General features: G+C 44.6%; 1 protein-coding gene across 3 annotated transcripts; it reads right to left on the reverse strand.

The window, feature by feature from the left end:
* Positions 1–6,392: 6,392 nt before the first annotated feature.
* Positions 6,393–48,305, reverse strand: Mfap3l (microfibril associated protein 3 like). 3 transcript variants are annotated; one of them, XM_038328677.1, is made up of 4 exons: positions 48,118–48,305; positions 22,354–22,780; positions 17,178–17,216; positions 6,393–9,066 (listed from the first exon to the last, which is right to left on the reverse strand). In XM_038328677.1, the coding sequence occupies exons 2-4, from the start codon at positions 22,649–22,651 to the stop codon at positions 8,132–8,134; spliced, it is 1,272 nt and encodes a 423-aa protein (XP_038184605.1). In that variant the 5' UTR covers positions 22,652–22,780; positions 48,118–48,305; the 3' UTR covers positions 6,393–8,131. The 3 variants fall into 3 exon arrangements, with proteins under 3 accessions (XP_038184605.1, XP_038184606.1, XP_038184608.1); XM_038328678.1 differs by lacking the exon at positions 17,178–17,216; XM_038328680.1 differs by lacking the exons at positions 17,178–17,216; positions 22,354–22,780; positions 48,118–48,305 and adding an exon at positions 16,338–16,589.
* Between the last annotated feature and the right edge of the window lie 23,784 nt (positions 48,306–72,089).

The raw sequence follows: 72,089 nt of genomic DNA on the forward strand, positions 1-72,089 counted from the left end.
AAAAGGCAAAACTTACAATTCATTGCATTTCCCTTCAGGTCAATCAGGGCAAGGATGCATCCTGATGTATTTCCTGCCTACTTACCTCCTGTCTCCATGCCTTGTCTGGTATAGTCAAATAAACTTGTTTAGGGGAGGGAAGACCTGTGAAAACTACAACTCCCAGCATTCCAGGAAGTTACCTTGCCCTGGGGAAATGGGGCTTGCAGGTTGACTTTGGCTCTTTCATAGGATTTACAAGGAAGAAGGGAAAGCCTCCTAATTTTGCTAGAGGTCTACGCTCAGGTGATTTGTTTGATTCACTAGGTTTACTATTCTATGGTGGATCTTAAAACCCTAGACAACTATAAGAAAAAACACTCTATTTAGTGAATGAAAGGAGGGCAGGACCATGCCTAGGTATGGTGGAGGAGGAGGTTTTTATTGGAGAGATGAGGGAGAGAACAGCCAGAAGCATCTGGGAGAGTCCAGAGTGAACATGGTCATCAGAATAGACTGGGCCATGGGAGGAGAGAGAAGGGGGAAGGCAAGAGAGAAAGAGAAGAAAGAGGGAAGAAAATAGAGACTGAGAGGATCTGAGGACCCAGTCAGAACATGGCCAAAATGGCTGCTTTATAGAGGAAAGAGAAGCTGGGGGGGGGGAGGGTAGAGCAGTGCAGGGGCTGAGGGGCTTAGGGTGGGGGTGGGGTGGGTGAGAAGTGCTGTGGAAACTCAGGACTCTGTGGCAGGTACTAGAGATGCTGGGAGAGCAGGATGACCAGTGTCTGCTTTGATATGTTAATAGGCACCTCAGTTAGCCTTTGGTCCAGCTTTCCTTGGGACCTAACGTTTAGTTAGTTCCAAGTACTCACCAAAGTAATTAATCTTTGCAATAAATATTGGGCAAGAAGTAGGAAACACATGGATAATGATAAATTTAGTGAGAGTTATTCTTTTGAGAAAGTCATATCATATTAAACCTCATTTTAAGTTTAATTTTATTTCGCATTTGTCAATATTTCAGGAACATTATTTTAACTTTGGTGATTTCACCTAAGATCATGAAGGCAATTAGTGCTGGTCATTTAAGAAGTATCTGGATATAACATATAATACATAATTTTTTTTCAGGTCAATTCTAGTGATTCCTTGAAAACAAAGTGATCTACTTGGTAACAACTGTAGATCTGCCACCCTGCAGCTGTTTAAGAATAGCAGAATTTAAGAATAGACTCAAAAAGAAGTCTGAGGACAGTTTTACTAGAGAAAAACAACAAATAACAAACAACAATAACAACCCTCCTGTCAGGCAAGCTGTAACTCTCAGCAGCTGCCCAGAAAGGGTTAATGGAGGAGAGAAGGGAAAATGTCACGCCATTTAAGCCAGCATGGAGAGCAGATACAAGGCAGACAAGCAGCCACATGGCAGTGTTGGTGAAAAACAAGGAAGCCCAAAGTATCAGAAAAAGGATACTTAGGTTTTGGTCAACATCCAAAAGAAAGAGATGGAAAAAAGAAAGAGGAAAAGTTGTGCTATTCTGACTCAGCTCCCAGAAAGGGAGGAAGAACCAGCTGAACCTCCTGGTGGCTTCACTGGGGGTGGGGAGGGGTGGAGGATTCAGTGAGGCGGGGAAGTACAGCAAGGAAACTTACTCTCTAACACAGCTTAAGGTGAGTTCCCTTCCTTAGGGTGGTCTCATGGCCAGCTGATTGACTTTACCTAACGAATATTAGGTCTCCACCTTATTCTATTCTCTTGATCAGTTATTTTAAAGGGTTTTATGGCCACTCTGAGACTATGGTTTGAATGTAGCTGTGTCCCCCAACATTTCGTGTTAGAGGCTTCATCTTCATTGAGGTGGGAATGGGAATTTAAGGAGGTGGAGCCCAGTGGGAGGGCCCTGGGTTACTGGGGAGGGTATTCTCAGAAGGACAAGTTCTTGTCATTTTATTCTGAGGTACAGTGCTTCCTCTACAATCCTGCTATTGCTGCCCACGCTGAGGGGAAACAGCCCAGGTGGGTCCTGCTTAGATACTGTGCTCTTTTCAGCAGGGGAATTTGTAAGTGAATGAAACCTCTTCTTTATAGTTAGCCTGTGCCATCATAGTGCAAGAAACACTATGTTCCTTTTGACAAAAGCCATTCCCCTCACTCATTCTCCACATGACACAGCTAATGCAATGGAGTCAGAAGTGCCCCGTCTTTTGTTATAATCCTCCGTGTTATGTGCTATGTGCATTACATTTGGTTTGTGTTGACAGTATAGAAGGCAGTTTTAGCACGGAAGGATCAAGCCATGCTTCCCATTCAAAGGGTCAGCAGAGACAAGCATTTAAGATTTGCGACTCGGCACCTAAACCTATTCACAGCAAAATATTTCACATCCTGGGGTAAAGAGTTCTCCCCTCCTAAGTCCAGGAAGAGCAGAAGGGCCTGCCTGCCAGTGACGTCATAGGGAAGACTATCGGATAACCTCACTCCGCCTTCCAGGGCTCGAATTCCCTGTTTCTTTGAAAGTCACGCACCCTGACCTGTCCACTGAAGACCACAGCATTCTAGAACCTGAAAAAAAAAACCAGTATTTTTGGTGTCTGTTTGGGGCTTTAAGCTACAAATTAGCTTAAATTTATCAGGACCAACTTATTTCTCTCCTGTCACGTGTCACGGTACAGCTGACAACAGGCTCCTAAACTCCGACATAAATCTCCTAAATGTTTCTGTTGTTCCATAATTCTTAAGTCTCCTTTTTTACTCGCCTCCCATCTCATCCACAGGAATCGGAGCTTCTGCAGGTTACTTGATCACTGAAGAATCTACTCACTGAGTCTTTGGCGTCAGCCTGGGGCCTTTGCTGTCCAGGATACTTGGAGAATTTCTGCTATGATACATTCTTCCTGCTCAATGTTTGGGTTCCCTTGTCCAATTTCAGAAGAACTCTCTGCTTGATGTTATGGTTAACATTTATACAGTATAGATAAACTGCTTTATAAAGTTTGTAAAGAAAGCACTAAGGGGTCAATTAGGACAAAATTAAGTGCCCTTCAGACGGGACATGACACATGATCCACATACCTGTGTAAACCCTTTATTAAAGCAACAATCAATCAGACTACAGGATGGATCACACATCACATTTTCTTTTTACTACAGCGATATCAATGTATACCTTAGCAATTTGTTTATATCTTTAAATGATTTCGTATTTCTTCCTGATACATTTTCCATCTCATTTCCACTCTGATGAAGGAAGTTCAGAAGTAGTGAAGCAACAGGAAGCCAAAAATAGATGCAAACATATTCTCTGAAACTAACTCCCTTGTCCTAGTTCTGTAATATTAGAAAGATGCATTTTGAGGCTTTTTTAATTGGCTAAATAATAAAATTAATTTTCCATAATGTTCATAGGATTGGCTTCCTTTCTAGTTCTGTCTGTCTAGCTTTAATCATTGTGGTATTCTCAGTGTTAGCCCCTTTATATTCCACTTCTAAGGGAAAAAAGATGTTTAAAGAGCATCCTTCTCATACGAGATTTTTTTTTTTTTTTTTGGATAATAGTCAAACACTTGGTCTTTTGGAAAATATAAGCAATTCTGTTCTATTTGATTATGCTTTTTTTAACCCACAAATGATTTGCTTCATCAAAACCTGTTAATCTCTGAAGAAATCATAAAAAGGTCATTAAGAAAATGAACTTCGCTATTGGTTTGAAGGCTTTATCGGTGAAATGTAAAATCGGTATGTTAAAGTGAACATGTTCAAAGCTATGTGTGAATACATAATGAGGCTTGGTTGATGTTTAAAGAGTTCCAGGAAGTGCTGAAGTGGAAACGGGGATTACTCAGTGGGGTTGCTGAGAGGATGCAGGAGAGAGAGCAGTTGAACGTGCTGAGAAAAGCATTTGAACAAGACTTTAATGCTCCATTTCTTACCAAATGAAAACACGGAAACCCCCAGTTAAGCATTGGGACTGACATTTATAGGTTCGAACACAGAATAAGCCTCCTCCTTCAAACCATGTAAGAAAAGATAACTGACTCGTTTTGCTAAGACATTTCTTCCAGTGCCCAATGGGTGTCCCCACAGTCACCAATAGTGGCCGCACTAAGTATCCACAGTACCTACTCAAAACATGCAAGCATTCTTCATGCCCTACGCTGTGTGTGCAACAGAGCTAAGCAGATGCTACATCACCAGTGAATGACAACCCAGGCATGGGACTGAACACATGTCCTCAGTCTGTTAACGTGGTTTACACAGCCATCGCGAGATTCATTCCTGGTGCTTTCTCATCATCTCCCACCTGCCCTTCAGCAGGACACGTCCAGTTAAGGAAGAAACAAATAAGATAAGGAAGGGAAAGAGATCCCCAAATCCATTGAGTGGGACATCAGGCCTTTCAATCTTCCTCGTGAAAAAGTATGTTCGAGAGCACCCCAGACATTCTGACCATAATGACATGACACAACAATGCTTGGCATGTGTGAGGACATTCAGAGAGTTCTAGAGCAAGTTATATACATTATGTATCACATAGATCACATTTGGTTCCTAGAGGTTTTAGTCAAGTATTAGCATTTCTTTTTGCCAACTGTGATGTACAAAAAGATGAGAACAACAGATGTGCCCTAAAGATATGAAAATATAAATATATAAAACAAAACATTATAAATTACATAGATTTTTTTCCAATATAAAATTTTGGGTATTTTTTCCCATTTAGAATAAATACCATCCAAGTTTATAGATCACCTAAGAGAATTAAATATGCATATGTACGTGAATCATTTTCAGAATTTCAAGAAAAAAAATTGCTAGAGGTATGACCAGGATGACTCAGAAACCAGAAATTGTTTGATTTTTTTTTTTAGAATGACTATAGAAGACCCAGAGGACATACATAGGTTGGGTCTGAGTGTTGAGCTTTTAAAGCTGCCCAAACGAGTCTATTGTGCACAAGGGTGTGTGCATGTTTGCTCAACAGGACTCCACAAATAATTCTAGGAACCTGAATGGTTCATTTTTCTGGGAAACTATCAGCCAAGTGTTATGAGATGAGGCTTCCACATTTCATATCCTAGTAAGAGGCTGTTCTGTGGAGGGGCAGCAAGAGCATAAAATTTCTGGGTGGACAAATTCCATATCAAGCCAAGTTCCCTTTACGGTTGGATATTGTTATGCCGAGAACATTTGATACCTTAAAGAGGGAGATTTCAAAATCATCTACTTACTTACTCCCTATCCCACTTCAGTCCAAAGAATCAAAATCAATCTGGAAGTATTCTTTGGTCATATATTTCAGCTCTTACACCAAAGAAAAATCTGCCTACTTTAGTTTATACTCCTTAACCAGTATTTACATGGCACGGATACCTCGGCTTCTGGTTTCCATGGGGAAGTCTGCACGCGGGCTTGGGTGGCATGAGAACCGGACAGAATAGAGTTCACATACCATCTCAGGACATTTGCCAGTCAGTCCCTGCTGCTGCTCTGGGTACATATGTCCCAAGTAAGCATTTGTCTGTCTCCATGACAATCATGAAATGTGTATATTTTAAGAACTGGGAATAAAACTTTCCTTCAATGTGGCTGTATAAAGTCCCCATCCAGACAGCCTCCAAAGAAACTCTGAAAACTCTGGCTCCTTATGGGAGCAGGCTCCAAGTTTCTTTAGGTGACCTTCAAGACTTTTCACTAGGAGTCAATAAGGAATCCCTCTTAAAGGGAAATCCTGTCAAACTCCAAATGCTGTCAAAAAGCTTTGCACATGAACCGTCTACAGCCCTGTCACGGTCACTTGTACTGCCAACTCTACTACCCTCGGATGCTCCTGTTGTAAAGTATGTATCCCAAATGCTGTTCCCATTGACTTAGGGGTTATTACAGTTTGAAGACTTTCCACAAGATTCTAAGTGACCTTCAAGGGGTCACCTGCATATTCTATTCACAATCAAATGAAAATGATGACGATCCTGGTAAGAACGGGGAGGTCCAAGGCCATTTCCTCTGATGGGGCTGGGGTGGTGATAAGCATCTGGGGCTGTTCTGATAACCCACGCAGCCTCTGACGTCACAAGCCCATGACACTCATCACATTTGAGATGGCCTTACAGTCTGTAAGGTTTCAGTCTCCCCTGTTTGTATCTGAGAATAGAACAACACTCATCGTTCTTACCAAGATTAAATCTAAACTGTAGAATGGGGCACAAAATCTGTTTTTTTGGAGGGAAAAAATGCGAGAACTTGTTGAAAATGCCGTGTTCCTTTTGTCTGAGTAACTAACCGCATTAAAATGGCACGGGAACCCAGAGAGGAAAAGAAAAAATCTTTAAAGCAACTGTAAAAAAAAAAAAAAAAAAAAAAAAAAAAAAAAAAAAAAAAAAAAAAAAAAAAAAAACAACAACAAAAAGTTTTAATATAGGGTTCTTTCTCTGAATATAATGCCATCAAAAAAAGAACAGCATTTTGAGTTCATACCAGTTTCCCTCTCTTGCAGAGAGGGAAACCAAGGTCCAGATTTGCTAAAGAGCCTGGCAGCTGCTTATTGGCACAGTCAAGAATTAACCCAATGGATGGCTGGATTGTCATTGTTCTCTAATATCAAAATGCCTATGCACTGAATGGTGGCCAAAGAATTCAATAATTTCAGGATAAAATCCTGTGTGTCATTATCTTAATTTTGCAAGCTCCCTCTCAATGATCAACACGTTGAGTATGCAGTCGAAAGGGGACCCAGTTGTACTCTTCACAGAGATGCTGCCCTAAATCTAGTGCTGGGCTGAGCCGCGCCCTATGGGCCCCGCAAGGCCTTCTGGGAAGCAGACATGCCGTACCTACAGGAATTCGCCAAACGCCTGTCTTAGGAGGCAATAAATCTTCCAGGTGAAGACCCTGTCTTCTTTTGCCGGGCTTTTTAGCAAATCTGGACCCTGGTTTCCCTCTCTGCAAGAGACAGTGAACTGGTATGAACTCAGAATGCTGTTCTTTTTTGATGGCATCATATTTGGAGAAAGAACCCAATAGTAACAGTAAAAAAATTTTTTTTTTGCCTTTTTTTTCCACAATTGTTTTAAAGAATTTTTTCTTTCCTCTCTAGGTTCCCAATGACTTAGGGATTATTACAGTTAGAAGACCTTCCACAAAATTCTAAGTGAGCTTCGAGGGGTCACCTGCATATTCTACTCCCAATCAAATGAAAATGATGACGATCCTGGTAAGAACCGGGCGGTCCAAGGCCATTTCCTCTGATGGGGTGGTGACAAGCATTTGGGGCTGTTCTGAGGGCACCTGCATGTAAGCCATTTTCTGGAGTGTTGTGGGCATGTCTAAGTATTTATAACCTCGTTCCTCACCTCAAGCTGAGCTCACCTAAATGCTCTCAGAACTGGACAGGTAAATTTGACTGTTAAAGTGCTACTTGGGGCAAAGTTTTTCTCAGTTTCAGAATAGCAGCTTCATTGGAAACAAAATGATTATGAATAGAGGTGTGAGGGTATTTTTTTAAAGAGGAAATTAGGAAAAAAGAGTGGGGCGTAACTACTTTGGAGCATTACAAATGACATAGTACAGCCATGTCAGTGACCGACACCCGAGACTCTGAGGTAAACACACTAAGACAAAACAAGGATAAAGGTGACACAGAAGGCTCCAGCAGAAAGAGCAATTAATATTAATATAATAACTACTCCATTATAGAAGAACCGTGAAAATAATTAAAACTGAGAAGAAAGTGCAACAAACCCATGTAGGAGCAATTGCTACGGTAGCAGATTTATAATTACCGAAAGAAAAGCAATGCAGTATGCATTAGACACGGCTCCTGAACTCAGAACATCTTACAATGGTGTACTCTTGGCCAAAAGGGCATCACCAGTTAAGGGATTTGGCAGAGAATGGCCTCTACGATTCAGATCCCATGGACAGACCTCTGCCTCCTCGGATCAGTTCTGGACCCCAGCACTTCTCACGTCTGTTCCTACCGGGGTGAGTCTAGTCCCATGAACTCCATGCAGGTGTCTTCCCCGTCACGGGGCATCACTCCAACCTAAGGGATGAGAGTCTCCTGGTAAGGCTTAGCGGCAAGTGCATACTACATTTGTATTACAAGGAGCAGCCCCTGATTTTCTTGATATGCATAGCTTTTCGGAGTTAAGATTAGACATGGCTTTCATAAATAATGCAGGTGTTTTTGTCACATGTCACTGCTGGTTCTGGCATTTCCAGGTGTGCTGGTGGCAGTCCTCGCTCCGGTACCTCGACAGGCGATGCCTCTTCAGACGTCAGCTCTGTGGTCGTTATGTCTGTAGATGGCTCCGCCGTCTCTGGGGAATGGTCCTCGGATGGATCCGTCTCCTCTTCATCTCTGACCTCAAACTGCCCACCCTCCTGGTCATCCGTGTGATCCTTTCTGGCCTGGGGATGAACTGAAACCTTGATGGCGATCTGCTGAGGGGGCTGTTCAGGCAGCGACGAAGCGTCCGAGTCGGCGGTGGGGGAGTCGCTTCGCTTCAGGGAGTTGGGGATTGTGTATACCTCATCCCTGTCTGTGGCTTCCTGGCCTTCCGGGGTATGCCTCACAAAATTCTGCCCCTGCTCCTCTAGCCCGACCACTTCCATGATCTCCTCCATGATCGTCCTGCAGTTCATGATGAGGGGAGGCAAGGGCACGCTTCTGGCAAGCTCTTCGATGTACCGGGCGAATTCCATGGTTTTGAACTGGGTCACTTTGGCAAGCTCTAGAGTTTTGGCTGAGGTGATAATGGGGATGCGCTTGGCAATCTCAAACGCCTTCTGCAGCTTCTCGGCACCTTCTGTCCTAAAAAACTCATTGATGGCTTTCTCAGTCTTCTTCAAGTGGCTGCTCATCATACACAGGCGGGTGATGTTGAGGATCATGACAATGGTGAAGGCCACGAGGCACACGACCATGTAGTACACGCCCATGTCTCCGGAGGTAAAGATGACTCTCAGGGTCACTGTGTTGTTTACGGTGCCATAGATGTTAGACGCCACACACGTGTACTTCCCTCTGTCTGAGAAAGACACCTTGGTGATGTTCAGGAGGCCCCCATCCAGCATTTGCCATTTTCCTGTCAGACGGGATGGAAGAGAATTCAACCAAGAGCATATTATTTCCATCGCTATACAATCTTATGCCCATCTTAAAAACACGTACGGTGACTAATGATGGCATCGAGCTTGTGCCAAATGTGTTTGCTATGCGCTTGCGACACCCGCCCATTCATTCCCTCTGGAACATTGCCCCCACATTATGGGCAAGAAAACTGAGACACACTTGAGCTGCATTACCAAGATTACCTATTTAGAAGTAGTATATATATCTATGGATTTGTATTTGAAAAAGTGTATTCTTTTTCCCTTCCCCCCTTCCTTGTTTTCATGGTGACAGGGTTCAAACCCAGGGCCTCAAACACATACTAGGCCAGTGCTCTATCAGTGAACTACATCTCAAGTCTCTAGTGTCCCACTGCCCAATATCCCTCCCTCCCAACTTCTTCCCTCTGTTTTGTTGTTGTTATTAATAATCTCCTCTGTCCACCGTGGTGTCTGTGACGATATGGGTGTGGGAACATTCACTGGAGTTTGGGCCTACCAGAGGCAATGTCCCCAGACGATTATGACTTCTTCAGAAGACAGAGTTATGTTATTAACTAGACACAATAGGGTGGAATTCCAATTCCTGGTGAAAAAATAAGATAAATATTCTGGAAAACACCGTGTTTTTAAGAAAGAGTTCCTTAAGGTACCTCATGCTTCTGTAGTTTGCCTGTGAGCAGAACTCTATTGAACACACTTCACAGGAAGACTAAGACCTCTTAGAATGGAAAGAAAGCATTTTAGGTTCAACCTGAAACCTGGAGAAAATCAATTAAGTCATAATTGTTTGCTTAGGTGACCCATATTTAGGACTGATATTATCCTCCTATGGCTTCAGCTAATTAAACATAATTTATGTCATTCATTTTGAGAGTTCACAGTGAATTATCTACAATGGTTAGAGTTATAAGCTGACAATGAAGATTCAGAGGTCAATATGAATATCAAGTAGCTTTAGCTTTGAAAATAAGTGAAGCCCGCCAGGACGATGACAAGTCTGGCTAAAAGGAGGAGGCACTTTGAGAACTCAGACTTTATGCTAGCCTGGGAATGATGTTCTAAGCCAGGGGTATGGGGTGAATTCTAGCCTGTCTCCCCGCAGCTCTCAAGGTTTCTATGTCGTAGGTTATCAGGTTTGGTTCCAAGTATTGGAGCAGAGTCAGGAATTAAATCTTAAGACCCACCTCCTATTGTCTCCCAGAGAGCAATGCAGCTCCAAGCTAAGTCTCCTGGAAACTTTAAGGAACGGGCAGACAGTTTTTCCATAAGAGGCATCTTGTGCTCTGAACTAACCAGAGGTGGCCCCTGAGATCCGGGATAATTTAAATTTTCCGTGTGACTGTTTGGCAATTAAAAGTCTGCACCAGACTTCACCGGCTGAGACTAGCTCAACTACTCCCAATGGCAGGGAGCTTGGCTCACACTCACAAGGCCTGGTTTGAGGCCCCAGCACTGCTAAGTTCCAGAGATCATAAGCAGTCGGGGGCTCAAAGGGCTGCTATATGAAGCATCAGAGGACCTCATATCTCCAAAGACTAAGGACACGCCCAAAGAGGCTAGATTCCCCAGTGCGGTACTTCCCTGGGGTTACCTCACCTCCCCGGTGGCCGCAAGCTGAGACTCTGGCAGGGGACCCTCACTCAGGTGCTTTCACATTTCTTTGCCTTCTGGAAGAACATGTGTGAAGAGTGGTTCCAGGTGTCCTAGGCTAACCCTATCTGACAACCCCGCCAGTGTGTCCTAGGCTAACCCTCTCTGACAACCTCGCCAGTGTACTTCCCCTAAGAGGAAAATGCTTTGGCTTAGCGTCTCGTGATTTCAGTTTCTAGGCAAAGTGTGGGAACAGACAAACCCAGCATGTGGCCTGTGATCGGCTCCATTCGGATGCAGCTCAGGCAAGCGTTCATTCCCTGGGCATGAATTTCAACCCTTCTGCTGCATAGTTAGCTGTATACACAATCACTAGAGGCCAGGAAACCTGCCTTATCAATCTATTTTCCTTTAATAGGCATGTTTCATGTAGACTACAGCAGTTAGAGGGGAAATACCCTCACTGATGGACAGTTTAGTCTACATGGGAGGTGCTGGGTTTCAGAGAAGAGCCTTGGAAAGTGTTCTCATATCTGCCTTCCTTCTGTTGGAAACAGGATGCGATTGAAGAGAAACGGGAAGGGCCGCTCTGGTTATCTCCACTCCACTGTCTTTCTCCACACATTACCTGAAGAAATTGCTATAAACACAAATGGGAACAGTATGTACTTGGGACAGGAGAAAACCGGAGAACATTAAACAGGGACGGAAGCTTCCTCCTCATGCCTGAGAATTCTACCCACTTTCACAGAGAGACAAAATGCAAAAACACACAGCAACTACAAGGGATGGGTATTTTCCTCTAGTGAGAGTTTCCTAAAATGCTCTGAATTTGACCTTTTTATTTACTCCAGACATACTTTAAGTTGTCTATTGACTCCTATTTCTCTAACTTGAGCCCAAGCATTTAAATTCAGACATATAGACACTTTGTGTCTCCCTATGTTGTTAAAAGGAGCTGAGCTTGGTATCGAACACAACCTGGTCTGTTGATGTTTGCAGTTCATTCTGAGGAAACTGCTCTTTCAGTTACAAATATATCATAGTTTGTAGCTCAGGACTGTGATTCCATAAACTAACATCTCTTAAATGCTTTCTCCAGCACAAAAATCTCATTTACTTTTTTTAAGAAAAGCTTTGTATTCACGTGCAGGTGTATGAACCTGTATAAGTTTATATATACATACATACATATATATATATATATATATATATATATATATATATATATATATATATATACATACACACACAACGTGCATGCCAGAACCCAAGGAAACCAGAAGAGGGAGTCAGAACCATGGAACTGGATTACAGATGGTTGTGAGCCATCGTGAGGGTTCTGGGAACCAAACCTGGGCTGTAAGAGCAGTAAGTGCCTGTAACTGCTGACCCTTGCTTGCTTTTAAAGTTTGAAGCCTAGACACATATGTGTGAAGTGAATATTGTCACTTACTGTAAGGCAAAACAAATGTAAATACATATATTGTGACCCCCCCAAACAGTTTTTTTTAAACCGTCATTTTAGCTAAACAATAAACTACCACCTTCTGCCAGCAATTTCCTGTTCCAACCCAGGAGGACACTGACACATCAATTTAGTTCTTGAAACCAAGGGCCTGTTTGTTGTACAGATTCAGCTAATAGTAAGGGCACCGAGGGTTCTGCCCATATGTGCCACATAGTAAAACCAACACTCAATCTAGATTAACATTCTGTCACCAGATCACAGAGTAAGTCAAAAGAGTGGAACAGTGGAAGCCTATAAACATCCCCCTGCCACACACCCCACACATACACACACACACACAGATACACACACAAACATATGCACACACACACAAACACACATGCGCACACACACACAAACACACACAAACACACACACACACACACACACACACACACACACACCTTCCGATGCTCATGTCAGAGAAACTGAAGTTCTGAGTCTCTGATCTCGAAGGCTAGGTTTATCTGTTTCTTTCTCTTGGCTGGTAAGTTGGTAAGTTCACTCTTTTCTGGGCACTAAGACTCCAAATTCTACTTAACCTCAGCTTCTCCTCTGATTAGTGAAAAACAGATGTAAACATGATCTATTAACACATAGAGACCTGAAAACCAGGAAGATGCCCTGAACTATGATTAGTGGTTTTCCTCCATCAGGGTGAACCAGGCTCAGGAAACACCTCCACAGGGTAGCCCCCCACCCCCCAGCTGGAAACATCCTCTCTGTGCTATCGTGGGCCATCCACCTCCATCCTGTGAGAATGCCCTTCCCTGAGACCTCTTCTGGAAGAGGTCTGCCTCTTGGCTGCCAGAACGTGAAAGACACGAGAACACCCACGGTGACTGTCACCGGAAATCTTCAGTGCCATGCATATGAAGCAGGCACACACCACGCTGCTGCCGAGTGGCTTCAACTGTAGCCGATGAGAATGGTACTGAATTTTCATGAAGCTGAACCACTTCAGTGCAAATAAAACCTTCAAGTGTCAGCCGCTGAAGCCAAGGCAGCTCCACACGCAAGGCTTTGGGAGGCAATCGAAAGGGCAGGCTGTTCACGACTGCTTTACCTTCTGAACCTAACATAGCACCGAATGGCCGGCATTTTCTCAGCACCCATTTGTGTGCCTACTCTTACCCGGTTTCCGTCTCTTGCTCAGGTTATAGCCCCTACCCTCAATTTCCAAATTCTTCCTCTCCATCCTCTTTCTTCCCAGTGCTGCTTTGCAAAGTGACAGCCCCTCTGAGGCTTCAGGCTAAACTACAGACACATTCATTATGGTAGGTTAGTGGTCATTTAGCAATCTGTCACTGTCTCCTGCCAGGAAGTCCAGGCATGTGAACATGGCTCCCACGTGAATGAACGTGTCGGCTCTTTTGCAGAGAGAGGAGCTAACAGATGTGGGTGCTGAGCTGTGCGGCAGGACATGTGCCGTGCCTCACAATGAGGCGGACATTTTTAGAAGGGCAGCAATCCTTTTATCTTGCTCCCTCGTTCAGTCAACAGACACCATTGAATAAATTGCCTGTGTACCAGGCTCCGCACTAGATGGCAAGAATACAGAGACGAGTGAGGCACGATTCCTAACTACAAAAATCATCCAGTCCCCATGAGGAAAAGACTCCAGCAGACAGTGTGCCAAGTGCAATGGCATGTGGAAGAGGGGAGGGCAGCAGGTGGGGAGAGGAGACCCTTAGGGCCACTGGGGGGTGGTGCAGGAAGCCAGAGAGAACACAGCATGAGCCGCTGAGCTGACAAACCATGTGTAAAACGAAGCAGGCCTTGGGTGGAGACAGGCTTGAAAGGAATCCAGGGCCCGTGTCCATAGGCTTACAGCACAGCAGAAACAAGAGCATGGGATCCCTAACTTACGTGTTTTATTTTAGCGAACGTTTCCAGACACAGCGTGCACGTTTCTTCTAACAGAGGGGCCACAGGATCTTCCTACCACTGCCTCCCTGCCGAGACCACGCCACTCTTCACCCTGAGTCTCCTGCCTGACTTCACCCTAAAAGCCCATCTCACGCTGTGAATGGCCCATTGCTAACCCTAGTTAAGACAGAGAAGAAAATCGGAAAGTCCAGAATAGAAGTAACTAAGAGTTTTAAGGGTGAAAGAGAAGGCACTTCAGAAAATTGGAGAAAGACCTTTGAGCTGACTGGACATTGGGAAGAAGGCTGGTGAATCTGTTTTAGGTAATAAATAAAAACCCACTCAAGCACTCTTAAGATATGAAATTAAAATCATGAGATTAATTGAGGACATAAAACTATTGGTAACCTGGGGGATAGAGGCCTTTTTGGGGGCTTTTTAAGGAATTTCAGAAAATGTTGACGCCTCACATTTTCCACCAAATAAATATATTCTGAGTCATAAAAACTTATCACAGAAAAGTTAGAAGGAAATTCTTTTCTATACAGACTGGGAGAAAATTCTAGAATATGTGACAGACAAATGCTTAACAACTATGAAACATAAAACAAAGACACAATAAAAAACACAATAAAAAACTCCAGATAAACAAGAACAAAAAACCCTTATGAGTTAAGACGAAATCCAAAAGAAAAATAGGAAAATATACATAAACAGGCAATTTATAAGAAACAAGGACCAGAAAGAGTGCGAGAGTTTTCTGGCCAGGACTGATGAAATAAATCACCATTAAACTTAAAGGGGATCAAAGCCGTTTGAAAACATTGACTTTCACTTTTCATGTTGCCAAAATAAAGAGGGGGGCAATGACTGCCAACTGTACCGCTCAGAATGTGGGAAGGACATTCCCTTCGGGACAGGTAGGTTAACCGTTTGGATGAGCTGTGGGGGCATGAACAGAGGCCCCGATAACCTTCCTCTAGCCCTCTTGACATTTAGCAGATCAGGTAAGCCCCTTGACCAACTGGCAAACATTAGTGAACACAACAAAAAAATAAAAATAATAGAAACATTTCATTTTCAGAATAATAATAGTGATTCTTGCTCAGACTATATCTCCTCCTCTAATTCCCCTCCTATGGGGAAGAGCATAGTTCCAGAACTTTCCTTCTCTGCCAGCTGTCTCTAGGAGACAGCTTGCAATTGGTTCCAAGGCAGGAAGGCAATGAGCCTGGGACCACGATCCTGGCCTGGAGGCCTGTGCACAAGAGACATCACATGTCACATCAACAGGACAGTAGACCTTCTGGCAATGAGATCAACGTGACTGGGAACTAAACTTGTAAGCAACAAGGAACCCTTAATACAGGTACTACCGCCACTCACCATGAGCTTACCATGTGGCCCCATCACAACTACCTGGTACTTTTGCAGATGACTCTGGTCAAATTATTGCTGCATGAAAATGAACACCGCCACTAAGTTTAGGAGCTGAAGGGCCACAAGGGAAGTGAGGACACCACCAACAAAGACCCTGTGGGTGGGCACAGCTGGTGTCTCCAAACACCAGCCTGACAGCTTCCCTGATTTTCCCCAAGGCTGAGCATTAATGAGACACACAATGCTCTCAAACTGTCCTCAGGTTATTTGAAGGAAGGGCTTTCTCCCTTTGCTGTATCATGCTGAATGTATGCATGAGCCAGCTTATATGTGGTTCCTCTCCATCTCCAGAGAGCAGGGCTAACAGATTAAAACTCTGCTCCCAATCTCCTACGGTACTTGGGCTCCTAAGCTTCACACAGCCCCGCCTTGCAAGGAGGGCAGTACAATCTCACAAATTAGTATGCTATTTTTTTGAAACCAGTTTACATAAAAAATGATCAGGTGGTGAGCATCCTACCGCACGTTTATGCAACTATATAGAGTCTCTTGAACGAGTATCACATTACACTGACACTCTTCAAATAAGCACACAATGCCTGTGTTTGTGCCTATGAATGTGACGCATATTTTCTGCTGTGTGAAATCCAGACTGCTGAGGAGAACGGATCTCACGCCTCGCTACAGAATATAATTGAAGACAAATTTAGTCCTGCATGGTTGCACCTGTTCCAAGGCTTCTGCCACAGATGTCAGGCCCTCGAAGCCCCTGTGTGAGCTGGGTTATAAACACTTCAAGCTGCAAGCCCTCTGGTGTCCTTTTCCCTACCCCTCAATCCTCCCTAAGAGACCTCTTCAGAGAGAGGTCTGGAGCAGTTCTAACAAGCTTATTACCTGTGTCACATGGAGCAAAGGTGGCTTGGGATAATAGTTCAGCTTTCAGGCAGGAAGGTCGGCTGGAGGGATTTTGCTGTTCAAATCTGCATTTCTGTTCTGCTAAGAGGAATTACTATCTGAAAAGAGCCTGCTGCCGCTATATCCTGGTAAAGGGTGAAAAAAGAGAAAACCCGATCCTCTTGCTAATTTGATATGACAATATTGATCTTAACAGAAGTGCCACGCATGACATTCTCCACATACCAGCTAGGCTTTTCTGAGAGCAGCAACACCTGGTCTCCCAATGCAGAAGCACAATGTGCTTGCTTCATAAAAGTGACTTCCATTTGGGGGCTCCCTGAGGCCATTCTTATGTTAGACGAATCTGAGGGAATCTTTTCATGGCTAAGACTGCAGCTCTCTGGGCTTACACCCCAAATGAAGCACAGTTTGCTAAAAAACACACAAACATTGGGAGTTAACTTTAATATCTACCAATCTTGAAAATGAACCCAGATATCATTAACTTTTGGGGAAAATAAGGGTTTAAAGAACCAGCTCTTTGATCTTCTTCAGAAGGTATCTTTAGTGAGTTGGGGGTATCACTTTGGGTAACACCTGGGCTTCTCAGCAGCGGCGCAGCAGCCCATGGAGATGAGTGGTTCTGTTTTCTCATGGGACCTATTCTGCTCATAGGCTTCGGAGCAGCATCCTTGGCTCTCATGCATTGTATAGTGACAGCAGAGCTCCCTGACAGATCCCAGTTATGAGAAATAAACTCTCAGAATTGGCCGCATGGACTCTTTGCGGTGGCAGGAGCCGAAGATCCATACACATAAAATCAAAATGGGAACTTACCCTGCACAGAATATACTTCATAATTTCCATGTATTTTGCCTGTAGGAGAAGGAGTGTATCAGCGATCAAAGGTCCTTCGTACACAAAAGTCAATGGTTACTAAACTGTCAGGTTATTTTGAAATGACTAGCGATTTCAAATAGCATTTAAGGGAATATTAATTTTTGCACTTCTTTAAAAAATTATGGTTATTATTATTAGTCTGTGCTACAGCGCATGTGTAGAGGGTGGAGGGGACATCGGAGCTGGTTCTCTGCTTCCACTGTAGCTTCCAGAGGCTCAAATTCAAGCTGTCAGGCTTGCAAGGCATGTGCTTTTCATCTACAGTGCTGTCTCGCCAGCCAAAGATAAATTTTAAAAAGCTTAATTTATTTTGCTTTGTGTATATGAGTGGCCTGCATGTGTTTATACTGATGCCAGCAGAGGGCACTGGATCCTCTGGAAATGGCATTAGTAATGGTTGTGAGGCATAGTGTGGTGCTAGGAATCGATCTAGTCTTGTAAAGCAGCCAGTGCACTCAACTGCAGAGCCATTGCTCCAGCCCACCAAAAGTCATTTTTTGAGGTTGGAAACAGAGACAAGGGTTGGGGGGTGGAAGAGATCATTCAAAAATTCTTTGTGTTACAAAAACCCTATGTTAGGAAATGGGAACTTAGCACTTGACATAGATTACTCTGAGGACAGAACAGAATATTAACAAAAATAGCTGCTGTCATTACTGTGAGCTTTGTGAGTTCTAGGTACCATGCCAAACATTAACAGACAAGTGTTTATTCAAGACTTGCAAGTTGGCTTGACAGTAAAGAAAAGATTCTCTCTGGTTTACAGAAGAGAGAACTGGGGCTTAAAAGAGCTCGCCACTGTAATTGTATAAACATGGTTTAATGCCTTTGGAAGTGTTCTTAAATTCTTAAGCATTTAATATACTAAATGAAGAATTTGCGTATGTTTTTATAGATTGATTTCCTACTTTACACTGATGGTAAAGGGCAATTAACTGGTTCCTATATGTTATATACACTGTACATTATATGTGGTATAGGTGCATGTACACGTACGTGTGTGTGTGTTTGATAAAGAAGAGAGGAGAGAGATGTCACTTTGGAAGCCTGGCTGATTTAACTTTGCAAAAGTGGCATTTCCAGTCTATTAGAAGAATCTGTGAAACAGTGGAGCAATGTAAAGGCAGTGTGCGTGCGTGCTTGTGTGCTTGTGTGTGTGTGTATGCATGCATGCACATGTATGTGTGCTTGATAAAACAAAGAGGCAGGAAATGACACTTTGGAAACCTGACTGACTTCACGTTGCAGAACTGGCATTTCCAGTCTCTTAGAAGAATCTGAAAGAGTGGAGCAATGTAAAGGTATCTCTGGCCAGTTTTCTCCTATGTGGTTTAGTCATGAAAATTCTTGTTTTTGGAGACAGGATAGTACGTAAAAAATATCCACACAAAAAGTAGATTTTTAAGGAAAGAGCTTTAACAGGAGAATTCATCATCTCTAACAGCCAGGCTTATTTCCAGGGTCTTGCACAGGCCAACTTTCTTAAAATGCTTCTTATTTCTCTGATGGAGGTGCTAAGGCAAATTGAAATGTTTTAACATTGCAATAAGAAAGCACAGTGAATCATTAGATAATTAGTGCATCTGCAATGACTGGGGACTTTTCATAACACTTCCCAGAGAAGCAGACAAAGGGAAAACTGAAAACAATGCATTTCTGGCCATTTGAGTTCATGCATAGTGTGGGAGGTCCTTCTGTCTATGTATTGCTTTTATTGGTTAATGAATAAAGAAACTGGCTTGGCCTGATTGGGCAGAACTTAGGTAGGTGGGGAAAACTAAGCTCAATGCTGGGAGAAAGAACACAGAGAGTTTTAGGGAGAAGCCATGTAGCCCCGTTGGACACAGACACTGGAACTTTACCCGGTAAGCCACAGCCACGTGGCAATACACAGATTACTAGAAATAGGTTAGATTAAGATATAAGAGTTAGCCAATAAGAAGCTAGAGCTAATGGGCCAAGCAGTGATTTAAATAATATGGTTTCTGTGTGATCATTTCAGGGCTAAGCAGCTGGGAAGCAACACATGGCCTCCTTATAACACATGCTTGTTTGAATTCTGAGAGAGTTCACAATACTCTTTCAGTGAACTTCAAAACTGTATGGATTACCCATTACGCCTTCTTGATCCCGTGGAAATGAATTCAGAAGAATCAGGAGAGCCAAACAAAGCAGCCACTGTGGCCATCAGGACGGGAAATGACCCCACTCTTTCTAGCACAGGTGGGGCCACCATGCCTAACAACTATCTCACTTTTTCAGCATAAACAAGATATGAAATTGTTTCTTCCCAGGCTAGTCACAAAGTCAGTGGTAATCAACTCCTGGAAGCAAACTGACCTATGACTTTGAACACATTTGTATGTGTGTGACACATGCATCCTACGGCAAAATATCCTGACTCTAACTAGGATGGTAGTGGTTAAAGGCCTCTTCCATGCAGGAATTCTTCCCACCTTCACTCTAGCTGAGTTAGATGCCGCACAGTATTTCTCGTTGGTTGAGACCTTGACAGGGAAAGCAATACCACTGCCTTTGCATTAAACAACATTTGTACAAGGTCTTCCCCAGCCCCGTGACTTCCCATCTGCATCCATGAGGACTGATAGCACCTCACGTACATGCTTACCATAAGGATCAGAAGTTACACATATAACCTGGTGCACAGACTTATGTGCAATAGTTGTTTATGAAGATTATCTGAATTCCATCCATTTGGCTGAAACAGTCCCGGTGTATCGATGTGAGGTCCTAGCAATGGCATACAAGCACCATTTTCGTGCTGTATTCACTCACTCTTTTGCTCAGGTGCAAATGAAATCCTGCTCAGCTTAAACTGCTACTGTTCTGCCTTGAAAACAGAAATCTACATCTGTGCTGTAAAACGGGCATTTACTCCATCAGCAACGAGAAATGGAAGACTGTGTGCTCTCACAGGCCGCCCCAGGACCACAATGGCACTAATATTTCCTTAGGCATTGTCTCCTTTCTTCTCCTTCCCATGCTCTGCCTGCTTGTTAGGTGTACTGCTGGCTAGGTTTCCCCAGGCGGCTTATGCTCCACAATGACTATTATCAAATCCTGTAATTACAGCAGCTGAGCTGGGACACCAAGTACTGGTATCACGAGCTCGCTTTAAAAATTGAAAATACATCTTCTTTAATGAGATTTAAGATAGTTAACTGATTTATCAGCAAGTCTGTGGAGAAGATGGGAACTCTGCATTCTGCTGCTTCCATTCTCAAGCTGCTGATAGAATTGAGTCTACATTTGAGGTATTCCAATAGGCCACTTGAGCGTCCACAAGCAAAATAAAATTAAAGCAAATATAACTACCACCTAATACGGCTCAATCATGTTTCCACACCAATGAAGAAGGCAAGCCAGCATGTCTGCTTGCTGAGGCTACTCCACAGTTCCTAAGACATTTTCAATGAAGGCATTGTGGATTTCTCTGAAGCAGTAGGGTACAACTTTGGAACAGCACTCAAACTGATGTGACTGAAATATAGGCTCCAGTATTACATCATTACCATGGTTTTCTTCCTCTCTAAGGCTCAGCAGTTTAGTGCACAGACTCCTTGTCAAATACCCAGGAGTGGGCTTTGCTTCAGGGTCCATGTGAGAGGGGGATTCATGTCTGGAGTTCTTGAGTTCACTCATCTTGACATCCCTAGGAGTAGCCCGGCCCTGCAGAAAGACCCACTGTGGTCTGCATGTGTGTTACCACGCTACTCCCTCTCTTCACTAGCGCGATGCCATTCTTTTGACCGATGGCTGTGAAAGAAGGGGTGGTGTTTCTCATCTCCCCATTGTCACTCGAGAAAACTCTAGTTACAGCCATTTAATTGGCAGCAGGACCTCAGGCAGATTTCTGTAAAAATTCCGACAGTTATGTGTGTAAAGTCCCCTGCACCTTAGAATTCCTGACAGTACAATTTGAGTTGGTGGGGAATGGCTGTCCCTTGCCTAGATTAAACACACACATGATTTGTAATATGTAATTTTTGATTGGAAGGAATCAGTTATACTGCATGGTGTAGTCGTGATTGGCTAAGCCAAACAATGGCAGCAGAAGCATGACCACCAGGGGGTCTGTCCCAGGCAGTCAGACTTCCAGCAGCCTTCTCCACTGGGAACACTACTGTGAAGGGAAGCTGCACCCACAGGCACCTCCTAAGCAGATGCAAAGCATTCGGCTTCTTCCCTTTGCAGAGCAATTAAGATAGTAGGAGGGGAAGAGATTAAATATGTAGTTTTTTTTTTTTTTTGTCCTCTGGAGTAGAAACTCTTTGGGGGATTGTTCAATGGTTAGAGGCTTAAGAAGGGGGGCGGGCAATGCAGAGGAAGGAGGGGAAGAGGGGATGCTTCGGAACAATGGTCTCTGTATTCTTAACTCCTTCGTGGCAATCAGAGCTCGATTAGGTTTTCACACAATCTCCTCACACATCTTAAGCAAGAAGAGTAGATTCCTGATGTTTCAAAGCCTGTCTCTGGATGCAGCTTCTGGTGAGGGGAGCTCGGGGCTTGGGAAAAGGATTCACACCCTCTAGTCAAAACATCACTCACTCAACCCCAGGATCTCATCGGCTGCCCAGCTTCCCAGGCTCCTCACACTGACCTCAGCCGGGTCTCCAGGAGCACGGAGGAGACCCTTCCGGGGGCAGAGAGCGAATGCACACACTTCCTTAAGAAGTTGGTCATGAAATCCATAGTAGGAAAGTTAAACTGATGTTGAATGATAAACAACTTCTCCACTACTTATTGGAACCATTCCCAGGACAGGAAACACACACAGCTTATAAATGGAACATATACTCAGGGAATATACTCTAAGCTCTATAATGTCTTGGGTGCATAATAATAGCATAACACTATAAGAGACCTTTCCAAAGACATCAATGTTTGCCCTTTGTCTCCCAAGTCAGTAAGTGGAAAAAATGAATTAATTACACCTGGAGTCCTTAAGAGTATACAGTCTCTCTTATGCCTTTGCACAACAAGACAGAAAGGAACTTTTAAGTGGCCTGTATGAGGACAACTAACATTAAGGGTACGGACTTTTAAGTCCCTGTTTATAATTTATGACAACAGAAAGGACTTTGGGACCTACCTCCTCCTCTCTCCTTGTCATCGTCACCTTCTCTCAATAGCTTGCCAACAGAATTATACCACTTAAATCCTAGGTCGGGGACGCCATGAACACTGCAGTTAATCAAGGCACTGCTCCCCTCCTTGACTATGATGTGGTCAGTTTTGGCAATGATTACAGGCACAGAGCCCAAGACCACGTCCGTGCCATTGAACGTGCTGTTGGTGACACTCTTAGCAGTTGCGAGAGTGGAGACTAGGATTAAGAAGGGCACAGAAGGTGGTAAGCACACAGTCGGATGGTTCTTCAGTAGGTCCATCTTCTTGGCTTGCTCTGTAAGGCAAGAGATGGTGTGCTGATGGACTCTTCTCTTAGACTGTACACTGTTCAGAGCAGGCCATGGGACGAACCTGTCCTGGATCCATGGAGTAAGTACTTGATCAAGAATCTGTTAAATAAAAATCATACACACAAATATTAACACTGATACATTAAATAAAATTTGTAAAGTAATAGCAATTTGCTAAGGTCTTAGGTATAAACCTGTATCATTCTTAAATAAAACACATATTCTGGTGCTCCAATATTAATTTATATGACAGAAATCTTAACAGTATACAGTTATATGTCTGTGTTTAAACAGTAAGAACAAATATAATTCTTATGCTTAATTGATATAATTAATATAATTGATAGAATCTTACTTTTTTGTTGTTGTTTTTGTCTTTTGGTTGATGTTGAGACAGGATCTCACACAGCACAGTTTGGCTGCAAATTTGCTATGCAGCTGAAGATAACCACAAACTCCCGACTCTCCTGTCTCTACCTCCTAAGTGTTGGGATCACAGATTCGCACCACCATATCTGAATATTACAATATTTCTTACTTTACATTGCTTCTTAATTTTATGTTACTTCTCGATCTACACTTTTTCCACTTAGTATTACAAGATGCCTTTGGCCCCTCCCCCTATCTTTATGATAACCTAAGGGTTCCTTCTTCCTTTACAAAGAACATGTCTTCCAGGGCACATCGCTAGGCCCAGCTTGGACTCTGCAAGCATTAGGAAGGACTCCCCAGAAACAACCCAGTGTTCTCCAAATTCCTCATTAGAGTTTCCACAACTCATCCAGCCTTCCCATCCCTGAACTGACGGCACTCTCGGCCCCGCATCCGTGTCTCTGTTACCTGCTCACTAACAGCCACTCACAGAATTCCCTGCTTTCGATCTTCCTTTGCCTTCCCCAGGCTGAGTAGCATCGTCAGGACGGGCAGGGTGACATGGCGGGCTCCTCCGTGTCTAAGGTCTAACTTGCTCCTTTAGCCTCCATTTCAGCCACTATTCTTCCAGCCACACCCGGTGTCCAAATTCTAAATTCTGGAGTTCTGAGTAATTTTCGGGTTCTGGATAAACCACCGTTAGCTGCAGTCTACCATGCTTGTGGATACTTTTCGATTCTCATGGGGCTTTCTGTCCCTTGTGTTTTCCTCTGTCTTTCCCCATATATGACTTTTTTTGTTTTACTCATGTTTCATTGAGGAGACCCAACCACACAGGCCACACCACAGTCTGCCATGTCTTCTCTCCTTGTCCTCCTGACACATTCATTCAGCACGTAGGTGACCTTGATCAAGCCAACTGTTTGTCATCCTTATGTCTGCACCCAGGAGACAGACTGCTGGGAAGAACTGCTCAACTATATAATTACTATGATAATGAAGGGATGATCTCTAACTCTTGCCAGGCAATGCTGACATCTGGCAGTCTGTTTACCTGCACTCACTTGGTTCAGTATTATCCTTCCACAGTGCTTATGACATCATCAGCTTGAGAATCAAGTGTCTTAGCCCATTGATATTCTAATCTTAAGACGGTAGAGACCATATTTCTTCTACCAGTGCTTGACGTCCTAAATCCCCACTGTCCATTGTTCTGCCTCCTGGAAAGCATCTTGTATCTTATGCTCAGATCCTTACATGCCACATCCTTACCATATTATCATTTTCTATATTTTACTTGCTCTTTCTTGAAGTAACCCTTGTTAAGACCACCAATCACTCCTTGTTACCAACTGGTTATCTTCCTCTACCAAAACAATTGTGGCAATGGGTATGATTAATTATTCTTTCTCAAAAACTTCTTTCCATGATTTGCACAGTTAGCTATTATCGGATGCTTTAATTTTTTTTTTGAGATGCAGCCTTACTACATAACCCAGAATGGCTCTGAACTCTGTCCTACTTCTGCATGCCCAGTGCTTGCTCCAGACATGAGCTACCACCTGACCCCACTGTCATGCTCTCTTCTCACTTCTTAAAATCTAGTTAATTCCTAGGGTTCATCACTAGCACCCCCCTTTCTATTTTCTGTAAAGAACAGCCCTTTTGACACTTTAATCTAATGCTTTTATTCCTGCCCAAACCCTACTGTGTCCAAGGTTATTTCTTTAGTCCCCTTTCCTGAGTTTCTGGTCAGTGTGGTCAACTTCCCACTAGATATCTTTGGCTGGATATTCTGTAGACACTCCAGATTAACATTACAGAAGCGAACACATCCTTATACTTAAAATATGCTTGATTTCTTGGATCCATTATATCTGTTCAGGGCCCCATCATCTGTGAAGTTCTGAATGTGTGTTCTCATTTCCAGGAGCACAAGTAGATACATACTACTGACTTCACTTCAAGAACCACAGTGACAGCTGGGCAGTGGTGCCTTTAATACCAGTCCTTGGGAGGCAGAGGCAGGTGGATCTCCGTGAGTTCAAGGCCAGTCTAGTCAACAGAGTAAGTTCTAGGACAGTCAAGGCTATACAGAGAGACCCTGTCTCAAAAATAGATAAATAAAAAGAACCACAAAACCACAGCAACTGTCCAAGCAAGATATTCCTGACGGTGCAACAGTGGCATTTGCATCCTAGAAGTATCAAACAGCTGTTTAATTTCAATTAAGGTTTACTCATTATGATCAAACTTACACCTGGTACTGCATACCTACCACCTAAACACGGCTGGAGATGTCACAGACCCTAGTGGACTATCTCCTACTGCCATTCCCTAAATCACTGTAACTTTTCACTATACTCTAAAGACTTACACCCAAAGATAAGTGGAACTCCGACCCCTAAACAAAGAAGCTTCTTTTGGCAGCAGACTGGGGCTCCTATAGAGATCCACTAACTGGTAAAAATGCACAAAACAAGCGATCCACCCCCAGTCAGCCTATGTATACTACAACTGCTAAACCAAAGGCTCCGGGAACATGGTGGAAGAAGGGGTGGAAAGATTTTGTGATCCAGAGAACCAGGATGCATAATGTGAGATGATATCTTCCTGATATGCCAGGGAAGCTGCACCCACAAAATCTCAACAATGATTGCCTAAACAAGGCCTACAAGATGGTCCCACCAGTAGACATGACAATAAGCATGAAGGAAATTTCATGAGGCCCCACCCCTAGATGAAGAACTACATCAATCAACAGCTGTTGAGAGAGGCAGAACTTGTTCTCTCCAGGGACTAATCCCCTGATTGGTTATCTAGTCCCCAGTGGTCGGCCCTAAACATATGGACTTATAGCAACATTCAATGGAGTCAGGAGATTGTTGAAGGTTATCTAGTCCCTACTGGTTTGCTCTAAACACATGCATATACAAAAAACACTCAATAGATTCAGTAGATTGTTTACAAGTAGGTAGCAATAGTAATTCTAGAAGAAGAGGCAGCGAATCTGAGAGCAATTCACTGTGAGAGGGAGTTTGATGGGGGTAGAGATGTAAATGATAAAAACACAGTATACTCCTATGTGAAATTCTCAAGAAAAAGACTGAAAACCTAAAAATGGGAGTGGCCATGTTCAAGTGGGTGGGTTCCATATCCAAGACTATATAACAGCACAAATTAAACTTGATGGTTTTTAAGAAAAAAATGAAAATAAAGTTTGGTGGGCAGGAAAGGCAGGCATCTGGGAGGGGTGGTGAGAGGGAGAATATGAACAAAACATATTACATGAAAACTTCAAAGAACTAATAAGAATAAATTAATTAAAAACCAAAAAATGCAATTAAATATATTGGCCGTATCTTCTTCATCCTTGCCACTTCTCACCGAGTGGCAGTGAGAATCAACTCCAACTTCACTATCATCTTGTCAGAAGTAGTGCAGCAGTCTTCACGACCTACCTGACTTCATTCTGGAGCTCCCTGTCCAGTTTCTATAGCCTTCCCTAGAGAACAGTTTCCATAGCCCAAATCAGTCTGCGCCCCTCCTTGTCGTGTTTCTCTTCTCCCCATGCCACGAAATCTCAGTTTCTAGCCCTTTTACACATTCAAAAATGTTTTTGAGCACGTGCTACAGACTTCACTCTTAGTGTTGGAAATACGAAAGTAGACCACAAAGGTGGCTTCTGATAAGTGGGGCTTACAGTCTCGTGGGGGAAACAGAAAATGAGTAAGTACATGTGAAAATGTGAACGCGTGGCACATGTTTAGGAAAACACACTGTGATGGGCCTGCTCCTGAGTTAGGCAGTTAGGGAGGACTTCACTGAAAAAGTGACCCCTGAGCCAGGGCCATCAATGCCAAGGTCCAGGGAAGAAAACTCTGGTTAAAGGCAACAGCAAAGGCAGGGGGTCCTGGATGAGGAAGCAACACAGGAGTGGACACTGCGGGATGGGAGAGGGGTAAGGAAGGCCACGACCGCTGATGGGCTTTTCAGGTCAGATGAGGAGCCTGCAGCCCAGTCAATGTTCACAGAGAACACTATGCAAAGGAATTGAAAACAATTCAGCTCACTGTAGTATAATTCACACACATTAAATCCTTCCTCACTTTAGGTTTATACTTGATATGCCTATGCAACTGTCACAATAAATAAGATTAAAATGCTTTTTCCACCCAAAGTTCCTTATTACCTTTCCCAGTTTTAGCGTCCTATGATCCAGTCTAGTGTTTCTGAGCACAGCTCCAATGGGTTAAGGGTCATCTCCCCATACCATATTCAGTTATTTTAGCACCATCTGTAAAACAAGACTAGCTTCCCTCCAATGGATTGCCTTGTCTTCCTGTCAAAGGCTGTCATATGTGGGTGGGTCTGTCTCAAAGCTTCTGAGACTGTTTCACTGATGTTGAGATCTTATCCTTACGTCTATTCTGTACTGACGATCCCATCTGCCTCCTTCATCTACAGCGCCTACTATGCCTCTGACACAGAGGACGCTCAGCAGATTTGCCTGGGGAATGAATGGAGGGCAGGGATTCTGACACTAGTCTCAAACACAATCAACCCAAAGAGGGAACCACTGACAATAATGTCATCAGGCCACGTCTTCTCCCCAGAAGACAGAAAGGAGCTTCCTCCACAGTTTCCTTGAGATTCTCAGGCCTTCCTTTTCTCAGCACAGAAGGCACACCCCCAACCAGCCCAAACCTTATGGCCAAGGCAGATAGCACAAGCTGCGAGGCACGACAGACCTTGTTGGGACTCTAGAAATGGCTTTCATCACTTGGCTGAACTTGTGGTTTCCCTTCCTTGGGGTGCTTTTACGTTGACATATTTAATATAGAACAGTGTGGCTAGAAGCAAGGCTTCAGCTAGGAGCAGGGCTTCAGGTTGTAGACAGGGTAGGGTTGGGCCCTGTTTCTATCTCCTTTTATTGGCTGTGTAGTTTTTTTGACAAGTACTTACTCAGCACAAGAGAACTCTAAGTACGCTGAGCACTTGCATACAGCGTGACTTGATAAACAAGAAGGACTGGTCTGCATACAATGCTCTCTTTACTGCAGCCAGGCTTCTTAAGCCTCCTTTTAAGTTATGCTATGTAGAGAATGTAGTTTGGTAGCTTATTGCCATATTGATTGTCACCCTGTCACCGGAAGCCACTGCAGTGGCTTCTAGTCCTGGGTCCTTTGTAGGCACTCCAGTCTGAGAACAGGAAGGCTACCTCTTTGGGTATCACCCTGGAGTGAACAGATGGAGAGCAAAAGCTGGATTCTCTCATCTTTTACTTCCTGATGACTGGGCCAGAGCAATGCCCTTAGACCAAGGGCAAGACAATACGGGAGACAGACTTAAAAAAATGCAAGAAGGAAACAAACCATAGCACTTTCACAACTAGCAAACCATTGCATATTATAATTAGGGAGGAGGAAACAATAAAAATGCATTTAAAAATTCATGTCCAAGCCAAGAGTTGTTTTCAAACAGAGGCTGGCCTTGCTGGCATTGCCCTCACAAACACACTGTCTGCGCTAGGGCACTATGGTGCTATTCTAATAGTCTCAGCAGGTACTGCGGCTTAATCCATGGTGACTTCTGCACCTGGGTCCTCAGGGTCTCTGAGATGCCCCAACAAAGTGACTTGCATTTTAATGTGGGAGTTTTAGCTAGCAAGCTGCCAAACCTCCCTTATTACTCCTGTCCTCGCTCACTGTAAGGTTACTAATGGGCATATAAGATAATTCAAAGACCACACAAAAGATTTTTACTTAAAAAAAATAATCATGAAAATAAATTTAGTTTGGCAAAATAAAAGCGCACCAGCTTGATGGACAGTAATTAATTAGTAAGCATTTTAGAGACCCTCTACTGCAAGCCATGGTCTTTCCTGTCCAGCTTTTTACATAGCATTTACACAGCATCTATTAAGTGGTGAACACACTGCCAGGGACATAGGGGATAGACAGTACCATAAGCTAGATAAAATCTGAGGCCATATATGCCATAGTCTAGCTGGAGACAGAGAGCTGCTTCTAGGTGACATGGGCTGATGACTTAGTGAGTAAAGCGGGCACTGGCTAGCTAGACAGATACAAATAGGTCATGCTCACTGAATGCTTTCCAGAGCTCTGCTACCTTCCACCTAGCTCTTGTGGCACGTCCCAGGGCTTCTAGCTTCCCCATGGCACCTACCCTGTGCCCTTGTGGCATGTCCCAGGGCTTCTAGCTTCCCCATGGCACCCACCCTGTGCCCTTGTGGCAAGTCCCAGGGCTTCTAGCTTCCCCATGGCACCTACCCTGTGCCCTTGTGGCACGTCCCAGGGCTTCTAGCATCCTCCAAGGCATCCACCCTTGAGGCACTCTTCCTATCGCATTATCCCGTTCTTTCCTCTTTCTCATTAAGGCAAAGTCACACAGACCTATAAGGTCGCCAAGGCACCAGGAATCACATTTACACACTTGCCTTACGGAGCTACACTTCTGTGGGATCCAGTGGCAATTGTTAATGAGCACATTACAATGCACAGCCCAGAGCGCAGACACTATCACATGACTGAAGGTAAGAGGAATAAGCTCCGACTGAATGTTTAAAATAAGAGCCTATCAGACCGGGATCTGACAGCAACATTAAAAGTTTGGTTAATAGCACTCTAACTTTGTAAAAGACAATTCAGGCAGCCAAGCGTAAATGTCAGTGCTGTAATCCAGCAGCTTAAAATGCAGTCCTTCAAAATGCAAGAACAAAGAACGCAGATTTCAAAGACTGGGCTTAACAAAAGCTACAATGGGTGAATTGTTCAGCTCCATGTGTTCGCTCGTGGCCTTTGGGAAAACTTTCATAAGACACTTTATTTTCTATAAACAGGGAGAAAGAAAGAAAGAAAAAGAAACAGGGAGAAAGAGAAAATGTGTGGCGAACATCAAATATTTTTTCTTTAATTTGCCCTTTCCCTATTTCCCAATGCTTGTATTTGGCGTGTAAGTATTTAATAAGATGCTCTGTTGAACCCTGCTTCTCTCACTCCGCCTATAGCCCGCAGGACTATAGCTAAAGTATTTATGGACTTGGGAGAAAAGGGCCTCTTATTAAGAGTGTTTTAAATGAAATGAATATACATTATTGTTTTTTTTCCTCCTTGGCAGTATTATCGCTGGCACCTTTCCATCAATGGGGACGCGTGAACTGTTTGGTTTCACAATGGGGTTTTGTCTCAACTGTGTCGCCACTGTTTTCACCTGGGCACAGGTGATGCCGTGAACTTCAGAGATACCCTCTGGTTGAAGACGCATGCCTGACGAGTGTGCACGCATGCACCGGGGAGGGGAATGGAAAGGCAGGTGTGTTCAGATGGCGAGGGCGGTGGTATGGAATGCTGAAGACATGGGCACTCTCCTTGTTGACAAAGGTCACCCCGATCAGGACTCGGGGGCGGCTGATGCAGAGGTTGCTAGGAGACTGCAACACTGCCCAAAGAGAGAAGGAAGAATCAGAGCCTGAACAAGAAGCAAAAGAGCAAGAAAGGGGCTGGTAAAGCGGAAAGGGCACGGAGATGAGAATGCACAGGATTTAAAGACTAAATGATTGCAGGTCAAAGTAATGGCTCAACAGCGGTGTCTACAAAGAAACTCTTAGGTATATTGTTTGCCCAAACCGGTGCTGTTGGTAGAACACAGGTGTACACACAAATTACGGATTTCCACTAACACTCTCTGGGGTGGTGCTATCCACTGTCTGCTAGAAATGGCCCAGGAGAGTCTGTGGTAGCTCTGGCCTGGTTCCCTCGTTTCTCCTTCTAGATCCACTGGTTTCCTGGCTCTGATAGATGTTTCAAGGACAAGCAAGAGTGACACCATCCAAGGGACAAAATTTCATCAACCAAGATACATGGCTGTGTATCTTCAGAAAAGATGAGGAGGCTGTGATTGACCCCTACAAAGAGAAAGATGGGGTGGGGGAGGGGGACTCCAGACACTACACATACACCTCAGACTTAATTTCTAGCTACTCACTGGGCAGAACACAATGCATGTCCTGACTTACTGGACTGCGGCAAACATGCACCATACACAAGTGAGAGGACCCACTTCAGAAGTTCCCCCCACTACTCCAGCAACCACACCGGCATGAGGTCCTCCAAAGAACTTTATGCTTTGTTACTATTTTAACATAAAAGGTAAATGTTTTTCAAAAATGATCTGTTTGAAATCCTGGCTTTTCCAACTTAAAAATTAGCTATAGGACCCAATCTGCCACATGCATACTGTACTTTTTGATGGTATAATAATGCTAAGAAACCATTCGTGGATTTTTATAACATCTTCCCTACAAATTCTGTTGTACTGATTACAAATAAGTATGTTATAGGGGCTGGAGATACGGCTCAGTTGGGAGAGTGTTTACTTAGCATGCATCGAGGCCTGGGTTTTATCCTAAGCACTGGATCAACTGAGCTAAGTGATGTATGCCTGCAGTACCAGAACTCAGAGGGTGGAGGCAGGAGGATCACAAGTTCAAAGATCCTCCTCAACCTCACAGTGAGTTTGAAACCAATCTGGGCTGTGTGATGCTTTGCCTCAGGGATTGGGGCTTAAAAACACGTTTACATTGCCTTGCCTGGGTCACGAAAGCATTTTCCATTTAATGTGCCAGAAAGACACTGTTGACAACCTATTAACTATAAATACCTGTTAGGTTTGATCACTGAAAAAGGTTGTATTCTAGAGATTTGTTACTACAGTCTTTTAAAGAGAGAGAGAAAAACAGAAACAAAAACCAAAGCTGTATAGAAAAAGACAAATAGTTTTCCTTCCTCTGGAGATAGACAAGCTGAAAACAGGTCCACCGTATGGATCTGTTGACAGACCTAAAACACTAGTCCTGGAAAACCTTAGACATTGTTCATAAAGGTTTCTCTTTATACAAGATAAGAAAGAGAGATCAAGAGAATACAGCACTTGTCCAGGATTAGTGGCTCAGAACCAAAATAAAGAGCCCGTGGCCGCGCCTGCCTACATGACGCCCATTGGGCCCTCTTGTCACAGTGTTTAGTTGTTGCGGTGGTTGGGTCATGCAGTGAAGACTGTAACTATAGGTGTGTCCTTCAGAGCAGCTGACCACATATTTAACTCCCCCAGCTCTCCTTCTAAAGCAATGGGCCCAGCAGTTCGGGTCTCAATGAACGTAAACCTAACGGCACACAGGGAAACTTCCTTAGATACATGATGACAGAGAAAACACCTGGGGACAGGACACAAACGGGAAAGGTTTGCCAAGCCTTCAAGCCACAGTATTGTCCCAAATAGATGATGCTTCAGAGTTTTTAAGTTCTCATGGAGACAGCGAGGTGTGGTAGCACACACTTGTAATAGCACCCCTCTGGAGGCTAGGCAGAAGGATTGCTGTGATTTTGAGGCTAGCCTGGGATACACAGTCAGAAACTTTATCTCAATAAAAAAAAAGAAAGAAAGGAAAAGAAAAAAAACAAGAAGAAAAAGATGGTAAGGTTGACTAGGATCCTTATTTTGGAATTTTTCATTTAGCACCCTCTTACGTCATCCCTGCTAGAGTCCATAGTCAACCTAAGGTTGGGTTAGAAGCATCCCTCATTGCTTTCTGCCTTTGGTGCTTCTAACTTTAGAATGTGTTTCCCCAGAATTCTACCATTAAAAACAAAAACTAAACATCTTCCCTACTCACATCACACACACAAACACACACACACACACACACACACACACACACACACACACACACACACGAAGATTCAAACCTTCTAATCCCGGTATTTTCTATGGAGTATATACCTATGTGTACGTATGCCTATGTGTATGTGCACACCCATCTTGCTCATGTGGAGGCCCTAGGTTGACACTGGGTGTCTCTGCCTTAACATCTGAGACAGGGTCTTTCAGCAAACCTAAGGCTCACCTGTTGGCTAGGGTGTCTGACTGACATCTTCCTGCCACTGTTATTCAATGCTGAGATGGCTACAGGCTCACACCAGCACACCCAACTTTCTTTATCAGTGCTGTGGCTCCAAGCCTGGTGTTCAGCATGTGCAGCGAGCACTTCATGCCTGAATCATCTCCCTAGCTCCTCCCAGGAATTTTTTTTTATGTTAACTGGATAATCTATACTGTTTTTCTGTCAGCTTTGAATTCTTGCTAGTCACCTATCTCAAGCCCATTTCCCAACAATTTCTTGGTGCATATGATTTGGAGTCTCCTCAAGCCAGAATAAAGCCAGTGGGAACCGCCAGAATCTACAATCCTGGATCCATCAATGGGTCAGAATTCTCTCTAGGCCTAGGAAAAATGCTCAGAGTATCCCATAGGACAGGGAGGAATTTTACTGGAGTATACTCCAGCTAACTGCTACAAGTTAAGTGGCCAGCACTGCGCTATTGTCTCTGTGTAGTCTTTGAGGTCTATAAGCCAGGGAGTGATGAGATATTCTTTTAAAAAAGGATTTAATTATTTTTACTTGATGTACAAGAATGAGTGCCTTCATGAATGTAAATGCACCATGTGTGTGCTGGGGTTCACGGAGGCCAGAAGGGGCCTCAGGTCTCCTAGAACTGGAGTTATATATAGGTTGTGTACCACCTAATGTGGGTGCTGGGAACCAAACCTGGTTACCTTGGTACCTCTGCAAGAGCAACGAGTACCCTTAACTGCTGAGCCATCTCTCCAGCCCCATCTTTTAAAAAGTTATTATGATTTTATGTGCATGTGTACTTGAGTACCATGGTGTGCCTATAGTGGTAATAGGCACAGAGGTCTGAACACAACCTTTGGGATCTGGTTCTCTCTTTCCATTGTTGGGATCCAGAGATGAAATTCAGGATGGGGACCAGACTCGGGCCATCGAGTATGCTCAGCAAGTGCTTTAACTGTGAGCCATCTTTTCAGCCCAGGGAATAATATTCTCAATGCACTTTCTTAATGATGAATCAGATCCAATTTTGAGCTCACATTTTCTTGCTGGTTCCAGATACTCTGTAAACTCTCAAGGCCTGCACGGTGAATGAGGCTTTGTGCATACACGGTTTCCCAACTGGCCAAACGCAATTAACTCGCTGCTCTGGAGTTGAGAGAGCAGTTTCCCATGCACCCTTACAAAGGGTGACTGATTATTTTCCAAGGGCACAGCCTGTAATAAAACTATCAAACTCATTATGAGCCTCAGGATATTAGTAGCGCCCAATAAAGAAAAGAATAACTTCCACCAGGGACATGGGCTGTATTCCAGGTTATAGCCAGAATGAAGAATATGCTAAGGATCTTCCTGGAGCCACGACGCTGAGCTTATAAAAGGCAAAGGCAGAAAGGGTTTCTGAAGTTAAGCTGGAGAACAGAAATCTTAGGGAGATGTGAAGAGAAAACCACTTTAGAATTTTAGGATTAAGGTCCACAGGCTGAGATGGCGATATTGGCTCAGTTCTCTACTTGCACAACTCACTAGGTAACACGTGGGAGTCATACAGCATCCCTGCTTTGCAGACCTGTCTCTTAGGTCCTCCCCAAATCTACAATTCTCTAAGCACCAAAATCCGGGCTGGGGCTGGCCGAGGGAAGAAACTGGAAGGAGCGGAGAGACGAGAGAAAGAACAAGGGAATCGCTAGCACACAGATTTAAACAAATCCTATCCCATGGTTAATCTTCAGTGTCAACTTGATTTGATTTGGAATCACCATAGAAACACATACCCCGATGTTAACAGCGTGTTTCTAGAAAGGCTTATTGGAGAAAGGAAGATCTACGTCGGTTGTGGGCTGTGCCGTCGCACAGGCTGGGGGCGAGAAAGGTCGTTGAGCCCCAGTGTTTATATCCCTGCTACCTGACTGCTTCTCACACTCCTGCCCCTACAGTCTGTCCCCTTGACCTGTGCACCCCAATAAACCCTTCGTTCCTTACAAAGGGAAAAAGGCCTCATCCCAGTATCAGCAGGTCCAGTTGTGACCTTGAGCCCTTGAAGGCTGAACTGTTGGTGTGCCCTAAGGCATACGATAGCGTTTCTCCTCTGGGAACAGAACTTCCTGTATGCACAGAAGACAGGAGGGACAGTGCTCATAACCTCTTTGTGAAGTAACTCTGATCCTTACACGGGGACTAGTCACAAGGTCAGCAGGGACCATCTTTCTGGGTGTAGCCCAGGCCTCTTCTGAAACAGTTAAGAGTAAGGGCTGCACCTCAGTGATTATGGGAGTGTCTTTCTGGGCCTGGAATATAAATTCTTAATTTGTATTCCCAACTATCCAAGCACCCTTCACTCTCTGTGCCTCCAAGTAATTCATTAAAGTCATCCAAGTCCACAGCCGGGATACTGACCAACTAAGGCTCTGTTTTTCATTAGAGTAAGAGTTTGCCCATTTGAAAAACATGCACTTAATAACTGGAGATGACAGCTAAACAGCTTTTCGTCTTTCCTGGTTTACCTGCCCATTATACAAAGTGGAGCTGCATAACCAGCATTCCACATGTGAAGTGGTTCAGGCACTCCTGCTAACAACCAGACCTCCACGGCACAGAACAGAGGGGTTCTGTGATTCAAACTCTCCATGACTTAATTCTGACTAAGACTGTGACAACAACTTCCTTTATTTTATTTTTAAAAAGAAAACAAACTTTTTCATTTTATATACAAACTATATTTTTTTCATTTTACAAACCAATCCCAGTTCCCACTCCCTCCGCTCCTCTCATTCCCTCAACTACCCCGCCCCCCACCCCCACATCCACTCCTCAGAGAGGGTAAGGCACTTTGCTTTGAGGAAGGACCAAGGCCCTCTATGCTATATCCAGGTTGAGCAAGGTATTCATCCAAAGAGAATAGGTTCCAAAAGGTCAGTACAGGCAGCAGGGACAAATCCCGTTGCCACTGCCAGTGGCCCCTCAGTCTGTCCAAGCCACATTCAGAGGGTCCAGTTTGGTCCTATGCTTGTTCCTTTCCTGTCCAGCTGGAGTTGGTGAGCTCCCATAGCTCAGGTAGACGTTTCAGTGGGTCCCCACCATGGTCTTGACCTCTTTGCTCATATTCTCACTTCTCCCACTCTTCAACTGGACTTTGGGAGCTCAGCCCAGTGCTCCCCTGTGGTCTCTGTCTCTGCTTCCATCAGTTGCTGCATGAAGGTTCTTGTTACTTAGCTTCTTTAGGGTTGTGGATTGTAGGCTCACTATCCTTTGCTTTACAGCTAGTATCTAGTTATGAGCGAGTACACATCATGTTCACCTTTCTGGGTCTGAGCTACCTCACACAGGATGTTTTTTTTCTAGTCCTATCCCATTTGCATGCAAATTTCAAGATGCCATTGTCTTTTACTGCTGAGTAGTACTCCACTGTGCAAATGTACCACATTTTCGTTATCCATTCTTCATTTGAGGGCTATCTAGGTTGTTTCTAGGCTGACTATTACAAATAATGCTGCTATGAACATGAATGAACAAATGTCCTTGTAATATGATTAAGCATCCTTTGTGTATGTATATGCCCAAGAGTGGCATTGCTGGGTCCTGAAGTAGGCTGATTCCCAGTTTTCTTATAATCACTTAACATTTATGGCTTCTAAGACATTCACGCTCAGACATTAGAACTCCCCATGCACTCTGCGATGGGGCAGGCCTGTATGATCCTGCCCATGTGACCCTGGAAGAAGCAATGCCACACTGCATGTCTGAACCCAGGGAGCCTCTTGCTGTACTCACTTCCTCGGGTCCCCAACCCATGGCTCTGCGACCTGCACACAGCGGATCAGCAAAGACACACCTCAGCTTAGGTGAGCTATCCAAATGCAAAACAAGTTTTTATTTAATTTTAATATATGGAATACATTTTAAAGTAATCATTATTGCAAAGATTTGGGGCAAACGAATAACACTTTTCAGAAGTTGGGCTAGATCTGAACTGTTTTCTAGTTGGCTTAATTACACAAGATTAAGATCATTTCCCCACCAAGCCTGCATGTCATCAAATTGTTAGAAACAAACACAACTCACAGTTAGTTGAGATACCCCAGTGGTTAAGAGCAGTGGCTACTCTTCCAGAGCACCGGGCTTTGATTCTCAGCACCCAAATGGCAGTTCACGGTCATCTGTAACTTTACTTACAGGGGATCTGATGCCCTCTTCTGGTCTCTGTGAGCACTGGGTGCACATGTGGGCAAAACACAAATGCACATTAAATAAAATCAAGGTTTAAAAAGACAAGCAGTTGGAAAGAGGAACTCCCCGGTTTCCATACAGAGTTTCTCCTGCCGTGAGGAGCAAAGGACCTGGAGGCCCAGAAAATGTTTGCAGTGATTTCTCCTCCAGGCAGTCACGTCTACAGCTAAGTGACAGAAGCAACAGAGAGCTGATCCCATCCGCGAACCGAGCATCGTATTGTTAAAGCTAGTAGTGTGGGTTGAATACCAATTGCTCTAGGGAGCAGGAACGGTTCAGGACCTGGTTTTTACCTAAGAGGTGCTTAGCACATAGAGTGATACGTGGCATAGAGATACATGGGGGACAACCTGGAAAGGTCACAGAACAGTCCCTGGACATGACCAAGACCTGGAGGCAGCACAGCTTCCTCAGTAGGAATACTGGCTTCACTGTGAAACGTGAGGGAGGCAGTAAGTTGTCATGGCAGTGGATCTAAGCCCGTGTGGTGGTATGTTTGCACAAAGCTCGTCTACTACATCTGTATGAGTGCCACCCCGAGAACTCTGGGATGTTGGGGTACACTCCAAAAATTCAGTTTAATAAAAGGGTCGCTAGAGCTTCTTGAGAGAAACGATAAGGAAGACTTTGGGATTGATGGTCCATTCCGTAGGAAGCAAGCCCTGAGACTCCCGTGAAAGAAAGGGAGGTGACTGACCACAGCCTAGAAGGTAGGGATGAGATGCCTGTCAAAGGCAAGAGGAACCCAGAGGTCTAAAGTAGCTTGCTGGACAAATATTCACGGAAAAAATGCTGAGCCCCCACGAAGGCAGAAGATGGGCATAAGGCCAACGCTTTCTGGAAATGACTCTCAAGATACCGAACCAGAGAGAAACTGGTCACTTTAGAGAAGTCTAATGCCAGCTCCACTCAGAGATGAGGTCATCTAGGATTGTCCGAAGCCTGAAGTTAAGAATTGAAAAGAAAGAAAACTTAACACAACACCCAGGGACGGGAGGGGAGGGAGGGACAGAGAGAGGGATGACAGAGACACAGAGACAGTGACAGAGAAGAAAGAGCAGCCACAGGCCTTCTTTCCAAACTGGGCTACTAGCAGAAGTGGCAGGAAGACAGGCAGAACGAGGGCAGGACTGGCCACCCCAGTGCTTGTATCTATAACAACACAGACATGTACAACGTGAGATGAGGCATAGTGGCCAACAAGCAGGGGCACTGAACGGTTTCGAGACGTTGAAACTGCCCACAGCCACCCTATAAGCATGCCATAGGTAAAGCTGGGAGCTAAGGAGAAGAGAAGATGGGCTCAGTGTGCCTCTCTCCACTGGGTGACTGTGTGCGTATCCCTCCCCATGGTGACTGTCTACCTTCTTCCTTGCACAGGAACTGGACCTTTGGGAAAGAAGGCATCAGCCAGACTCCTTGGCACAGTACTTACAGCCAGAAGCAATGTCCGTGCTGGTTTCAAGCAGGTGCAGCCGGGACAGTTGTGTGTGTGTGTGTGTGTGTTTGTGTGTGTTCATGCACGTGTGTTCATGTGTGATATCCCCCTTTAATGAACCCAGAAGAACCTTCTGAAGTATAGCCACCCCATTCTGACCCTGTGTGGGCTGGGTTGGGCCCCATCCATGGATAATTCTGGAGCCTGTTACTCCAACCCATTTATTTCTTCAAGAAACAAAGCCTTCCCCTTTGCTCCACCTCTCACCGACGACAATCTCCAGTCCTCAATGGAAGGACAGGGCTAGGAGCACACTAAGTATCTGTTCAGGAAGGGTTCTGCGTCTCACTGATCACAGAGTCCAGTGTAACAACCCACCCCCTAAAGCTGCCCTCTCCATACTGAATTAGAGAAGTCCACCCACACTAAGATCCTCTCAGCCCCATCCACAGGCCCCAGATACTCTCATCTAGGAATGAACTCCTTTCCTTTATATCTCTCTTACCGTCTGTGCCCTGCGATGGTTAAGTAAGGCTCATATACATGGTCTTGGGGTGGGTAATACCTCCTTTCCTGTTTTAAACACGCACGATGGGAACCAGTCTCTCAGGCGCTGCCAAGCCCTGCCCTGGAATAGAGCCCAAGAGTGTTGCACCAAGCAGGTGTGCCTCCATGTGTATATATGCAATGCCCGACACAGACAATCCGATTAATTGCATGGGAGTTGTTTGAAACGCCTCCCTTTATTTCCTGCCCAGATGTAACGATCAGTCACCGAGTCCTAGCAAGCCTCACTCCTGGGCATCTGGCCACCACCCCATTTCTGCCCTGGTGATCATCACCTCCAACAGGTACCTCCCAAACAGGCTCCTACTCCTTGATTTGCTTCTAGTCCCACGCACGAGCCTTCGACTTGTTGCTGTAATCCGTCCCACGTGCCTTGTTGCCGCAAAGAGCTGACTCTAAAAGATCTGATTTAAAACGTATTTCAGGGGCTGAGGGTGCAGCTTAGTTCTTAGAGCATCTGCCTGGTGCATACTTGGGCCTGGGTTCGAATCCCTAGTATTGCAAGCAAGCAAACAAAGACCCGAACAAAGTATCATTTTGTACAGAGTGAATCTGACTCTTGATTAGAGCAAACGCGGCTTTTCATCACGCCCCCACTTCGCTGAGCGGCTTTTTATCACGCCCCCACTCATCACGCTCCCACTCATCACGCCCCCACTCATCACGCCTCCGCTTCACTACGCGGCTTTTCATCACGCCCCCACTTCGCTGAGCGGCTTTTTATCACGCCCCCACTCATCACGCCCCCACTCATCACGCCCCCACTTTGCTACACGGCTTTTTACAATGCCCTACTTTTCTGTCTCCCCGGAGTCTCCTCCCTCCCTCTGATCTCTCACACAAGTGCCCTCACTGTCTTCTGTAGTTCTCACACCTCTGTGACCTTCAAGGCTGCCTTCCTTCCTCCCCCCACCTGGAAAAGACCCTACTTATCCAGGAAATCTTGGCTGGAAGACCCCAGACACTACCGTCTCACTAACTTCACCCCAAACTCCGTAATTTCACGTGACTGCCTTTTGCGCACGCTCATCTTTCCATTAGATGAAATGTCAGGCTTTAAACTCTTGTTGAACGAATGCACAGTTTAATGCATGGATACAAGATATACCTGAGAACAGCGGGCTGGAAACACAAGACGTGGAAACCGTGGGCTATGGTGACTGACTGACACAGTCACAGAGAAACCACTTACTCAGAAACGATACAGCAGCTTACAAAGCGGAAGAGCAAGGCTGAAATTCCAAGAAGGTGCAGGACAAACCCTCCGAGAAAGAGCAAAAACAAAGTAAGGGTATAGAGACTAGAGAGACGGCTCAGCGGTTAAGAGCACTTGCTCTAGAGAACCTGGGTTGGGTTCCCAGCACCCACATGGTGGGTGGCTAACAATCCTCTGTAAACGTCACTTCCAGAAGTCATGCTACCTTCTTCCAGTCTCCTTAGGTGCAATATGCATGTGAAACAGGCATACATGGAGGCAAAACACTCATGCACATAAAATAAAAATAAATAAAAGAACGGCATCAATCACTAAGGGCACGATATTCCGAAGACTATTTCGGAAAAGATTCTGAAAGGAGGGTACGGTCTGGGAAAGAAATGTAGTTCCTCATAATCAAAATGGAGTTGCTTGACAAACACTAGCAAGATGAACACAGCCAGGAAGTCAGGGCAGGTTCTCAACACATGATTACCCAAGAACTCCCATCGTATAAACTGCTAAAACCAATCTGAAGTACTTCTACAGGGCATTTACCCAGCAACTCTGGAACTTTAGGCTGAAGCCACTCTTGTGGGTAATAAGTGTGATCAAGGATTACGGCCTCCAAATACCTGATGCAATCCTCCTCATCTGTGGTTTTAATCCCCCCACCCCACTTCAGCCTCTACAAAAATGCTCATTGCTTACTTGGCTGCGCATATTCCCAGCGAAACACCCTGTTAGTCCGAAATAAACACTACTTTCTTCCCTTTGTAGAATCTCTCTCTGATTGCTTTTTCTTTTGACTGACAAGTTTATTCTGAGCTAGGCTCCCACCATAGAAAAGAAGTAATATAGCTTCATGAAAGAACACTTGGGTAAGAACAATACAACAACCATATTAAGTTATATAAATGGAACCTAGACAATATACATACATACAGTTCTTTTTATTAAGATAAATTCTAATAAAGTCCTACTGCTGTCGTTTTCAATAACAGATTTTGATAGCCCAAGGCATCCCTTCTACACTGTCTGATAACATAGTTTTTCTCAATTTTCTTTTCCCTGAAATACAGTTTGTTTTCAGTTCTGAGTCATTCTTCTAATAATACAGTAGCTTTCTCCAGTTCAGATTTTCTAGGCACAGAGAGATACCGACTCAACCAGACTGCAGGTTTTTATGGGGCAAGAACTGAGGCCTTGTCCAGAAAAGCGACTGGATACATTTGACGAGAACAGCTGGATTTCTTATATTTAAACATGACGCTCTGTGATCTCATCTTAGCAGCTGTCCTCATCGTCCTACAAACAGGAAGCCCACGGCAAACATGGCTGACTGACCATGGTAGCCCTGGATGAGTCAGCACAAGCCCGTGGTATTGGAAGCACTTGCCAGCTGGGCAGCCAGCCCATGCAAAAAATCCCATCATTTCTCAGTCGAATGATCCCAGATTCATGTTTTCACAACTCCCTGCTCAAATGTGCATGGTACTGAGATGGCAGAATAATGGCTGTTGCTATGAAGGCAACGAGCAGAAATGAAGTACAGATGGCCCCACTTTAACAATGAGGCTGAGTCCAAACAAGCCACTACAAAATCAGAATATACTAGGCTGAACTTCCTAAATATAACCCCAGTAGTGCAGACACTGAGAGAAATGATTAATAAATGGAACCTCCTGAAACTGAGAAGCTTCTGTAAAGCAAAGGACACAGTCAACAAGACAAAACGGCAGCCTACAGATTGGGAAAAGATCTTCACCAACCCCACATCAGACAGAGGGCTGATCTCCAAAATATACAAAGAACTCAAGAAATTGGTCATCAAAAGAACAAATAATCGAATAAAAAAATGGGGGTACAGACCTAAACAGAGAACGCTCAACAGACAAATCTAAAATGGCTGAAAGACACTTAAGGAAATGCTCAACAATCTTAGCCATTAGAGAAATGGAAATCAAAACAACTCTGAGATTCTATCTTACACCTGTAAAAATGGCCAAGATCAAAAACACTGATGACAACTTATGCTGAAACGGATGTGGGGTAAAGGGAACACTCCTGCATTGCTGGCGGGAATGCAAGCTGGTACAGCTCCTTTGGATATCAGTATGGCGAATTTTCAGAAAATTAGGAAACAACCTTCCTCAAGACACGGTAATACCACTTTTGAATATATATCCAAAGGATGCTCAATTGTACCACAAGGACATTTGCTCAACTATGTTCATAGCAGCATTGTTTGTCATAGCCAGATCCTGAAAACAACCTAAATGCCCCTCGACCGAAGAATTTATAAGGAAAATGTGGAACATTTACACATGGAGAAAAAAAATTACACAGAGGAAAATGACATCTTGAAATTTTTAGGCAAATGTAAGGATCTAGAAAACATCATATTGAGTAAGGTAACCCAGACCCAGAAAGACAAATATAATATGTATTCACTTATAAGTGGTTTTTAGACATAAACAAAGAAAAACCCAGCCTACAGTTCACAATCCCAGAGAACCCAGACAACAAGGAGGACCCTAAGAGAGACATACATGGATCTAATCTACATGAGAAGTAGAAAAAGACAAGATCTCCTGAGTAAATTGAAAGCGTGGGGATGATGGTAGAGGGTAGAAGGAGAGGTGGGGGGAGGAAGGGAAAGGGGATATATTAGGTGAATCAGGGGTTGTGCCTTGAATATGAGACATCCCCCCACAGGTTTATGTTTTTAAATACTTGGTCCATACTGTTCTGGACAGGTCTGGGACCTTTAAGAAATCTAGCTGGTAGAAGGGAGTGACTTGTGTAGAGAGAGGACAGGAATGGGGGCTACAGTCAGGCCCTGCTTCTGGGCCAATCTGCTTCCTACATTGCTGAGATGGGAGCATGCAGCCTCCTGATCCTGCCGCCCGCGCCTTAGGGACTATACCTTCTCAAACTAGGAGCCAAAAGAAACACGCTCTCACTAGTTGCTTTTGTCAGATGTTTGGTTTCAAGCCATGAGAAGTGTAATTAACACCGGAGCTATCTCTAAGCTATAATTAACAAGGGACTTGGTTTATCTGCTGTCATTTCTATAACCTGCTATAATGAATTGCGAAGAAAAGTTTTTAAAACTCCCGACTGCACAAATACACACAGGAATGATGTTATTTTCAGAGATCCCGACTGGGCACTGACCACCTCAGATAGATTCCAACTTCATCAAATGGGCCTGTGAAATTTGGTTTAGCCACTGTGGTAGTTTGAGACATAGGCGGGGACACTTGGACACTTGGTTTCAAGCTGGATGTGCCATTGTGGGAGGATGTACCCCAGTGGGAAAGGCTTTGAGAATTTGTAGCCCTGCCCCATCACAGTTCACTCTTTGTTTCCTGTGCAAGGATAAAGATGCAGCGCGTGCGGGAGCTTTCTGCTGCAGCTGCCAGCTGCCACTCCTCCTCTGCCATCAGGGACCCTCACCCTGGAACCAGAAGCCGAAATGAACTCTTTCCTCGGTAAGTCACTTTTGGTCATGGTGTTTCATCAAGGTAACTGATATAGTTACACTGGGCTTTTTAAGGAAAATAAACCTGGCAGAAACATTTCTGTTGCTGTAATAGCTAGCCAGACAAAAAGTAGCAGAGAAGAGGAAAGGGTTTATTTAGCTTACAGTCTCAAGTTACAATCTATCATTTCTGGGATGTCAAGGCAAGGGACTCAAGTAACACCATGAGTCAGGAGCAAAGAGGGAGATTAAGGCTTGCTCTTGGCTAGCTCTCTCCTTTCTCTTATTGTTCAGAGCCCCTTACCTAGGGAATGGTGCCGCCCACACTGGGCTGTCTTTTTCCACCAACTAACCATCTAGACGACTCTTCACAGACATCCTCAGAGAGCAGCATGATCTAGGTCATTCCTCATTAAGACTCGGCCGAGGTTACTCAAGATCGAGTCAAGTTGGCAGTTAAGACCAGCCAACAAACTATCCATTTCCTACAGTTATTTTAAATCCTCAGCTCATTTCCCACTGTTTACCTACAATGGGCTAGAACCCAAACTCCTTGTGTGTAGTTTAGGTCATCACTGTGAAGAGACCACTTTATGTTGCTTACCGCGCCTTGCCTGCTCCCTCATCACACCAAATCTTCGGGTGTGGAGGCGTGTGTTTCCTACGGCTTCTATGACAGATTACCAGTTTCAGCAACTCCACATTATCTTATTGTTCTGGGTTTGGAGATTCACCACATGTTCTAGTACCCTTTCTGTGGTAAAATATTCTGACCGGAAGCACCATGGGGAGGAAAGGGTTTATTTGGCTCTGACTTCCAGGTCATTGTCTATCGTTGCACAGGGCAGGAACTCAATCAGAAGCTTGAAGCAGAAACCCTGGGGAATCCTGCTTGCCGGCTTGATGGCTGGCTTACACTCTGACTCATGCTCAGCTAGCTTTTCAAACAGCTCAGGCCCTCTTGGTTGAGGAATAGTGCCTCCCACAGTGGATTGGCCCCTCCAATCAAGTAGTAATAAAAAAAATGTTCAAATTAACTAGACCGAAGTCTATCCTTTCTATACAGTTAGAATTGGCATTTGGAACAGAAGGTGTGAAGCTTCCCAATACATTTTACACTCTGGGTATAGCATATATTTTATGGACTTATGATTAATTTGGGTGTTTGCTTTTTTTATTTGCAAGGTTTCCTTAATAACAAAATACATATAATAATAATAATAATAATAATAATAATAATAATAATAATAATAACAGGACAGTGCCCCACAGACATGCCCACAGGCCAATCTGATCTGGGCAGTTCTTTAAATTGCTCTTCCCAGTAGGTTGTGTGTGTTGGCAATGACGCTAATCAGCACACTGTACCTTAATGGGCTAAATTCAAGGCTCTGGTAAAGGAAGAATCTGGATCTTTGTTTTTGCAGCTGCTCACACTCTCTTGCGAGGCCTTTCATCTTCAAAGCCTGCAGCAGCCAATGGAATCTTTCTCAAGACTTCACTGCGTTCCTCCTTAGCCTGGACAAGCCCTGTGTGACACGGGGCCCTTGTGGACAGGTACGACATTGTCTTCCCATCTCAAGGCTCCTTCTTCATCATCCAGAAAGTCACTTCATAGTCAGGCATGGAGGCATTTTTTGCTGCCCACCATAGTAAGTTCCTTCTGGATGGATAACCCACTTCTCTGCTTTAAAGGCTCTGAACCCACTCTCAGTATTCCCTGAGAGGCTACGCAAAGTCACCACTTCCTCCTCCAAACCCAAGGAGGTCAGTTTCCCCTGCCTCCTCAGGCCCACACACATGCACCGCCAGCAACACGTATTTTGTACTCTGAGTGATTTGTCTTCAGGAATATCACTCCAACTAGATGGTGAGTCATGGTGTCTTACTCATCTTTGTAGCTTCAGAAGCCTAACCGTAAAAGTTTGTGGGGAAGAAAATTTAATGTGCTATTTTAATGCAGGAAGAGACCTCAGGTGGGGAGGCAGGGGCAAGACCAATCCATTACAGAGCCTGTTTGGAGCATAACTGCTAAATGACTTTGTCAGCCTTTAATTAGTTATGAGCACATAACCAACCAACCAACCACCCCCTATTCTTTTAACCATTCCAGGGAGGGACCACAGCAAATTCAAGACCAACCTTGGCACCTTAATGCTGAGGCTGATTTTAACTATAACGTGATTGGCCACGGAAACTCTGTAAGTGTTCTCCAGGTTTGGCTAGAAAAGACAACTTGTACCCCAAGCGCTAGAATGGATTCTAGGTTAGGCAAGCGCTACTATCCACAAGTTTCCTGAATTCATACAGACACGCTCGCCTAGCAAAGCCAACTGGATTGGTTAGAGATTGAAAGCAATTTGATCACCTGGTATTTAAGTGTTCAAAAGTTCTTGAAAAAAGCTATTGAAAGAACAAACTAAGCAGTAGATGTATTGCTTAAATAGCTTTAAACATCTTAACTGTAAGCCAAAGTGTGTGCGGGGGCGGGGGGATTGAATAAATTAAGGTCACATGAATGTGGGGAGATCTACTCTTAAAGCAAACGGTCTGTTACGTATATCTAGTGTCACTAGCAAAATAATCAGGTACAGAAATACAAACACTTCTAAAACGTAGACCTTGCTGAAGCTGAGCGTCAAGGACCTAAGGCTAAGCAGGAAGGAGAGATTATCCCCTGTCTGTCTCTTGAGTACAAAGCCCCCTTTGATGTTCTTCATCATTAGTAATAATAAAAACACTTTCCAACCTAATTCCTTTGGTTTTGTTAATGTTAAGGTTGTGAGAACCCAGTTTGTGAAGTTCAGGGCCCTGGGGTCAATGAGCCTTTGGTTACATTTCACTGTGTGTTCCCAGCACTGAATATACTTGGTAATTTTAGAACTACCTGGCGGCCCATTAATCTATATGAAACTCCAGAGTCATATAAGGTAAGCAGAGGCTCAGCCCCCTGCTATGATCCAGGAAAACAAGGCTAAGGAGACAGTCTACCTATTTCCATCTTCACGGCATGAGGTGTAGCTACATGCAATCATGGCAGATTTTAAACGTGATGCATTGCACAGAACCAGGAAGTATAAATCATGCGCTGGGTTCCTCAAACTTATAAATATTTTTAATAGATGTATATGGGTAGCTGTAGGGGTAAACAGTAAAGTTGCAGAGGGAGAACAGATGGCATTTTGTGTATTAGCCCAATGTCTGTAAGCTACCTTGCTCTAATTTAGTCTCTCCTGAAAATAATTCCCTTTCCCCTCTTGCATATTTCATCCTGAACATTTTACTATGCTGAGTATAGTAGCAACTTAAAAAAAAGTGTTTCATCTAGAAAAGAAGTGAGAAAACTTAAAAACCACTGAGTTTCTGCAGGGCTGTTTCCAAGTTTTTAACATAAAGCCAGAGTAAAATAAAGATCGCTGCAGTAACCAAACTTTGAACAAGTGTCGTTCAAAACAATCACAACGGAACCATAATATTTTCTGCTGTGTGAGCAGCTAAAAGCACCTGCAAACATTTTCTTTTCTTTTTTTTTTTTTTCTAGTTTGCTTATAAACCTGGGAATTTGCAATCCCAGGCCACTTTAGAGATGGAGACAAGCAACACTCAAGTTTAAAATGAATTGACTCTACATTTACTCTTTTTAGCCAAAGAAGCACGTTTCCCCATTCCAGGCCACGAGGCAATTCCGTGTCAACTTGCTATGGTGTCAAATGCGACAAACTCCAAGAGCTCCAGTGACTAGGAGGCGGCTCTAAGCACCCGCTGCTTCCCAGACTCCTGCAGCATCAGGACGCGGCGCCCTCGGGGCTCCCCACGCCGCCTTCTGGGCAAAGGCCAGTACACCCCCTTCTCTGTCTGGGGAAACTGAGGCACCGTGACGCGAACGATCCACAGCTCGGCGAAGGCGTCCTTCTCCCGGGAGATCCGTGAGGCTCTGGGTCAGTGCGCTGTAGACAGCTCGCTCCTGGCCCTCAGAAGGTTGTGGCACCAGCCTGGAACTCGGCTGTCCCCAACCCACCAGCCCCCGCCCTGCACCTATTTCCAGCATCCTGCTACCAGCCGCGAGCTGGGACCGCAGGGCACTTCCAGGCGTAGCCTCCGCCAGCCCAGGCGTTCGAAAGTTGCGCAGCTCGGGTGACCGCTGACCACCAACCCGTCGCGGGGCTCCCTCCTACCGTACCTCACCGCCCAGGCTCGCCCGCCCGGTGCCCTCACTGACCTGACACCGCTGCGCCACCCCGGTGGTCGCCGTGCGCCGCTCGCCATGGCCACCCGGATAGGTCTGCAGCACCCAGCGCGTACCAACCTCCTCCGCCCGCGCTGCTTCTGGATGCGGGCTGCTAGCCCTGCCGCCGGGAGTCGGAGCTTTCCACCTACGGGCGCCGGAGCCGGCAAGAGCCGAGCATGCCCAGTGCGGCTCCCGGCGACGCCGAGGCTGGGTGCGCGCTGCAGAACCGGGTTTTCGCGGCTGCCGAGGGCGGAGGCGGGTCGCTGCGGGCGGTGGGCTCCACCCACCAGGGCGGGCCCCGCAGTCCGCCGGGGAAGCGCCGCACTTGGCGAGCTCCGCCTCTGGGCGGGGCCGCGCGGCCACCAGCCGTGCTCGTGCGAGCGGAGGTGACTTACCCGAGCTCTTCCACCAGACGGTGCGGTGCTGGGGCGGCGTGACTGGTAATTGTCGGGGGCAGGGCGCTGCAGGCGCTGTCACGGCAACTTTCCTGAGCAGCGCGTCGCAGTGGCTTCCGAGGACACGCGGGAGCTGGCGTCTTCGAACGCCATCCTGGAGGCCACCCGCAACCAGCCCACCCACCAATTAACCTACCCAGTCGCCAGCTAAAGTGTCGGGGTGGGGGTGGGGTGGGGGGGGATAGGCCTTCCCGGAGGCTGCTCTGCCACACCTAAAGCACAGCGGACGCCTGGAAGCGACGGTGTGGAGGGTGGTGGATAAGACACAGTGGGGTGTTTGTGGGCGGCTTCAGGGCGCGGTGGGGGGGGCTTTATAAAATTGCCCCTTAAGTTTATTTGTAGTTTCGACGTTCTCTCTAACGAGGAGTTAAGTTGCTGTTTTGGTGGGGAAATTAAGTACTCTAAAAATGTTTTTAACACCTACATAAGTTTTCTATGCATAACCCTGCAGTATTATTTTCTATGCACAATCCTGCAGTGTTAGTGGATCCCTTCCCCCCACAAAACACACCCACACCCCATTTCTTTTAGAGAGCTTGTCAGTTTCTGGGGCAGTGACCAGGCTCCTCTTGGGCTTTTCTTTGCTGCCCCCATCTGGCCACGCCCCACACCAGTTTTTTTTTTTTTTTAAATAATTCTGATTCCACCCCCCCCCCCCAGCCACCCCTTTGGTCATAGGTTGCTGAGAAAACCCGGAAAGGTGGATTACGCAAATTAACACTCCTAAGTGGCTCCAGCTGTCAGACCCGGTGTGTTTCACTCTGAGTCAGGGACAGCTGTGAAAAAGACAGGAGGCTGTTTAAGTGCTCGCAGACCGCCTCCTTCTCTGTGACTGGCAAACCCATAGGCAAAATATTGCCTGTGACCCCCAAAGCTCCGAGCTCGGACCTGCAGAAGTGGCTCCGGACCCTACTGAGCATGCTCCGGACAGTGCCAGACTGCCACACGTGGCTGCCTCTGGCATCTGGCTGCCCGAGGTTGAGGAGCATCACGATACCAGGGCTCATTAGCCCCGAGGGAGAGCAATAGCATAGACAGGTGGGCAGAACGCCTGTGCTGAGGGTTTTGCGGGCTGATGGATGCGTGGGCTCTGGTTCCTAAGCGCATCACAATCCAGTCCTTCTCCAAAAGCTTGAGAACAGAAATCATACTTTAACGTTAGTTTCCATAGCATCTCGAACAACACATCTTAGCTCTTAGAGCAAGAGGCAGAAGCCTCTTTCAAAAAACCGCATCTTTTCAAGTTATTCAATAAGCATTCTCTATGATAGCAGGAATCTGTCTTCCATTGTTAAGTCGTAGTACATTCTTGTAAAGTATTTTTGTATTCACTTTGGCTCTATTCCTTTTGCTCCCCATTCTTTTTTAATGCCACAGAACCTGCAGGATACTCCTGTTCTATCTTGGAAATACTTGCCGCAGTGTGCTTGTGAGTGTGTGTGTGGGGGGGGGGGGCTGTTTAAATACTCAGGAAGACTGAAGTGAAAAACTACAGGATACAGGGAAAATAGTACGGATTTGAGATGAATAAACTCAGGGAGGTAGGAGAGAGAGGAGAAGAAAGCACGAGGGAGAAAGGGAGGAAGTGGAGGGAGAGGGGGAAGGGGAAGGAAGGAGGAGGGGAAGAGAGGGAGAGTAGGGAAAATTGCCTCTCACTGAGTTTAAAAAGATGAGTAGCCCAACGAGTTTTGTTAAGATCCTAGGAAATAGCCCAAGTGACAGTAGTCTTCATGTCAGCTTCTTAGCTTCAGTGTGGTTGGGGTCACCATATCTAGTGGGAATTTACCTCCTGGAAGAATACTTATATACTTCCCCTTTGAATCCTAATTTACCTGGGCCGTTTTCTGGGTTTCTAGGATCTGATGTTGCTTGGGTCTAGAACACTGCCCTGGATCTTGCTCAGATCTTCATCGACAGGAGGATCTCAAATAGCCTGGAAAAAGGGTGTGCAAGTGTCTCTTCAGCTGCTGCCTTGGAACTTACGTTTGAAGCTGTCTCTGTCTCAGATGACCTGGTGTGGCAAGTGCTTCAGTCTCTGATCACTGTGACCTTTCCTCTGCATCCCGCTTTGTCGTGTTCCCCTCTTTGCACCAACCTATTGTAGGGTTCTCTGGACTTTCTCTTCTCTCCTGCTGCCCTGTACTCTCCCATCCATCGGTCTCAAGACGGTCGGTGCCAGTATGGTTAGTTGGCCATACCCAATTCTTAGGATCTTTTCGGGGTGGTTCAAATACCTGTTTTGATTGGTCAGGGCCTAGTGTTTGTCGATCTGTGTCAATATTTTGCATCATCTTTGTCCATAACTGTATTTTTTCCTCTGTATCTTCCTAAGTTCAGACCTTTATATGTAGTCTACCAAAACATCCCGACTGGTATGCCTCAGGAGACTCAAACCCAGTATGTCCTGAACAGAATTCGTGAGCTGTGATTGCTTTTTTGCAATTTTTCTAGTATTTTCTAGCAAGATTACTGGTACCTCTACTTACCCATATAGATCACAAATCTAGAAACCCCTAGATCTAATCACCTGGCTTTCTTTTGTCATCCCCTGGTCCTAGGTAATATCCTCCTGCCTATAGGCATCTCTGAATAACTCATAATCTGGTGTCCCCATCTGCACTGCCTTCATTATCCCCAGTCACCATTAACCACAGTGTAGTGATTTCCTGAACAAGGTCTCTCCGTATCCTTCAGTGCATCTTCCATGCCTCCTCAGATTCTTCTTCTTCAGCAAATTATGTTATAGTACGTGCCTTGCCTCTGAAGTGAGTTTCCAGCTCACGCTCCCTAATATCCAGTATCCTAGTCAATCCAGACCACCTGGTGTGCCAGTTGATGCTCTCACAGGCCTGTCACTTCTTTTGTTCTTCTGTCCCCCAATTTACCCATCAAATACCAAGCATTCCAGAGTGAGTTTAGGCTGGGCACACTCTGATCTTCCTGCAATGACTTCCTCTTAGATACTTCATTTGGGCCTTGTATCTTGTCTCCATGTTGATATCCATCTCAGGGTTCTGTTGCTACTCTTATAAAGGAAAACATGTACTTGGGGCTGACTTACAGATTCAGAGGTTTAGTCCATCATCATTATGGCAGGAAGCATGGCAGCATGCAGGCAGACATGGTCCTGGAGAAGAAGCCAAGAGTCCAACATTTGGATCTGAAGGAAGAGAGTGTGAGCCATTTGTCCTAGCTTGAGCTTTTGAGACCTCCAGTACATGTGCCCACCCCCAGTGACACATGTACTCCAACAAGGCCACATCTCCTAATATAGTGTCACTCCCTATGAGCCGATGAGGCTCATTTTCTACTACCACAACATCTGACCTTGAATTTTTTTCTTTAATTGTCTTCACCTCCGCTGTAGGGAACTTGATAGCAAGGGCTGCACCTTTGCTCAGCCACCTTTGTTTGCAGTAACAACGGACGTTTTCCTGGTAGATGAAAGATAGACATATGGATTAATATAAAACCGAACATTTATTTCTTAAAAAGTTCTTGAAGTGTTTACACAGATTGCAGGTAACATGATGCCAGAACAAAGTCTCACCCAATGCAATCTGAGTAATCTTAAGTGAAGTCTCAGGTTTGACCTCTTTATACCCAGTGCATTTTCTTCGCCAGCCGAAGTCAGGAGGGTTTTGTGAGCCATCTGGTGTACTTATTTCATTGGCATGAAATAGTCCAGCATTGCTAATTAACCCACAAATCTCATTGTTTTCCATTACCCTGCTTTCTTCTGGCAATGTAGTTACAACCTTCTAATTGTCTGAAGGTCAGTACTCTACCCCTTAGAACAGTTTTTTTTTTTTCCTGTTTAAGGCTTGGTGTCCCAGAAAAGCAAACTAACCATTTGGGAATTAATATGATTTTAATGCTTCTCTCAATTCTCATTGTCCAATGATACCTAGAAATAAACCCTGAGGTGGGGACAGTCACCTGCTTCAGAATCACCTGGGGATGATGATTGAGCTGGTTAGTTTTTGTTACAGGCTAGAGTCACCTAGGAAGGGCAACCCTCAGCTGAAGAACTGCCACCATCAGATTGACCTGTAGGTGTATCTGTGGGGTATTTTCTTGATGTGGGAGTGTGCCTAGCCCACTGTAGGCAGTGCTAACCCTTCGAAGGTGGTCCTGGGTTGTGCAAGAAAGCAAGCTGAATACTGCAGGATGCTCCCCTCTGAACCCTGGATGGACCTAATGTGGATGTTCCCAGAGTCTGACCACAGTTGGAGTGTGAGTAACACTGTATAGGACCCTTGCCACTTGGGCTGGAGGGGCAGGGTTGGTTGCTTGGGAGTTGCTAGGAGACCCTGACCTCCCAGCTGTGTGGGACAAGTTGGAGAATTTATGAGGGCTTGGGAAGAATCCTTTCAGAATGTGTCCAGATGAGTGATTGGATGGCCTCTAAGGGGGGAGTGTGCAGGAGTTCATTAGGGATGGGGGAGGTGAGGGAAGTAGTCCTGGGGATAGAACGGGTCTTCCAAAGATTAACTCAAAGGGAGAAAGGCTGTTGGGCTTGTGGAGCAGTGTAGAAGGAAGGCAGAGTAAAGCTCGAGAGAGGAATTTAATCCAGTCAAAGTCCAGAGTGAGTTCTGTTAGATTTCCTTTAGGATTCTATTGGTGGTTCTACTTTGCCAGAGGATTGTAGATGATGGGAATATGAGCATGCCAGGGTATCTGTAGGGCTTCAGCTAAGCCCTAGGTGGCTTTGAGGGTGGATTCTCCACCGTTATCTGACTGGAGGGAAGCAGACAGTCCAAAGCAAGAGACTGTTAGAGAACAGAAAAAGGGTGAAGGCTGATGCCTTTTTGTTTGTGGTTGGATAGTCCTCATCTCAATGACAGAATGTATCAACACAGACTAAAAGATATTTGAAGCATTTTACAGTGGGAATATGGGTAAAGTCAGTCTGCCAGGCATAGCCAGGAAGCAGTTCCCAGGCCTGGTGAGTAGAAAAGGTCGTGGTGAATAGTGGAAGTGGTGTTTTTGCTTTAGTTTGCTGACATACGTGGTAGGTTTGGGTTCGGTTCTGTAGACAGTCTTAGCTGCTGGGATATGAATCAGGTAGATTTGGAGAAAGGACAGAAGGGATCTAGAGTTAGCATGAAGTATTTGATGTAAGAAGCAAATAAAGTCCTGTGTTGAGGGATGGTTCGGGATGTTTTACCCTGGTCATGTAGTAAGGTAGCCTGGAGGGAAGAGGGGTAAGGCGTAGGGATGAAGGCCAGCTTGACGGGCTGCCGTGTTGGTACAATGACTACCTCTACTGATTATGGAGGAGTTAATGTGATGTGCTTTGCAATGAACCAGGCCAGTCTGAGTGGCTTAAAGAGAGGCCTTGAGGAGGATATGGATATATGAAAAGTTAGTAATTGGGTTGCCTTCTGTGTTTAGAAATCCTGGTTCCTTCCAAGTATTCAAGTGTGTTAGCAAGGCACGGAAAGCACATTTGGAGTCTGTATACACTGTTAGATACACTCGTAATGATGTAGTGTCAGCCATTTGTAAGGCTCTGATGAGGGCTATTAATTCTGCCTGTGTCAGGGTAAGGGGGCCACCTAAACAATGGCATCATCGGATACCACTGCGTATCCTACAATATGGTGGCCATCTGTATAAAAACTGTAGGCAGAAGTAGCTAGAGGATCTTCTTGCATGTGAGAGGAGAGAGAGAGAGAGAGAGAGAGAGAGAGAGAGAGAGAGAGAGAGAGAGAGAGAGAGAGAGAGAGAGAGAGAGATTGTGAAGGAGGATCCCAGAGTTAATTTTTCAGATTCAGAATGAGCGAGGCCCTAGGCTACTGAAGAATAATTGGTGTGTATTTGGTCAAGTCTATAGCAGAGCCTGTGCCTCATCAAACCTCGGCTTCCCGGTCCAGTAGGTCCAAGGGAGGTGCCAGGAGGTTGGATGACGCTGAGGAAGCTGTACCCTAGGGGAATTATGATGGCCTGTGCCCCTCCTGGTGACATTTAGGACACATTCAGGTAGGTCTGCAAGGTTTTGGGCAGGCAATGGCACAGTGACCTTACTTGCCACACTTGAAGCAAGGGTCTGGTGGCTCCTTCTGACCTGACATGCCCTTTCTTTGAAGTGTTCTAGCATGAGAAGTCTGTTGAAAGGCCTTAGCCAAGAGCTGGTACCTGCGTTTTTGGTTACACCATGACCGTTAGGAAAGACCTTGGATGTCAGGACTAGAACCTCAGCCCTTATATCTGGGGAAGACTGGGCAAATAAGTAGGTCGACAGTAGCCATGTGGAGTCCCTGGGTCCAGGTTTGTCTGTGGGAGCAGGGTCATGTAAGGAGTTGAGAAACCAAGAGGGATTTTCAGATTGTCCTGAACTACTGCTAGGATTTTTCAAAGTTAACTGGTTTAGCGCCAATCTCCTCAACCAGAGAGGAGACAAGCGATGAAGTGGTCTCTGGATGGACAATTATTATCTATTATTGCAGCTCTGGTTAGAATCTATGTCGGGGACTTTTGCAGCTCTGGAGGGGTGGGTTTGGCATGTTTGGTGTATCTGATCTGCATGTTCCCAGACTTTCTCCCAGACACATCTGCGATCCTCAGGAGGAGGTTACAAGAAGGGATCATATAGAGATCGTAGAAGGTGGAGTTGTGGGCTAGGTTAGGTATTGGAATTGTTTGATGAAGGTGGTGAGGTCTGTGGTAAAGGAACCTAGATGTTTTTCAGCACTGAGAGAGAAGGGAACATAGGTGTGAGTAGGGCCATCCACACCCACTAAGGGCAGGGTGGCACAGGGGCTGAGGGCACTTTATCCTGGGAGTGAGTGAGGGGAGGTCTGTAAGGAGGAGCTGGCACAGATTCCGAGGAGGGCCAGATTGAGGAAGAGTAGAAGAAAGCAGCGGAGTGAGAGTTTAAGGGTTTGGAGGCCACGCTTTCTGTTCGGGCGAGGACCAGGCAGACGGAGAAGAGGAGAGTGGTGGTTCTCACTCATGTATAAAAGGAAAAAAGTAACAGGCATGTGGTTTTTAGTGCCTTGCAGCATAGTAAAAAAAAAAACAAAAAACTTGTTTTCCTTAAACATAAAAATGTAAAAAGAAAAACAGGGGAAAAAAACAAAGATAAAACAAAATAAAAAGCTATTAGTATAAAACTTTAAGTAGCTTCTATTTGGGTTTTCTCTAGTAGATTCCTATAAATGAGAAGACTATCAGTTTATTTTTAAAAACTGTTATGCGTGTTTATAATCATTCAACAGCCTGCACTATAACCGCAAAGGCTGAGGAATGGAGAAGATCGGCCTACATAACGAGCTAGCTTGTTTTTGTCCTAGTTGAACCAGACAGGGATTTCACTTGGTGGCTGATGAAGGGCAGATGCCATTCTCCAACACCAGCTTTCTTAAACTCTGCCTCCTCCTTTGGAGACTCACTAGGGCAGTAGATGTTGTGACTCAACATTCTTCCTGGAAGAGACCAGTGAGAAGCTGTAATCTCACGGCAGGCTTTTCTTTGTTCCTGTGAGGTAGAAACAGCACACTTGGGACAATGGGCTGTGTGCGGAGGGAGGGTAAGGAAGTAAAGGCTTCTCTCTGCAGTCCTGGTAGCTGAGGCTAACAAAGTCACTTGAAAAGTCTGTGTCAGTATTAGGAAAATATGCTCTTCCTCTCAGTGGGTTGAGCCTGTGCATTGAGGTTGGTCCCTTGGAGGCCTTTGAGCATGTGTGTGGTCTAACCAGTTATCCAGCTGGAAAAATCCAGATATCAAATGCCATGCCTGAAACTCATAGGAGGCAGAGGGCCCAGCGGAAGCCACGCCCTTCTGGACCTCCTTGGACACTCTACTAAGCCTTTCCCTCCCGGAAAGTTTGCCAACTGCTGACAGTAATAGCCATGGCAACTGAGTACTTCCATCCATCTTATCATGGCTTCATTCACTAGGGGTGAAAATTATTGGCAGGAAAAAAAAAGGATGCAGTCAGGATTCTGCCTCCAGTCTAAGACAGGTTTTCTGAAAACTGTGGATGTCTTGCATAGGATGGCTAGAAGCCACTAGGGAGATGGTTGAGCTCTTAATGGGACCCGTTGGGAAAGATTTTGACTTTGTAGGTGCTTCATGCTTGAATTCTGGAAAAGTCTTGTCTGCACTTGGGAGTTTTGTCCTTCTGGTTTGTAATGTCCTCTGGAAGGAGGGAAAGGCAAACATCCCTATACAGGGAAGTGGAAACTGAAGTCAGGTTACTCATATAATCAAACCAAAGATGCAAACAAGACAGTAGATTGTCTATGAGAGTGGCCCGCTAGGTGAATTCTTTGTCGTCAGACTTGACAGGAAGGTCACATCATCCATGCCAGAATACCGCTCAGAACAGAGGGGCTTTCATGCCCAGAGCTCTGGCCTCTTTGTGGAGACCTCTGCGGAAGCAACTATGACTTTGTGCCTGCTTAAGAAGAAATCCAAAAGCAAACGTGGCAGTTCACACCATTCATTTCTTTGTGGGGATTTTCATGTCTTCCTCTTTGTTGTAGTTCTTTATTAAAAATAAGAGGAATGGAAATGGAATTCTGTATTTCAATCTTTTCAGAATAGACATGACACCACATTCTTAGTGTGGAAGCAGTCCCATGGGGCAAAAGTTAAAAATGCCAAGCTATGGTAGAGAGAGAAGAAGCCCGGGGTGTAAGGGCCTTTGGGAATGCCAGGGGCTTGCAGAGGTAAGGATGGGAGATGTGCTCAGAGCTGGAGAGAGCTAGCTCTCATTTGGTGGGCTTGAAGAACACGAGGTGAGTAAGTGGATATCTCCTGCTAGGTGAGAGATGGACAGAGCCAGAAGTCAGCCAGCCCATGCCTGGATTCTACCATAGGGCCTCCATTGGGGAGCACCAAGGCCCAGGGCATCCATTGGTTGTCAGAATGGGAAAGAGGATTTGACTCTTAATTTACTTTGGATAATGTCATTATTCTAACTTGACCCAGCACTGGAAATGGAGTTTCTCAGCACATAGAGATGACTGTTCCTTCTCACAGCAGAACACAGAGTTCAACTTTCAGGATGGGGCCCAATTTCTCTCCTATTTGTAGTTACAAGACTGGTTGGCGTCATTGATTCTCTGACATGTCTGCTTATGAATAGCAGATTTTTTTTGAATCTAGGGATCATGTGGGGATTGTGTTATAACTGCAATTATTGGGCTGAGGCCTACAAGTGATTTTCCAGGCAGATACCAAATTCAGTTTCTCCATAGGCCTCTTTTTGATTTAATCTCACACAGTTTCTGGCACAACGTGGATTCCAGTAAATTGCATTGAAATGGAAACTTGTTTGGACTTGTTGACTGAAGTTCCCAGGAAAAAGCTGTGCCCATATTAACCATTCTGCAAGTCTGGTTGACTGATTAGAAGGCCAATGATTCGGGGGATTAGAAAATATCACAGACAAATTATCCTGAGTTGTCTTAGCCCCTGAGACAGTCATTCATTACCTATCTCTGTGTGTGGTGTAACATCCTTGTGAATATTAGGGAAATTATTTTGGAATGTATGAAGAGACACCAACCCGAAAGCTAATAGTATGACCAGATTGCATCTGAAGCCTGCAGCAATCAAAGGCTTCCCTCCTTTGTTATAACATGCCTGCATGTTTCCACCAATGGATTTGAAAAAGGTGTCTTGGCTTATGACTTTCTTTGTCCCATTACCATAAAAGCTTCGCTGTTACAATGTTAGAACATAGTATTGCAGGACAACCTAAATCTAAGTTCTTGGGCCGTGGTCACTCTTATTTGGTCACAGGGTAAACAATCTCTTTTGCCCTTTGAGATGAGAGCTGTGTATTTTGTGTTAAGCCATGTGTGGAGGGTTATCTTAGAGGCTGAGAGCCTCTGCTCACGTGGAGGATCGGAGATGTCTTTCGGACTGTAGTCTCCCCACCTCTGCATTACTGGCTCTGCTTTTCTCATGGTTGACAGAATCTCAGGTCTGTTATTCACGTGCTTCTTCTCAGCCTGGGTCAGCAGGTAAAACACTAGGGTACTCATTAACTGGGCGTGAGCGTATAAACAGATACACGAAGAACAGCTAACCCAGCCAAGGAATATTTAGTAGGTTTTTCTTTCAATACCGTAATTCATAGGCTTCTTATTGTAATAGGTTAGCATTTCTGTTATTTTGGTGTTACTGTTTTTACAGTGTCAGGGATTGAACCCCAGACCTGGTGCTAGGCAAGTGCCGGCCGCTGAATTATACATCACCAGCCTCTGTTGTTAATTTTAATGAGCCTTCCTAATTGCTTTAATTTTAAAGACACTTTAAAATTAACCACTTCCAAAACTCAGGGAACATTGTGATTGTATTTAATGAATGAAATATGAAGCCATTTTCTTAAACTGCATAGAAATTACAACTTACCTCTCACGTGTACAGAACGAAGGGTAAAAGATGCCGCTAAGAATCACCAGTGAGCACGATGACAGGGGTTGGCACTGCCAGGTAGAAATCAGAGTGAAGGACCCGGTGGGGGTGGAGGACTCTGTAGGTCTCTCTTGGTGTGATGGATTGCAGTGATTCATAATGTCATGGCTGCACTTTGGCCTGTAATTCTCATTACTGAAAAAGGACCAGCCGTCGTCAAGACACTTTGGCTGTTCCATGAATTTCACATTTAATTACATTAAAAGTCTACTGTTGTTCATTGCCTGTGGAAGACATAATCAGAAGTGAGTTCACTGTGAGTCCAACTGTCTGTTGTCTCCTAGCCTGATCACGTGTAATTCATCAGTTATTGGACCTCCATCCAGAGAACACCAGAACATCTGGAGAACCAAAGATAGCTCTAAGGTGTCCGTTTTACAGAACGATATCCAAATAAACACCTACAGGGAAAGCCACTGTCCTCTGCTCTGCTCTGTACCTGCCTGACATCTCGGTATGGTTGGCCTTTTGTCTGTGCTCACCTCGGTACCAGCTGTGACTGGGGTCTAACAGCCTCCGGCTGGTTTTCTCTGTTAGTCCCTAGCTGAATTTCCTCTTCAGCTGTTTATTTTCCTTGACTGTGTCATTTGTTTTCCTTCCATAACGTTCTGAGTAAACGAAGGAGAATGTGGATAGAGACGTGAGGGACTGCCCTGGTTCCTGGAAGAGCAGGAGTTACTCCCCAGATCCAAACAATAGCTCTCCTGATGGCCTGATCCTCAGGAGGCTGTTTAGAGTTCACATACTGAAATAGCTAGCTAGTTTTCTAAGATTCTGGTTCACGTGAAGGGCTCCTTTAAATAGTTGTCTAACTTAAGATCAAAACTATGATGAACAAGGTAAGAACACAGAAACTGAAGAATGCAGGAGTCTCTGGATCTCTCCCTCCCTCCCTCCTGCCCTCCCTCTCTATGTGATATATATCCATGTGCATGTGTACACTCATGTGAGTGTACATGCATGCATGTGTATATGTGTGTATGTATGTGTGCATATATGTGTATATGTATGTATGTGTGTGTATGTATGTATGTGTGGGCATGTGTGTATGTATATGTGTATATATATGTATGTGTATTTATATATGTATGTATGTATGTATGCATGTGTGTGTATGTGTGTGTAGGAGATAAGTTGATTTTGTCTTTCTTTCTTGACTGCTTTCCCACCTGTTACTTATTTTTTAAGATTGGCCATTCACAGAGCCCCAAACAAGCCCAACTCCTCCCCTGGCACTGGGATTACAGCATGAACCCAGTTTTCTGCATGGGCTATATGGACCTGAATCAGTTGTGCCGATATCTCAGGCCAACACTTACCGATGGAGCCATCTTTCCAGGTATGTTGCATCTCTTCCATTCCTTCATGTGCACCCTGTTTACAGGACGCATGGGACTCTGAGGAAATCATTTTAAGGAGGCAGCATTGCCAGTTTCAAAGACACCTCTGCATTACTACCTCTTTATTCTGCTTCCTGGCTTATCCTTTCAATGTTCGTCCTCAGCTTCAGCAGGGGCTCATCTCTGCTAGGAAAAGGCCTCTTCTAACTGTCTCTGTCTGAAGGCCATGCCTCATGAAGAGGAAGGGGACTGGAAACTTAAAGCCCAGAGTCATGGAAACCTCTAGATGCTCAAGACTGCTTCTGGGTATGAGTTCCCTGTCCTAAACACTCCAGCTGCCTTTCGGCCCCGTCCTCTGTCATCAGGGTTGAGGGGATGGAAGAATGTGGTGGTGTTTGTCACTGCCTTTACTATCTGCAGCCTCACCAGGGTCAAGCCTGGTGCTGGAACCGAATGGACTTCCCTACTGCCCTATGATGTCCCTCTGTTGTGGAATCGGCGGGTCGCTTCCCGCCACCTGGCTAGCTTTACCCAAAATAATTACACGGAAACTGTATTCATTTAAATACCGCCTGGCCCATTAGTTTCAGCCTCTTATTGGCTAATTCTCACATCTTGCTTTAACCCATATTTAGTAATCTGTGTAGCACCACAAGGTGGTGTCTTACCAGGAAAGATTCAGCATGTCTGACCTAGTGGCTGGCTTCATGGCTACTGACCCAGAGAGGAGAGGCATCTCGTCTGACTAACTTCCCTTCTTCCCAGCATTCTGTTCTGTCTACTCCACCTATCTAAATCCTGCCCTATCAAAAAGCCAAGGCAGTTTCTTTATTAACCAATGAGAGGCCTCCATCATCTCTCTTTCCACAGCTTGTTCAGATGGCCTGCTGCTTTTCTGCACTGAGGTGCTCTTATACCCACCCCTAACTTGTTCTGTGGATCAGCGCTGAAGATTTCCCAAAAGTCCTTCATCATCTACCCAGTCTCTCATGGTCACAGCTCTTTCTGGAGTGGCTCATTCTCTTGAGCAATGCACTTAGCAGTGGCCTGGAGTGGCGCTATGGAGTAACAGCAAACATGAATTTGGGAAAGAAACGTCTGCCTGTAAAAGACACACAACTCTTGAGATGGCACCAATGTCTTTAGTGTACAGAAACACATAACAACGGTGGAGAGAATAGTCTTCGCTTGTTACACCGACTGTGAGAGAGGCATTAGCATGGCCATGGGTCACTGCCGAGTTAGCCATGATAGGTAAATATCCATAGGGTTTTCTCTTAATGTCATCACATGAAACCAGCCATATAATTTATGCGACTTTAGAATGAACCAGATGCAATATTCTGATGAGTAAAGCTAGCATGACAGTAAGTAGGAGAATCAAGTCTGATGCATACATTTTAATTTATTATTAAAAAATGTACGTCATGTTTGTCTGGCAATTTAGGTGCACTGCATAATTTACAGTGACAGTTCATTTACAGAAGAATCAGGAGATCTTTTTAGAAGCCATAAAGCTAATTAGAGAGTGACTGTAATCCCATGATTTAATTTTGGCAGGAGAACTAGAAGAGTAATAAAAATATTAAGCATGATAAATGCAATTTCAATGATGGGATTACAACAAGAAAAAAAATAACAGCAGCCATAAAAACAAAATACATTTTACATTTTAAATCAACCTGCAGAATTTTGTTAAACATCAAATTAAGTAATTTCCTTTTCTCTGGTGTAGCATTGGAACTATTTTATTGTTCAAACCACATTCAATGTGTTTTATTCGTCTTTATCAGTTAGCGTTAAAAACCCTTGTTGTAATGATCTGTTCTGTCTCTTTAAGAGACAAGCCACCCCACCCCTGTCTGCTGAGACAGGCTGATCTTCAGCTTGCAGACTGACTCTCTTCCTTTTCCATCTCCCTCTCAAGAGGAAGCTTCTGCCTCTCTTCACTTCTTCCCTTCCCCCTTCTTTTTCTCCCATCTCCCTTTCTCCGTCTCTCTCTTCTTTCTCTCCTCTCTCCTCCCCCTCTCTCTGCTCTTCTCCCCTTATTCCTTCCCCCTCCATAACCCACTTAATAAATATCCAACCTCACTCTGCTCTTCATGGCGTGCCTATCCATGTCTCTGTCTCTTGCTGCTGCCACATGTCTTCCTGCCTTGGACCAGCCACCACTCAGGGACCTGCAACCTTCCCTGCCTGGGACTGACTGTTCTCAGGGCCCACTGCCTGATGCCACATGGCTCGCTGCCACCACTTGGGGATCTTCAACGTTTCTGCTGCCTGCCACCACCAGGGATCTGCAGCATTTTTGATTTTTCCTTTCCACTTGAACCAGAAGTAGCATCTGTTTTTACAGCCTTGGCAGCCCATTTGGATCCTGTATCTATGGGTGCCTGCTGAGCATTTGTTGATGAAACTATTAATTTGCTATTGATTTAAGTAGCTTTCTAATAAAATGGTTTATATTAGAGAATTTGATATATGAAAGAAAGTCAATGACTTGCTTCTGAATAGTTATTTATTTGAGGAAAAAAGACAAAAATTATTTAGTTATCAGCAACTGAATGTTTGGGGAGCGGTTTCTCAGGTAGGTATAGGTGCTAAAGTGAATAAATAGTAAAAATGAATGTGGACAATCCTTTAAGTTGACCACAAAATTTGACGTGATGTTTATGTATACACTTCTAATAGTAGCTCCTTCCATGCTTTCTTCTGAGGTAATGTCTTGTTAGCCCATGCTGGTCATAAACTCTATCCTTTTTACTCAGCTTCTATGTGAATTAGAGGTATGTATCACTACACCCTGCTTCATGTACTAATTCATACGCACAAAATGTTCCAAAAAACTGAATGAAGGGAACATTCCTGTAGATGTCTAGGTGGCACTCAGATCCTTCTGTTGTAAGTTTTTTAAAAAGGATTTGAGACAGCGGTATAGCTCAAGTTGGCTTCCAACTCATTAAGTAGCCAAAGATCACTTTGAACTTCTGATCTTCCTACCTCTACCTCCTGAGGGTTGGGATTATTAGCATGTGACACCCTGCCCTTTAGTTTTGTAGGACTGGGGGTTGAACTCAGCCTTTGTGCTAGCATTCTACCAGCTGAGCCGCATCCTCAGCCCCAACCCACCTGTCTTTAAGGTGTCCACCAAATTCCCAGGCTAATGGAAGCTAGGAAGGTACACCATAGTGTTCCTACTTCCTTAGAATTTACCCCTTTCTCTCTCTCTCTCTCTCTCTCTCTCTCTCTCTCTCTCTCTCTCTCTCTCTCTCTCTCTCTCTCTCTCTCTCTCTCTCTTTGTGTGTGTGTGTGTGCATCTGGTATATATGCACATTTGTCTGCACACATATAATTTTGTACAAAGGCACAATGTTTTATTCTATAGGTATGAGTGCATGGTACTTTCCCAAGCTTTTCTTTTAATAACATCTTTACTGGATTAAGTACCATCCAGGATCTCACTGGTAATACAATAAGGGACCTGGATGCCAAAGCTTGTGCAAAATTCGTCATGAAGAAACTTGAATCTTTATATGCCAAGAACAATGAATTGAGTTTAGTGTCCAAGTATCATCAACTATAAAGGCTTAACTTAGCAACAGGATTCATTCCTCACCATTCAACCTCAAATTGATTTTCTGGAGGTCACATTGACATGCATACTTATCATTCTATTGAACACAGACTGAATGACAGACAGCTTGGATTCTGTGGATCACGTGGTTTGTTGAATTCTTCTCATAGGGTTCTCATGTAGGCAATTTTTCTTTGATTATTTACTCTATGGAAAGAGTAATATTTACTCTATGGAAAGAGTAACACATTGCCATTTAGTATCCGAATCGATTTTATGATTTTTATGATGATCTGATTACTTCAGAGCACACATTTCACAATGAACATGTTGGGCAAAGGTTTTTATGCCTGGCATCTCAGTCATTTGATGAAAGTGGAATGTTAATTAAATAAGAAAAACAAATGTGTGTGGAGATGGGGACACCCTCTTTCAGTTTCATTTCCTGTTTAGAATTAGCATAGTCCTCACACCAAAGAAGGGAAGCCCAAATTTGAGGACCAAGATTAGGAGCATTCTGGAGCATCTGTTTGGGTGGGTCCCTCCCCACCCAACACCCTTCTGTACACCTCCTTCCTCTCCTCCTCTGCTTCTTTTCAAAAAAGGGGAGCCCTCTCATAGATATCAACCAGCCATGTGCAGTGAGACTAGGCACCTCCTATTAAGGCTGGATGAGGCAATCCAGTAGGAGGAATAGGGTCCCAAATGCAGGTAACAGAGGGAGCAGGGGATCCCTCTGTTAGGAGTCCCAAAAGAAGACCAAGCTACACAACTGCAACATATGTACAGTGAGCATAAGTCAGTCCCATGCAGTCTCCCTGGTTGTTGGTTCAGTCTCCGAGTCACTATGAGGCCCTGCTTAGTTAATGGTATGGGTTTTCTTGTGGTGTCTTTGACACCTCTGATTCTACAGCCCTTCTTCCTCCTCTTCTGCAGGATTTTCTGTCTGTGGGTCTCTGTGTCTGTTTCTATCAGTTGCTGGATGACTCCTCTCTGATGACCATTGAGATAGGCACCATTCTATGAGTAGAGCTGAATATCGCTAGGGATCATTTCATTAACATTTTTTCTGGTCATGTTTGGCTCTATGCTAGGTCTCTAGGCTATTTTATCTCTGGGTGCTAGCCCTCCCGGCAGTGTCAGGGGTGAGCTCCCTCTCATGGTGTAGGTCTCAGCACCCTCTGACCAAGAAAGATAAAAGGAACAAAAGAGCAGCCACTATGACAGCCTAAAGTGGGGTGATGAGACAACAACCTCATGATTGATGAAAGAGGCCATTACTGCAATGGTTCCCTGTGCTGGAGAATTCCGATGGGAGCCTCCTCAGACCCCTTTGGCTGTGTTTCCATTGATCTCCACCACCAGTTATACTTACTTTTAAATTGCAAAAGAGAGCTTGCCCAGAATCTTTGAATTCATCCAACTTCTCATAAAATTGTTTCTTTCTTTCTGTTGCAAATTCCTAATCTGTCTGGATACTGATGTCAGATGTCACTGCATTTATGAATGTATATAAGATCTTGGCTGAGAGAAAGGCAGCGCATCCAACTGTGCACTCTGTTACCTGGCTAGAACTCTACGAGAGTACCGCAATCTGAGTATGATCTCATCCTGACCTGTGTTGCAATCTCGATTTCCAAATAAGATCAGATTCTGAGATATTGAGGAACTGTGAGGGATAGGGTTCATCTTATAAAGGTGTGGTTTCCTTCAAGATAACTTATAAAGAACTAGCATGGGCAAGGTCCTACAAGATCATTGGGTATGACTTTTTTAATGTAAAATCATTGGCCTACAAGTAAAGAGTCCCCCAAATGCCCAAAAGTGAGGCTCCCCTATGCTTGCGTAGAGCTGTGTCCCAATCCCAGTGGTCCCTTTGTCTTCTCTTTATAGACTCTTTTCCATCATGCCATCTCCAGTTCATCTTCATCACCAACAGGAATCCTCCTTCACTTATTTAATTTTTTGAGAAACAGTCTTGATGCTGTTTTTATTCCAAGTCATCAACGAAATCTCCACTTTCTGGTCTCAGCCTTACAGGTATTGAGATTACAGATATGTGCTGGTATACCCATCTAGGGAACTTTGTTCTTATTGGTGGAGACCTCACCTAGTTCTTCGCTACTGCAAAGAACTTTAGTATTTGGTCCATTCTGGTTTTGCTTTTGTTTGTTTGTTTTTTAGATGATATTTGAAATAAATATACTACCTCTTCTTTCATGCCATGTACTCTCCAGGCTTCTGGCATCTATAAAATTTGGTGACTCTTTCTCTTTTTGGTTTTTCAATACAGGGTTTCTCCATGTAACCCTTGCTGTCCTGGAACTCATTCTGTGGACCAGTCCGACTTTGAACTCCCAGAGATCCTCCTGCCTCTGCCTCCAGAGCTAGAACTAAAGATTGTGGTACCACTGCCCAGTTGGAAGCTCTCTTGTTAGAAGAAACTCAGAGATGTGGGCAAAGAGACTTTGTAAGAATCAAGCTTTAGTGACCTTAATATTGAAGAGAATGTGTGAAGGAGTGGGTGGGCTATGGAGTGCTGTAGCCATGATTAACTTAAGCAGTGAGAACCCAGGGGAACACTAACTATCTGAGGATCAGAACAGCTATTTTCTGCTTTGATGATGTGAGTGTTTTATTGTAAATATAGATGCTGTCATGTACTTACTTTGAGAAGGTTCTAATCTTTATCCCAGTTTGTTCTTTATTTTAGGACTATAAGACTGTCTTGAGCTTATCTCTGTAACCCGCTAGTGTATTTCCTGAAATCAGAGACCCAATTCTTTTACCTCTTAGTGCCCAAATAAGTGCCAGATCACCCCATTGCTTTAGTTGGGGAAATCAAGATCTCTTTATTAAAAATAAAGTCCTTAAAGAAAAATGACTCGAGTGAAAGCCAAGGGTCCTGGCTGGTGGCTGATCAACTCAGCTACCATCTGAGCTCAGACCCAGGACTTTGAGTCAGTCCACCCCAACACCTACTCCATCTGTGGGCTGATGGAGCAGCTGAGGAGCTGGCCCTGTAGAACCAGAGCTGCAGGATCACCACGACTCTAGCGGCAGCAGGATATCCTAGAGGGGTCTCGGGGATGGTCCATTTGAAGGTGTGTCAGGAACCAGAAATGTCTCAGTTTGCTAAGGGAACAAATCATGAGGAGATAGCTCCACAGTGTCTCAGTTCTGAAGAAATCAAGGGCAGAGTTGGAGCCTTTTGAGAGAAGGCAGGATTTGTGGGTGAAACTCATGCTGCCAGAGTGGGCCGTGTGAAGCAGGAGAAAGGCACTTTCTGGGAACCTGGGAACGGTGACTGTAAAACAAGCAAATGGTTGACTTTACAGCTTCCACTGCCACTACGATGAATGAATATTTGGTGGAGAGGTGGGGGAGACAGGAATGGAGCAGTGAGTGAGCTGGGAGGAAGAGCTGGGACTAGAGAGCTGCTGTGGTGGTCGGTGGGAGAGAAGCCTCTGGTGGATGGGGGAACGTCTAGCTGCAGAGTAGGGACCACAAGGTGGTTTGCAGCAGCCTGGAGCTTGCACCGGGACTCAGTCCCCAAACACGCTGCCCAACAGCCAGGATGTCCAAGATGAAGAACAATTCATTTTCTGGATTAGACCACCTTGAAAGACCTCTACGATCCATGCGAACCCTTGACGGCCACGTTGGTAGCCATGGTCCACTGCCCCAGGTTGAAGCCTGAGGTTCTAGGGGATTTCTGTGGTCTTACAGCAGCTAGGAGCCATGCTTGTGTCCCTGGCCTGAGTTACCACCAAAGGCCATCCTTGGTCTAGGCTACCTCCTGAAGCCATGCTGATGTCTGTGGGTTATGCTCCCACCAGGGGTTATGTTGATGTGAGGGACTTGTGTGGTCCCCCTATGGCCAACTTGATGTCCATGGTCATGCAGCCATCGAGGGCCATGTCTCTGTCTGTGGTCTACTGTAGCTGGAGTTTGTGTTGGTGTCCTTGGCCTGTATAACCACCAAAGGCTATGTCTGCATTGCCCCCTGAGGCCATGTTGATGTCATTGGCCTATCCTGCTGCCAAGGGCTGTGATGGTGTCCATAGCCTGTGTAGTGACAGAGGGCTTTGTGGATGTCTGTGATATGTACCGCCACCAGAAATCACGCTGAGATCCGTGACACATGCTGACGCCAGAGACTGTGTGGATGTCTGTGGTCTGTGCCTTCTCCAAGAAATCATGTGGAAGTCCATGATCCGTGCTCCCATTGACTGTAAAGGGCAATGAAGCTACTTTTGTAGTATTGATGACTGCAGACTCACAGCTGAGAAAGAAAGCATAGAAGGCTTCTGTGACTCCCCACGCACCCCCGAAATGCAACAGCGTAGACAGAAAGTCTGAGGAGAACTCTTAAACATTGTGATAAGGATGCTGAAGTGTGTCTTTCCACAACTGGGTGCTTCTGGGTCAGGCGTGGGTGGGGAAGGACTCAGTTTTCTTTAAGGGGCAGCCAATGGGAGTTTAAGCATGCTCCAGTGAGTATATGAGTAACACAAATTGGACTTTGGTTTTATTTTTCTTCTTCTTCCTTTTTTTTTTTTTTTTTTTTTTTGGAGGGGCAGACCTGGGAAGACTGGAAAATGAGTACGTGTTCAGGGTTCATGATTTTAAATTCTTAAATAATTAATTAAAGTATTGTTGTAAAAGAAACAAAGAAAGGATAATGACTTGGTTCCTTGTAAGGGACCTGGTAAATATTTTGAGAGTAGATGCTCCATTGCCACGACTCCCAAGTGAGTTTGCCATTTAAGCTTTGAATAAAACGCTGAATGAAATTTGAAGTGTTATAAAAAGTGCAAGCATTTGTTGACCTTTCTAATGAGTTGAAAATACTTTTTTAAAAAAATATTTCTCTGTAATAAAAAATGAAGTCTTAAAAAGCATAAAATGAAGACTTCCAGAATATGTAATAACCCTCTGGTCTCACATAGGAAGACAGATTATATTAAATGTCCTAATTGTAAAATCAATGCTTAAACTTATTCGGTTTCCCACAATTTCTTAGAATGGTCTCAATGTTGTATCTTTATCTAGTATGTAACAATACACCCTTTTGATGAAATCACTTAATGCCTGCCTAGAGTATCTTATATTTTTGTAATAAATTGAATGAACATGTTTGGTTGGCATTGATCATAAACCTGCAAGTTATAGTATAACTCAATAATCCTGGATGCATAATTCTTTCTAAAATTAAGTTATCCTTGGACTTTTATAATCTCAGAATCCCAAATCTTTTCTGCAAGACTGCCACCTGCTGGTAAATATTTGTTACTTCTCTTTACATTGGAAGCGTTTCTCAATGCATGCAGGTGTCTCACAATCTGAAGCAATCGCACACATAGGCTGTGAGGCTTCGGGGGTGATGGAAATGACTGAAGCTTAGAAATCCCAACAGCCATCATTTTTACAAGGCTTCTTGTCGCTTCTTTCCCGTTGGCTGTTAGCAACAAACCATGACCACACACTTTCGAGTCTCTGACAGGCCAGTTGTGACTCGGCTCATTTCTCTTGAACGATTGTGAGACAAATACATGTCTGTAGGGGAGAGATCTCTAAGCACTGTTGACCATTCTGCATCTTTGAAGCTATTTTCTAAGCACAGTTTTGCTCCCGTGCTGGAAACACAGCTTTGTGCTGTGCCAGGGCCGCCAGCAGTGGCTGTGTCTCACTCCTGTGGCTGCTTTGGCAGCCGTGGGATTTTCCCTGACTGAGGATTTCTTCAGGAGCTCCCTAAAGTGCCACACTTTTGTACTGTGACTATAGCGATTGTTTACATGTAAGTTTGAAAGTCTGCTCTACAGCAACTTCCTATTTCCTTGTCTGTGAAACGGGGCTAATATTTCCATTTCCAGTTGCCTTGAGATTTCAATTAGGGCCCGTGTGAAAAGTCTTAACTTTGTTTTTGCTATCTGAGGGCCGTATACAGTACCCACAACTCTATCACCAGTAGTTAGAAGAATGACCAAGATATGACAGTGACCTTCCCTCTTACTTACAGTGACAAATCAATATTCTTCTCTATGTATTTTTCCCCCTCCGTTACTTGAAAGTACCCCTCATTGGTAGAGAGAATTTGCAGTTGCTAGAACCTGTACATCACAAGGATCATGACAGGTGCCTGGAGAGATGCCTCCCAGGGCCCTCTGTACATTTAAATCCCCTTTACATTTGCTTGTGTGTTTCTTATTCTCTGTCATTAAATCTAACCATGTATTTTCAGAAAGAGATGACAACAATCAGGACCGTTCCAGTGAACAAGAGCAAGTGAGGCAGTTAGTTCAATGATGTGATCTCAGCGCTGACTCTACCCAGCCTCTCTGAGAGGTGCTGGAAGCACATGAGCGGGAAAAGAACCTTTTCCTAGGAAGACAAAAGTCTTCCTAATTCCCCCAAATGAGGTAACTTTTTAGGTGCTATATTACGTCACATCTGGATTTTCCAGATTTTGGTTTGGTGTGGTTTTCCATTATGGATCTCTCAGCTTCCAGGGCCCGAAGTTTCTTATTTGCCTGGACAAATAGAGCTGCTAGGTGGTTCTCCTGGCTACACAGAACAAACAGTGCCCAAGCTGTGAACGAAGTGCTCCTTCGGATGAACTTTCATCTTTTTGAAACGCAGTGTTTAGCAAGTCCTTGCTTCTTGGAAAGTGTCCCATAAGCACGTGTTTCAGTCGTTGGCAAGGATTTCCATGTTGTCAGGGTGACATTTAATTTCAGCACCCTCAGGGTTTAGATTTGGAAGCACGCGGACAGGTTACACACACACACACACACACACACACACACACACACACACACACACAATGTAGCACCCTGGGAATACAGAGACAGCAGAACGTTGTCTTGAAATGGGATCTGGCGCTCCAGAACTCCCGCCTGATCTGTTCCTTTACCCTTAGCGCTCCATCGCCCACCTGGGGACAGGGCAGGTGGGGGATGACACATTTAGGAAGGAATGTTTATGATAACTTCGAGATGGATTTGTTATAGAAGGACTATGTGTTCATTTCAGCTAATTGGTAAAAAAGATACAGAGAATAAGAACTGATGGCATCTGGTTCCTCCCAGACTATTTGACCTGTTCTCCTTGAGTTCTCCTTGAGTTACTCTGTCCATTCCTAACACCAGCTGCAAGTGTGAGCAGAACTTTTGCGTCCTGTGAGGCCTTTCAGTGAATTATCACTGAATTAGAGAGATATCTAAGCCAGTAGCTTGCTTGCTGCACACCTGAGTTCACTTTTAAAAAGCTGGCCCAGGCAGCACACACCTGTAATCCCAGCACCTGGAAGGTGAGTACAGGCAGATCCGTGGAGCTCATGGACTTGTCATCATAGCCAACTCTAGTTCTAGGCCAAGGAGAGACATGATCTCTAACACAAGGTAGTTGGCTCCCCAAAGATGGTATCTGAGGTTGACCTCCAGCCTCTTCATGTATGCACACATGTGCAAATGCATCCATGTGCAAACACATGCACCCATGTGACCCATACTCCTCTATAAAGAGTAAGTTCTCATAAGCAATACTTGAGTCTTGCTCACTCAGAAAAGCTAAGCTTTTGGCTAATCACAAGGTACAAACTGCCAAACATGTTTAAATAAGAAAGGGGTGGACACCAATTGTGCTCTTCTGGGGTGACACTTCCACTGCCTGGCTCTAAGTATTTCTTGGCCATGGTGGAGAACAGAGCTCTCTAAATAGGTGCTCCCCATTAATCTCTATTAAATATAACTTGTCTCATGATTTTCTTTTCCTAAGATTGGCATACAGAATGCAGTTCTGGTGACATCTGGGAGAGGAGTGTTGCTCTGAGGCTCCTGGCAAGGCTGATTGTGCCCATTAATCCTTGCAGTGAGTATAAGTTCTATCAAATTTGAGTTACAGAATTTAGTATTTTGAATTCTTAAGTTTGTATGAATGGTCCTTAAACTGAACTGAGGTCAGGGTTAGATTGAATCCAGTAACTAACTGGGCCCAATCAGCTTCAAGTAGGTTTGTTCTAACCCGAGGACTCTGGAATCCTCTCTCTGGGTCTCCAGCTAATTTTATGTGTAAGAGTTAAGGAATTAGAATATATATATATATTCTTAGTCGAATGGATTACCTTTACTAGAGGTTAGAATGAAATGTCTAACATGG

This window comes from Arvicola amphibius, chromosome 4 (genome assembly GCF_903992535.2).
Source record: "Arvicola amphibius chromosome 4, mArvAmp1.2, whole genome shotgun sequence".
NCBI lineage: Eukaryota > Metazoa > Chordata > Mammalia > Rodentia > Cricetidae > Arvicola > Arvicola amphibius.

Coding starts and splice junctions, on each gene's coding strand:
- Mfap3l (XM_038328677.1), bottom strand. CDS start 22,651: ATGGACCTACTGAAGAACCATCCGACTGTGTGCTTACCACCTTCTGTG. Junction 17,217..22,353: donor TGACAAGGAGAGAGGAGGAG/GTAGGTCCCAAA, acceptor CTTCTCCTACAG/GCAAAATACATGGAAATTAT. Junction 9,067..17,177: donor TGAAGTATATTCTGTGCAGG/GTAAGTTCCCAT, acceptor CCCGTCTGACAG/GAAAATGGCAAATGCTGGAT.